At 43.2% G+C, this 72,089-nt stretch overlaps 1 protein-coding gene across 4 annotated transcripts; it reads left to right on the top strand.

Moving 5' to 3' along the window:
- Window positions 1-32,866: 32,866 nt before the first annotated feature.
- LOC125512357 (Cyclophilin-like peptidyl-prolyl cis-trans isomerase family protein) lies at window positions 32,867-40,788 on the top strand. 4 transcript variants are annotated; one of them, XM_048677452.2, is made up of 14 exons: window positions 32,867-33,023; window positions 33,929-34,050; window positions 34,189-34,243; window positions 34,578-34,666; window positions 35,211-35,235; window positions 35,649-35,687; window positions 35,945-36,062; window positions 37,192-37,358; window positions 37,516-37,864; window positions 37,934-38,046; window positions 38,519-38,717; window positions 38,801-39,601; window positions 39,714-39,791; window positions 40,240-40,788. In XM_048677452.2, exons 2-14 carry the CDS (start codon window positions 33,958-33,960, stop codon window positions 40,574-40,576), a joined length of 2,463 nt encoding a protein of 820 aa, XP_048533409.1. In that variant the 5' UTR covers window positions 32,867-33,023; window positions 33,929-33,957; the 3' UTR covers window positions 40,577-40,788. The 4 variants fall into 4 exon arrangements, with proteins under 4 accessions (XP_048533409.1, XP_087383683.1, XP_048533406.1 ...); XM_087527557.1 differs by having other exon boundaries at window positions 40,237-40,788; XM_048677449.2 differs by having other exon boundaries at window positions 40,231-40,788.
- The last annotated feature ends 31,301 nt before the right edge of the window (window positions 40,789-72,089 follow it).

Genomic DNA, 72,089 nt, shown 5'->3' with positions numbered 1-72,089 from the left:
TGGGCCGGCCCGCCACCTTTTGACCAAGTCAAACGGGCCGGCCTTTTCACAGGAATGGGCCTCTGTTGGGCCATGCCACGTGTCGACGTATCATAGGCGCCTATCTGACCCACTGACGAGCTGACACGTGTTTTGTCCGGCCAATAAGAATTTTACACGTGGAAATTTCCCATTGGTCGGGGCTGTTAACGGGTTATCGGATCCAAAACCCGACCCGATAGCTTAACGGCGTTCCGTTATGATGGATGCCACGTGTCGGTCACCCTTGACGAAAGCACTTCTGTGACGCGCGATTTATCGTCATGGAAGTGGACACTTCTGTGATGATAATTTTGGTAATGTCATGGAACACTTCTACGACATCACAGGTATGACTATCTTGATTCTGTCATAAATTTGTCATGGATGTACATGCATGACAAAAAAAGCGACCTATTGTGACAAACACGTATCATCACGGAAGTGTATTTTTTTGTAGTGTTATGGTTAGGTTTACCTTAATACTTCTTTTGTAGTTGTGGATGCTTGCAATAGGGGTTAATCATAAGTGGGATGCTTGTCCAAGGAAGGGCAGTACCCAAGCACCGGTCCACCCACATATCAAATTATAAAAGTAACGAACGCGAATCATATGAACATGATGAAAACTAGCTTGACGATAATTCCCATGTGTCCTCAGGAGCGCTTTCCTTTATATAAGAGTTTGTCCAGGCTTGTCCTTTGCTACAAAAAGGATTGGGCCATCTTGCTGCACCTTATTTACGTTTCTTACTTGTTACCCGTTACAAATTACCTTATCACAAAACTATTTGTTACCGATAATTTCAGTGCTTGCAGAGAATACCTTGTTAAAAACCGCTTATCATTTCCTTTTGCTCCTCGTTGGGTTCGACACTCTTACTTATCGAAAAGGCTATGATAGATCCCCTGCACTTGTGGGTCATCAAGTCTCTTTTCTAGCGCCGTTGCCGGGAGTGAAGCGCCTTTGGTAGGTGGAATTTGGTAAGGAAAATTTTATATAGTGTGCTAAAATTTACTGTCACTTGTTACTATGGAACATAATCCTTTGAGGGGCTTGTTCGGGGTATCTTCACCCCGACCAGTAGAGCAAAGAGTTGCTCCTCAACCTACCGAACCTACTGAAAATGTTTACTTTGAAATTCCTTCGGGTATGATAGAGAAACTGCTAGCTAGTCCTTTCACATGTGATGGAACATTACATCCAGATTTGCACCTAATTTATGTGGATGAAGTTTGTGGATTATTTAAGCTTGCAGGTATGCCCGAGGATGTTATCAATAAGAAGGACTTCCCTCTATCTTTGAAGGGAAAGGCATTGACATGGTTTAGGCTATGTGATGATATGGGATCATGGAACTACAACCGATTGAAATTGGAATTTCATCAGAAGTTTTATCCTATGCATCTTGTTCATCGTGATTGTAATTATATATATAATTTTTGGCCTCGCGAAGGAGAAAGCATCTCTCAAGCTTGGGGGAGGCTTAAATCAATGTTATATTCATGCCCCAATCATGAGCTCTCAAGAGAAATTATTATTCAAAAATTTTATGCTCAGCTTTCTCTCGATAATCGCTCCATGCTCGATACTTCTTGTACTGGCTCTTTTATGATGAAGACTATTGAATTCAAATGGGATTTATTGGAAAGAATTAAATGCAACTCTGAAGATTGGGATCTCGACGAAGGTAAGGAGTCAGGTATAACACCTAAGTTTGATTGTGTTAAATCTTTTATGGATACCACTGCTTTCCATGAATTTAGCACTAAATATGGACTTGACTCTGAGATAGTAGCTTCTTTCTGTGAATCCTTTGCTGCTCATGTTGATCTCCCTAAGGGGGTTTAAATATAATCCTCCCATTGAAGTAAAAGTAGTTGCACCTATTAAAGTTGAAGAAAATACTATCACTTATAATGATTATGTTGTTCCTACTGCTTATATTGAGAAACCACCTTTCCCAGTTAGAATAAAGGATCATGCTAAAGCTTCAACTGTGGTTCGTAAGAGTAATACTAGAACACCTGCTCCCTCTAAGCAAAATAAAGTTGAACCTAGTGTTGCTATGGTTAAAGATCTCTTGGCTGATAATATTGATGGGCATGTTATTTACTTTTGTAATGAAGCTACTATAATTGCTAGACCCGATACTAAAAAAACATAGACCTGTTGTAGGCATGCCTGTTATTTCTGTTAAAATAGGAGATCATTGCTATCATGGCTTATGTGATATGGGTGCTAGTGCAACTGCAATACCTCATTCCTTATATAAAGAAATTATGCATGACATTGCACCTGCTGAGATAGAGGAAATTGATGTTACAATTAAGCTGGCCAATAGAGACACTATTTCACTAGTTGGGATTGTTAGAGATGTTGAAGTATTGTGTGGGAAAGTTAAATATCCTATTGATTTTCTTGTTCTTGGTTCCCCACAAGATAACGTTTGTCCCATTATATTTGGCAGACCCTTCTTGAATACTGTTAATGCTAAGATAGACTGCAAAAAGGATGTTGTTACTATTGGTTTGGGGGATATGTCTCATGAGTTTAATTTTGCTAAATTTCGTAGACAACCCCATGATAAAGAATTGCCTAGTAAAAATGAAATTATTGGTCTTGCTTCTATTGATGTGCCTCCTATTGATCCTTTAGAACAATATTTGCTCGACCATGAAAATGATATGTTTATGAATGAAAGAAGGGAAATAGATGAAGTATTCTTTAAACAGGGACCTATTTTGAAACACAACTTGCCTGTTGAAATTCTAGGGGATCCTCCTCCGCCCAAGGGTGATCCCGTGTTTGAGCTTAAACCTTTACCTGATACTCTTAAATATGCTTATCTTGATGAGCAAGAGATATATCATGTTATTATTAGTGCTAACCTTTCAGAGCAAGAAGACAAGAAATTATTGAAAACTCTGAAGAAGCATTGTGCTGCTATTGGATATACTCTTGATGATCTTAAGGGCATTAGTCCCATTCTATGCCAGCACAAAATAAAATTGGAGAAAGACGTGAAACCGGTTGTTGATCACCAACGACGGTTAAATCCTAAGATGAAAGAGGTGGTAAGAAAAGAAATAGTAAAGCTTCTGGAAGCAGGTATAATCTATCTCGTTGCTGATAGTCAGTGGGTAAGTCTTGTCCATTGTGTCCCTAAGAAGGGAGGTATTACTGTTGTTCCTAATGATAAAGATGAACTGATCCCACAAAGAATTGTTACAGGTTATAGAATGGTAATTGATTTCCACAAACTAAATAAAGCTACTAAAAAGGATCATTACCCTTTACCTTTTATTGATCAAATGCTAGAAAGATTGTCCAAACATACATATTTTTGCTTTCTAGATGGTTATTCTGGTTTCTCTCAAATACCTGTGTCAAAAGAGGATCAAGAAAAGACCACTTTTACTTGCCCTTTCGGTACCTTTGCTTATAGACGTATTCCTTTTGGCTTATGCAATGCACCTGCTACCTTTCAAAGATGTATGACTGCTATATTCTATGACTTTTGTGAAAAGATTGTTGAGGTTTTCATGGATGATTTCTCCGTATATGGAACTTCTTTTGATGATTGCTTAAGCAACCTTGATCGAGTTCTGCAGAGATGTGAAGAAACTAATCTTGTCTTGAATTGGGAGAAGTGTCACTTTATGGTTAATGAAGGTATTGTCTTGGGGCATAAAATTTCTGAAAGAGGTATTGAAGTTGATAAAGCTAAGGTTGATGCTATTGAAAAGATGTTGTGTCCTAAGGACATTAAAGGTATAAGAAGTTTCCTTGGTCATGCTGTTTTTCATAGGAGATTCATTAAGGACTTATCTAAATTTCTAGGCCTCTAACTAATCTCTTACAAAAAGATGTTCCTTTTGTCTTTGATGATGATTGTGTAGAAGCATTTGAAATACTTAAGAAAGCTTTGATTTCTGCACCTATTGTTCAGCCTCCTGATTGGAATTTACCATTTGAAATTATGTGTGATGCTAGTGATTATCTTGTAGGGGTTGTTCTAAGACAAAGGGTTGATAAGAAATTAAATGTTATCCAATATGCTATTAAGACTCTGGACAGTGCCCAGAGAAATTATGCTACTACTAAAAAAGAATTTTTAGCAGTCGTATTTGCTTGTGATAAGTTCAGACCTTATATTGTTGATTCTAAAGTAACTGTTTACATTGATCATGCTGCTATTAAATATCTTATGGAAAAGAAAGATGCTAAACCTAGACTTATTAGATGGGTTCTCTTCCTACAAGAATTTGATTTGCATCTTATTGATAGAAAGGGAGCTGAGAACCCCGTTGCAGACAACTTGTCTAGGTTAAGAATGTTCTTGATGACCCACGACCTATTGATGATAGCTTTCCTGATGAACAATTAGCTGTCATAAATGCTTCTCGTACTGCTCCATGGTATGTCGATTATGCTAATTATATTGTTGCTAAATTTATACCACCTAGTTTCACATACCAACAAAAGAAAAAGTTCTTCTATGATTTAAGACATTACTTCTGGGATGACCCACACCTTTATAAAGAAGGAGTAGATGGTGTTATTAGACGTTGTGTACCTGAGCATGAACAGGAACAGATCCTACGCAAGTGTCACTATGAGGCTTATGGAGGACACCACGCTGGAGATAGAACTGCACATAAGGTATTGCAATCTGGTTTTTATTGGCCTACTCTCTTCAAGGATGCCCGTAAGTTTGTCTTGTCTTGTGATGAATGTCAAAGAATTGGTAATATTAGTAGACTTCAAGAAATCCTATGAATTATTCACTTGTTATTGAACCATTTGATGTTTGGGGCTTTGATTATATGGGATCGTTTCCTTCCTCTAATGGCTATACACATATTTTAGTTGTTGTTGTTTACGTTACTAAGTGGGTAGAAGCTATTCCAACTAGTAGTGTTGATCATAACACCTCTATTAAGATGCTTAAAGAAGTTATTTTTCCGAGGTTTGGAGTCCCTAGATATTTAATGAATGATGGTGGTTCACATTTCATTCATGGTGCTTTCCGTAAAATGCTTGCTAAGTATGATGTTAATCATAGAATTGCATCTCCGTATCACCCATAGTCTAGTGGTCAAGTATAATTGAGTAATAGAGAGCTTAAATTAATTTTGCAAAAGACTGTTAATAGATCTAGAAAGAATTGGTCCAAGAAACTTGATGATGCATTATGGGATTATAGAACTGCATATAAAAATCCTATGGGTATGTCTCCGTATAAGATGGTTTATGGAAAAGCATGTCACTTACCTCTCGAACTAGAACATAAGGCATATTGGGCCATTAAAGAGCTCAATTATGATTTCAAACTTGCCGGTGAGAAGAGGCTTTTTGACATTAGCTCACTTGATGAATGGAGAACCCAGGCCTATGAGAATGCCAAACTGTTTAAAGAAAAAGTTAAAAGATGACATGACAAAAGGATACAAAAACGTCAGTTTAATGTAGGTGATTATGTATTGTTATACTAAGATTTTTTGTAGGCAAACTCCTCTCTAAATGGGAAGGTCCTTACGTCATCGAGGAGGTCTATCGTTCCGGTGACATAAAAATCAACAACTTCCAAGGCACAAATCCGAGGGTGGTGAACGGTCAAAGAATCAAACATTATATCTCAGGTAATCCTATAAATGTTGAAACTAATGTTATTGAAACCGTAACCCCGGAGGAATACATAAGGGACACTTTACAGAACATTCCAGACTTCGAAAAGGAAGAGGTGTGAGGTACGGTAAGTGAACCGACTCCAAAACAGTTCTAATAGCAATTTTTCTCTGTTTTGGAATATTTAAGAAAATAGGAAAATAAGAAGCAGTCTGGGAAGGACACGAGGCTTCCACGAGGGTGGAGGGCGTGCCCTACCCCCCTGGGCGTGCCCCCTGCCTCGTGGGCACCTCGTGTGCTCTCCGGACTCCGTTTTCTTGCACGATACTTCTTTTGGTCAGTAAAAATTCATTATATAATCTCCCGAAGGTTTTGACCACTGTACCACGCAAATATCCTCTGTTTTTGTTTCGAGCTATTTTCCTGACAGATCTAGATCACCATGACGTCTCCAAGTGCCCCCAAGGACAAGTTCTTCGAGAAGGTCATCAACCCCTACCCCGCGGAGGTGCTGCAACACCCTCAAACTATTGAGATGCGTGAGGGGTTGCTGCACATCTGCGATGTTGAGGGACCAAGGAGGACTGGAAGCGTGGAGATAAGACTCGAAGCAATGGAGCAACAAGTTTTCAAGTGCCAGGAGATGGTGGAACGTGGACTCGACACCAACCACATAATGATCACGGAGTTCACCAACACCGCCAAGCTAGATGCCAGAAACATTGGAGAGACCATCTTCAAGCTTCACGAGAAAATTGAGCATCTCCAAGCCCAGATCTATGACCTGCAAAACCAAAAGTGTGAGTATGAATATAGGTTCAAGAGGATGAGTTTGGATGCAGATTCGAGGATCCCAAAGACTCGATCATACTTCTATGATGGTGAGCCTATGCCTTGGAAGATGGACGACAAGCCTACATCATCAACAACTCCATCATCACTACCTCCGAGGAAGGAGACATAAACACATGGGTATGGGCACTCCCCTTGGCAACTGCCAAGCTTGGGGGAGTGCCCCGGTATCGTATCACCATCACACTTTTATCTTTACCGTTTTTCTTAGTTCGATCCTTTTGGTAATATCTTGATTTAGTAGAATAAAGTTTTAGTCTGATATAGTTTTGAGTTTTGCTTTATGATCCTTCTATGTAATCAAGTGCCTGAGCTATATATAATAAAGATTAGTGTTGAGTCAAGGGCTTGATTATCTTGCTATGATCTTGAGGGAATAAAATAAAAGAGAAAGAATAAAAAGAAATAAACAGATCATATGGATCTTATGGAGAGTAATGACTTCACATATAAAGAGTATGATGAATAAAAGTTGTTGAAAGTTGACAAACATAGTTTTGGTCATCGTTGCAATTAATAGTAAGTAATAAAGAAAGAGAGGTTTTCACATATAAATATACTATCTTGGACATCTTTCATGATTGTGAGCACTCATTAAAATATGACATGCTAAAAGGTTGAGGTTCGACAAGGAAGACAATGTAATGGGTTATGTTTTCTTACATCTGAAATAAATTATATTGTCATGGATCATCCAACAGGTTGAGCTTGCCTTTCCCCCTCGTGCTAGCCAAATTATTTGCACCAAGTAGAGATACTACTTGTGCTTCCAAATATCCTTATACCCAGTTTTGCCATGAGAGTCCACCATATCTACCTATGGATTGAGTAAGATCCTTTAAGTAAGTTGTCATTGTTGCAAGCAATAAAAATTGCTATCTAAATATGTATGGGTTATTAGTGTGGAGAAAATAAGCTTTATACGATCTTGTGATGTGGAAGAAATAAAAGCGACGGACTGCATAAGAAAGGTCCATATCACAAGCGGCAATATAAAGTGACGTTCTTTCGCATTAAGATTTTGTGCATCCAACGATAAAAGCACATGACAACCTATGCTTCCCTCTGCGAAGGGCCTATCTTTTATTCTTGTCTTATACTTCATACAAGAGTCATGGTGATCTTCACCTTTCCTTTTTACATTTTATCCTTTGGCAAGCACAATGTGTTGGAAGGATCCTGATATATATAGCTAATTGGATGTAAGTTTTCATGAACTATTATTGTTGACATTACCCTTGAGGTAAAAGGTTGGGAGGCAGAACCATAAGCCCCTATCTTTCTCTGTGTCCGACTAAAACTTCATACCCATAAATATTGCGTGAGTGTTAGCAATTGTGAAATACTAAATGATAGTTGAGTATGTGGACTTGCTGAAAAGCTCTTATATTGACTCTTTCTGATGTTATGATAAATCGCAATTGCTTCAATGACTGAGATTATAGTTTGTTAGTTTTCAATGAAGTTTATGATTCATACTTGAAACTATGAATGAATTGTTACTTTAGCATAAGAGATCATATGACAATATATATATATGTTGTTGTTCTAAGAATGATCATTATGCTCTCATGTCCGTATTTTATTTCTATCGACACCTCTATCTCTAAACATGTGGACATATTTTTCGATATCGGCTTTCGCTTGAGGACAAGCAAGGTCTAAGCTTAGGGGAGTTGATACGTCCATTTTGCATCATGCTTTTATATCGATATTTATTGCATTATGGATTGTTACTACACATTATGTCACAATACTTATGCCTATTATCTCTTATTTTATAAGGTTTACATGAAGAGGGAGAATGTCGGCAGCTGGAATTCTAGGATGGAAAAGGAGCAAATATTAGAGACCTATTCTGCACAGCTCCAAAAGTCCTAAAACCTCATGGGAGCACGTTTCAGAATATATAAAAAATATTGGGCGAAAGAAGTAGTAGAGGGGGGCCACCCACCATCCACGAGGGTGGGGGCGCGCCCTACCCCCTGAGCGCGCCCCCTGCCTCGTGGGCCCCCTGGCAGCCCTCTGATGCCCATCTTCTACTATATGAGGTCTTTCCTCCAGAAAAAATCATAAGCTAGCTCATGTGACGAAACTCCGCCGCCACGAGGCGGAACCTTGGCAGAACCAATCTAGGGCTCTGGCGGAGTTGTTCTGCCGGGGAAACTTCCCTCCGGGAGGAGGAAATCATCACCATCATCATCACCATCGATCCTCTCATCTGGAGGCGGTCAATCTCCATCAACATCTTCACCAGCACCATCTCATCTCAAACCCTAGTTCATCTCTTGTATCCAATCTTTGTCTCAAAACCTCAAATTGGTACCTATGGGTTGCTAGTAGTGTTGATTACTCCTTGTAGTTGATGCTAGTTGGTTTATTCGGTGGAAGATCATATGTTCAGATCCTTTATGCATATTAATACCCCTATGATTATGGACATGAATATGATTTGTGAGTAGTTACGTTTGTTCCTCAGGACATGGGAGAAGTCTTGCTATAAGTAGTCATGTGAATTTGGTATTCGTTCGATATTTTGATGAGATGTATGTTGTCTTTCCTCTAGTGGTGTCATCTGAACGTCGACTACATGACACTTCACCATTGTTTGGGCCTAGAGGAAGGCATTGGGGAGTAATAAGTAGATGATGGGTTGCTAGAGTGACAGAAGCTTAAACCCTAGTTTATGAGTTGCTTCGTAAGGGGCTGATTTGGATCCAATGTTTCATGCTATGGTTAGGTTTACTTTAATACTTCTTTTGTAGTTGCGGATGCTTGCAATAGGGGTTAATCATAAGTGGGATGCTTGTCCAAGGAAGGGCAGTACCCAAGCATCGGTCCACCCACATATCAAATTATCAAAGTACCGAACGTGAATCATATGAACGTGATGAAAACTAGCTTGACGATAATTCTCATGTGTCCTCGGGAGCGCTTTCCTTTATATAAGAGTTTGTCCAGGCTTGTACTTTGCTACAAAAAGGATTGGGCCATCTTTCTGCACCTTATTTACTTTTATTACTTGTTACCCGTTACAAATTACCTTATCACAAAACTATTTGTTACCGATAATTTCAGTGCTTGCAGAGAATACCTTGCTGAAAACCGCTTATCATTTCCTTCTGCTCCTCGTTGGGTTCGATACTCTTACTTATCGAAAAGGCTACGATAGATCCCCTACACTTGTGGGTTGATACATCTCCAACGTATCTATAATTTTTGATTGCTCCATGCTATTATATTATCTATTTTGGATGTTCATGGGCTTTATTTTACACTTTTATATCATTTTTGGGACTAACCTACTAATCGGAGGCCCAGCCCAAATTGCTGTTTTTTCCTATTTTAGGTTTTCGAAGAAAAGGAATATCAAACAGAGTCCAAATGGAATGAAACCTTCGGGAACGTGACTTTCTCAACAAACGTGATCCAGGAGACTTGGAGTGGGCACCAAGAAACAACGGAGGAAGCCATGAGGCAGGGAGGCGCGCCTACTCCCCTGGGCGCGCCCTCCATCCTCGTGGGCCCCCCGTTGCTCCACCGACGTACTTCTTCCTCCTATATAATTCCATGTACCCTCCAAACATCCAGGAGCACCACGAAAACCTAATTCCACCGCCGCAACCTTCTGTACCCGAGAGATCCCATCTTCGGGCCTTTTCCGAAGCTCCACCGGAGGGGGCATTGATCACGGAGGGCCTCTACATCAACTCCATGGCCTCTCCGGGGATGTGTGAGTAGTTTAGTTCAGACCTACGGGTCCATAGTTATTAGCTAGATGGCTTCTTCTCTCTCTTGGGATCTCAATACAAAGTTCTCCTCGATCTTCTTGGAGATCTATTCAATGTAATCTTCTTTTGCGGTGTGTTTGTCGAGATTCGATGAATTGTGGGTTTATGATCCAGTTTATCTATGAACAATATTTGATTCTCCTCTGAATTCTTTTATGTATGATTGGTTTATCTTTGCAAGTCTCTTGGAATTATCAGTTCTGTTTGGCCTACTAGATTGATCTTTCTTGCAATGGGAGAAGTGCTTAGCTTTGGGTTCAATCTTGTGGTGTTCGATCCCAGTGACAGAAAGGGAACCGACACGTATTGTATTGTTACCATCGAGGATAAAAATATGGGGTTTATATCATATTGCAAGAGTTTATCCCTCTACATCATGTCATCTTACTTAAAGCATTACTCTGTTCTTATGAACTTAATACTCTAGATGCATGCTGGATAGCGGTCGATGTGTGGAGTAATAGTAGTAGATGCAGAATCGTTTCGGTCTACTTGTCGCGGACGTGATGCCTATATACATGATCATACCTAGATATTCTCATAACTATGCTCAATTCTATCAATTGCTCGACGGTAATTCGTTTACCCACCATAATACTTATGCTCTTGAGAGAAGTCACTAGTGAAACCTATGGCCCCAGGGTCTATCTTCCATCATATTAATCTTCCAATACTTAGTTATTTTTATTGCCATTTATTTTACTTTGCATTTTTATTTCTCTTTATCATAAAAATACCAAAAATATTATCTTATCATATCTATCAGATCTCACTCTCGTAAGTGACCGTGAAGGGATTGACAACCCCTTTATCATGTTGGTTGCGAGGTTCTTATTTGTTTGTGTAGGTGCATGGGACTCGAGCATGATCTCCTACTGGATTGATACCTTGGTTCTCAAAAACTGAGGGAAATACTTACGCTACTTTACTGCATCACCCTTTCTTCTTCAAGGGAAAACCAATGCAGTTCTCAAGAGGTAGCATGGGTCATCAAACACCTTGGTTGGGGAGCAGGGCATTATGCAAAAATACCTCTGCCAAAGCCCGAAGTGCGCTTCGCATCCGAGGTGCACCTCGCATAGGGCCACGAACCCAGCGATGTGTAATATGGGGTTGGGTGTGAGGTGGTTGAGTTGCAGCCTGTAGAACTCGAGTAAACCTCGGAGAAAGGGGTGAATGGGAAATCTCAGGCCTCATAGCAGGAAGGGAACGAAGCATACCCGTTCGCCCTCATGAGGGATGAATGGTTCTCCGTGTGTGCTTGCCCATTCATGGACATCAATCCTGGGCGAGTGGAGTCCAGATTTGAATCTGGCAGATAGCCCTGGGTGGCCAGGCGCTCTAGTCGAAGACGAGGACGGATAGAGTAGCTCCCCCAATCAACCTTGACATGACCCTGAGGTTGCCTCGAGGAACCCCCTTGTTCTCCATTGTTTGGAATCTCGGGGTTGGATCTAGAAGTAGAAGAGAACAACACAAAGATTGGTCCGGCTAGGTTTGAGATGGGCTTTTTCCCAACCCTAGATTATGTGGTTATAAATAAGAAAGAAAAGGGGTTGGCGCTTCGTCGTTCCATCATAAAGCGACCTAGTTTCCCATAGGTGCACAATGATCGAGGATAGGGATTTTGTGCCACGTGTCATGGGACCGGGCCTCGAGCAGAACTGTGCATAGGAACAAAGACCTCGTTTATCGAGCCAAGAATCTGGAACCGAAGTTCGAGAACATCATCCTCAGCATCGAAGACCCGTTCAGGGGCTATTGACGGTGTCCTGGATATTGGGGTACTAACCTATCCGGCATGTAGTCCTCAGATGGGCCGATGGGCTTTCTTCTCTTCAAGTTGGAGTCCAGAAGCTGTGAGCCTAGGCGTGATCGAGACTATCTCTACCAAAGACTTGACATATACTCCAAAACATCCCCAACATCCTCCGTGCGATCCCCTGGATACCGATTGTGTAACCCTAGTGTAAGTGCCAAAACCGGCGGATCTCGGGTAGGGGGCCCGAACTGTGGATCTTGGATCGATGGGGAACAAGGAACATGGGACATGATATTTACCCAGGTTCGGGCCCTCTCTAAGAGGTAATACCCTACATCCTACTTGATTATATTGCTTGTGTATATGAGGATTACAGAGTCAATCTACCACGAGATCGGATGAACTCTTAAACTAGTAGGATGGTGATTGTTCTCTTAGCCTCTGCGGACTAAACCCTCAAGTTTATATGGACACCGGGGGTACTAGGGTTTACATATAGTCGGTTACATCAAGGGAACGCTAGATCTTCCATCTTGAGTTGGAGCACACACCAAGGCACAAAAGGTCTTTGGTCTGGATATAGTGCGGCCCAACAATCCAACCCACAAGAGATAGGCCAGCAACCCGAGGACCCCCTAGTCCAGGACTACCTCAGTAGCCCCCGAACTAGCGTTCAATGTCGGCTTCCTGTAACTCCCACTAGATCATTGATGGCTCTCGTTGCCGCGCTCGTCCATTCTGATGGTAGAATGATAGGAATTGTCGTAAGTAAATATATGGAGGCAAAAGCTAAACAAAACCAAAATGTGAACCACGGGAAACTAAAAAATGTTGAAAAAAGTGGTTCCAAGCATGTTTCCTTTTTGTTTTGATATGAGAGGTACTCCAGTAAGTAGCAAGTAGAAATTGAAAACAGAAAATATGTTTTGTGCACAATAACAAGAAGAATTGAAATTGCCCAACATCTGAACTCTTTTTGTGTCAGCTTGTATACATGATGATATACTTATTAAATATCTGCACAAGCCTACCTCTAGAGCACCAGTTCAAAGCATAAGCAACTTCTCCATCGAATAACACAACACTTGTAGTTGATATTATAATCGGTAGATCACTTTTCAGCTACACTGTGAAGAAGATGATTCTTCATAGTTTGTAGTATTTAGCAGTGACGATCAAATGAAGACATTAGAAAGCTGCATAAAATGTGCACATGAATCTACAGATATTGTGATTTTGAAAGGGGCGTGTGCTGAAAAACCTGAACATTAGTATATATTCATGTGAAAGGATCCTAGATTTTCGTCCTCAAGGCTACTAATTCCAAAATCCTTTTTACAATTCTCCATCCCGTGTGAATAAGAACAGTATTATTTTCAATCCAGATTGACAAATGAAATACAAAGAGTACCGAAAGAAAATGGATAACAATTACTATATTTGTTATCATCCCACCTTTAAGAGCTTGAGTGTCGGTTGCAGATTAGCCTTCTCATACTGTTACTTGCAATGTCAAGAACATGAAAAACACAAAATATTACAATTAAGTGAGATGTTAGTAGGTTGCAAAATTATAGAGCTAAGAAATCTAGCAATCATCAATGCTTGAATGCAAGAAAACTTCTCTTTGGTACTCATACGTGAAATTGGATCACATGGTTTAGAGAGAGATAATCTACCAGATGATGGTGTCATGGTGATATACACAGTAACATGAATTTAAGATGTTGATAAGAATCTCATATATTGTGCAATATTATTGACTAATTCCAGCATATAGAGTCACCGTTTGCATTTTACTATAAAAAATCCATTGGTTTGCTTTTAGTTGCTTAATATGTAGAAGAGGGCAACAAAAATGCAGGAAAATAGCAAATGGAAATACATAAGGTACATGAAAAACACTACCTAGAGGTCAATTGAAATATTAATAAATTTTTGATTGCAAAGCAAAGAATCTAGCATTGCCTACTTTAAGTGGAATTAAGTTGCTACTCATACGTTGGAATGTGTCATTGTTCTATTGGTACCTTATCACCCCATTGAAACTGAAAAGATGGTATAACATCAATATATTGCATCTGTAATAGATGTGAAACCTGTCAAAGTGTCAAGCAGACGATTCAAAAGCTTTATCCTTGGTCACTCAGGATTTCCTTCTCTGAAAGCATAGAAGCATGACATGCAAATTCATTGCGCCACATATTAGTTCATACAAATGCAAACCAAGAGAAGTCAACTCACATGGACAATGTCTGTTTGTAAGAGTTTGCATGATATATGGCCTGGCGACACAATGTGATACATCATGGCATGACATTTCTGAAGTGAGTAGCTATTTAATCCCCGGCTGATAAAAAATGAAAAATAAACAAACATACATAAGAACATGACAATTTACAGAAATTAATGATAAAGAAAATCTCTGTTGATGTATATTTAATTATGAGAAAAGGTGTTATGGCCCGCGTTAAAAAGAAGTGAAAGGGATCACAAAATATAAAAATGGAATCAACAAAGTAATGAGCATATATGGGAATTTAATTTGGATTGAAGGGATTTCAAATGCCATAGCATGAGAAGCAAATGGTCTGATGGATATAATTCTCAATAAAAAACAGGTTGTTGAAATCCTGCGAAAGCAAATAGGAAAATAAAATTTAAAGGCATCAAAATATCTTATAGGTGGTGACAGAGTGAATGAGAAGGATACACTTTAAACTGGAAATGTTCATACGAACGTGAAACCTAGTTTATAGTCACCAACTGTAAGCTAGCAACATGAAGAAATAACAAAACGGATTAAGGCAAGTAAAATACTTTGGAGTCATCACATTACTTTCATAGAAGTATTAAAGCAGGGATTTCAGTTAAACATCAATACAAATAGGGGATTTAGGCCTAAAAAATATTAGGTTTAAAGGGGAGAATGGGATCAACAGATCTAATATATTTTGTACTACCAACAAGTGTAGAATATAGGTATACGCATATTAACCGGGGGATTTTAGTTCAGCATACAAAATAGTAAGTTAGGCCCATAATATCTAGATAAATTACAAGGAGCGGGAAACGTACTCGAAGAAAAAGAAATCACCAAACGGCAGTCCATGCCAGAGCCGTTTCGCCACGGCCGCAAACTCGAGCTCCACTGCTCCAGTGTGCTCCATCCATCTGCACCGTTGCGGCCACAACCTGCAACCCAAGAACAACAGACCAAAATCAGAGGCGAATTAGGAATTTATGACATTAATCAATGTGCAAATTAAAGGAATAGCATGAGGGCATAGGAGGGGGTCAGGATCTAGTAGTCGGCATCCATCCCTCGTTGTTGAGGGTGTTCCCCTACTATTTCCTATGCAATGCGAGCAGGGGGTCGAGGAAACGTGGCTAATCAGGCCCAATTAATAGAAGGCTTCGAAAATTGTTACTGGAGCAGTGTCCCATCACTTGATCTTAGAGAACCAAAGCAAGACGACGTGTGCACACAGTCGGAGGCAGCGGTGTAGGATTTAGACATGTCACCGAGCCATGACGCTGATCCATGATGGTTAGGGTTAGGGTTAGGGTTAGAGAGAGATAGACCATTCAGCACCAAATATTTCATCTGGAAGGGGGCACTTCACCGCCGCCACCGCCGACCGAGTGCGGTTAAGATCAGGAGGCGTTGCTATGGAGAGAGGGGCGGCACAACAGAAGTCAAAATGAAGGAGAGGTGGGCGTTGAGCGGAGGGAGATGAGTCGCTCGGGTCGCTCCTTCGATGGTTTCATGTGAGCCTGGAATGGGCTTCGTGTCGGCCCAATTAACCACATGCCTCCAATTTTGCTGCAGGAGCAGTTGCCTGGTCATGTCGCTATAAATGGCGCGCTAGAATTTTATCAGATGGTCAAAAACGCCTAGAAGAGCACATACAACGGCTGGAAACACTAGTGGCATGAGTGAGCTGGAAAAGTGCACGATTATAATGTATCTAAATGACTGTAGACTCCGGCTTGCAGGCGAGTTCCCTTTCTTCTGAGTTTTCGGGATAATCTTCTCCAGTTAAGTCTCCAAACGGCGCTCGACCTAGTTCGGCCATGCGTCGAGCCGTATCCGGATTCTGAACTACCGATTTTACTTAGCCTCGAAGGCCAACAGTTCAAATGTGAACAATATTTTTGACTGACAGCTTTCGGTGAAGGGTCGTGGCCGGTCATAAACATGAGAACTCGATGAGTGGCTTGAGGCAGCCCCTCCAATGGCGCGTCCCGTCAGGGTGGAGATCGTGTACCGCTTTTATAAGGGATGTGATCAATGATACCCAATATCCCACATGCGTAAAACGTCATGAGTATACCGGGAAGTGGTGAGGCCAACAACGCGTTTAAAGGACGCTTGGTATCACGACTGCTTATAAAAAGGGACCAGCCACAATCATCCCCCCACACCTTCTTCTTCATTTCGCCATAGCCTTTCCCAATCCACAGAGCTCAAGCGCTTCGATCCAACTTCCCTCACAAACCTCTCCCTGAGCTCGGCAATGGCCGGATTTGGAGCGAAGGGCAAGTGGGAGGCCTCGTGCATCACCAACGACGACATTGAGGACCTGAAGCGAGCGGGCTACCTTTTGGCCGACATCGCTCATCGAGCTCCAGAGGAGAGCCAGGTCATACCGACGCTCCGCCCCAGCGAACGGGTGGTGTTCATTCCCCATTTTATCCGGGTGTTGGGCTTCCCTCTTCACCCATTCGTCCGGGGACTGTTATTCTTCTACGGTCTAGACTTCCATGACCTGGCGCCGAATTCTTTTCTTCATCTCGGCCTTCATTACTATCTGTGAAGCCTTTCTCTGGATCCAACCACACTTCAGCATGTGGCTAAAAGTGTTCAATGTCAAGCTGAAGATCGTCGACGAACGGCATGCGGACTCCAGGGGGGATGGTTGATGTCGCTTGAAACTGCGTCGGTATTTCCCCAAAGAGAAAGGGATGATGCAGTACAGGTACAATAGGTATTTTCCTCGGTTGTGAAACCAATGTATCAACCCAGTAGGAGAACCAAGCAACACTATGTAAACGGTACCTGCACACACATAACAAATACTTGCAACCTGATGCGTATGAGGGGTTGTCAATCCCTCTTCAGCCAACGGCGCCAGAAATTGTCAAGTTTAAGGGATAAAAATTGTGGTAGATTGGATAAATAGATCTTGATAAAACACAAAAAAAAGTAGAGCAAGGTATTTTGGGTTTATTGGAATAATAGATCTGAAAACAAAAGTGAATAAAAATAGATCTCAAAGCAAATATGATAAAGAATAGACCCGGAGGCCGTAGATTTCACTAGTGGCTTCTCTTAAGAAATAGCACACGATGGGTAAACAAATTACTGTTGGGCGATTGATAGAAGATCGAATAATTATGACGATATCCAAGGCAATGATCAATATATAGGCATCACATCCAAGATTAGTAGATCGACTCATGCCTGCATCTAGTAATATTACTCCACACATTGACCGCTATCCAACATGCATCTAGTGTATTAAGTTCATGGAGAAACGGATTAATGCAATAAGAACGATGACATGATGTAGACGAGATCTATTCATGTAGGAATAGCCCCCATCTTGTTATCCTTAGTAGCAACGATACATGCGTGTCTTGCTGCCCCTTCTATCACCGAGAAAGAACACCGCAAGATCGAACCCATCACAAAGCACCACTTCCCATGGCAAGAAAAATCGATCTAGATGGCCTAACTAAACCAAAGATTCGAAGAATAAATACGAGGCTATAAATAATCATGCATATAAGATATCAAAGAAGACTCAAATAATATTCATGGATATAGATCTAATCATAAACTCAAAGTTCCTTAGATCCCAACAAACACACCGCAAAAAGAGTTACATCAAATAGATCTCCAATAGACCATTGTATTGAGAATCAAGAGAGAGAGAGAGAGGAAGCCATCTAGCTACTGTCTACGGACCCGTAGGTCTATGGTGGACTACTCATGCATCATCGGAGTGGCACCGATGAGGATGATGAACCCCTCTGTGATGGTGTTTAGATTGGATCTCATGGTTCTGGAACTTGCGGCGGCTGAAATTGTGTTTCGTCAACTCCCCTAGGGTTTCTGAAATATTTGGAAATTTATAGGGCGAAGAGGCGGTGTGGGAGGTCACCGAGGTGGGCACAACCCACCTGGGCCCTGGCGTGCCCAGGTGTATTGTGCTCACCCCAGGTCTCCTCTCTGGTACTTCTTTGGCCCACTAGATGTCTTATGGTCTAGAAAAAATCTCCAAAAGTTTCACTATGTTTGGACTCCGTTTGGTACTGATATTCTGCGAAGTAAAAAACAAGCAAAAACAACAAATGGCACTGGGCACTATGTCAGTAGGTTAGTCCCAAAAAATGATATAAAGTTGCTATAAAGTGATTGTAAAACATCCAAGAGCGATAATATAAAAGCATAGAACAATCAAAAATTATAGATACGTTGGAGATGTATCAAGGTACTTTTCTTTTCATCCACCAATTATTTCCCTAATTCTTTTGATAAAGTGTTTGAAGCAATCACTTCTATCAGCTCCTACCAATGCAGGTAGACCCAAATACTGGTCAGATAGTGCTTCAGTTTCAATGTGTAATTCATCACATGTCTTGTATTTGGACTAAAGAAAACACTCCATTTAGCTCTACTAACTAACTATCCAGAATTTGGATAGGACGTATTGAGTACCTATTGCAAGGAAGTTCCATTTAACATGTCCGCTTTCATGAGAACTAGGGAATCATCGGCAAATAAGAGGTGTGATACCGGTGGTGCATTCCTGCACACCCTAATCCCATCAATAGCCCCAACTTCTTCATGCAACAACAAACTTGACAAGCCTTCAACACATAATAAGAATAAAATACGGTGAGAGAGGGTCCACTAGGCGGATCCCTCTTGTTGGAACAAAACTATCAGTGTCTTGAGAGTTAAACTGCATCGCCTCATAACAAGATCAACCCACTGGGTATGAAAACCAAGCTTCAACATCATATTCTGGAGGAAAATCCACTTAGCTCTGTCATATGCCTTATGCATGTGTAGCTTAACCGGATACATCCCTGATAGACCATTCCTATGATTCTTTATCCGGTGAATACATTCATAGGCCACCAATACATTATCTCTGATCAATCTCCCGGGAACAAATGCGCTCTATGTCAGTGAAATAATTCTCGGGGAGGATGATCTTGAGACGTGCCGCCAACATCTTTGATATTATTATTTTATAAATGACGTTGTAGAGGCTTATAGTCCTAAATTGAGTATCAAGCTCTAGACTCTCAGTTTTGGAATGAGGACATCCGTGGTATTATTCCAGTCTTCGGGGATAACACCTATATTGATGGCCATTAAAACTTCTTGTGTAATTTTCTCACCAAAGATATGCCAATATTTTCATAAAAAATTGCAAGCGCACGGACAATTACCTAGTACAGTACTAACAAATAAAAGAAGAAAAATCAGGAAATTGTTTGCTGTTCACCTGACTTTTTTTTAACTGACGATGACTCGTCGGTCTTGCCCGGGAGAAAGATCGATGGCTCGAGATCTCTGCTGATGGGGAGGGGGAGATGTGTCCTCCTCGCCTGCAACCCTTAGGTCATCTACAATAGAAGATGCAAATTTGTAGATGTAAAACAGGAGATATAAAAATTTGCATCTCCAAAAAGTGCATTTTACATCTAAAAAAGAGGCAACTCCAATAGATGATGTCTATTGAAGATGTAAAAGAGCAACTCCAACAGATGATGCAAAGTGGGATGTAAAACTGGCCGCCCGGCGCATGACTGTGTGCAAGTAATTGGCATGAGGGCCAGTGGCTGCTACCTCTTGAGCACTGCGTTGGATTTCCCCGAAGAGGAAGGGATGATGCAGCAAAGTAGCGTAAGTATTTCCATCAGTTTTTGAGAACCAAGGTATCAATCCAGTAGGAGGTTGCGCGCGCGTCCCTAGTACCTGCACAAAACAAATAACTCCTCGCAACCAACGCGATAAGGGGGTGTCAATCCCTTCATGGTCACTTACGAGAGTGAGATCTGATAGATATGATAAGATAATATTTTTGGTATTTTTATGATAAAGATGCAAAGTAAAATAAAAGCAAAGTAAAAAGGAAAGGAAATATCTAAGTATTGGAAGATTAATATGATGAAGATAGACCCGGGGGCCATAGGTTTCACTAGTGGCTTCTCTCAAGAGCATAAGTATTTTACGGTGGGTGAACGAATTACTGTTGAGCAATTGACAGAATTGAGCATAGTTATGAGAATATCTAGGTATGATCATGTATATAGGCATCACATCTGAGACAAGTAGACTGACTCCTGCCTGCATCTACTACTATTACTCCACTCATCTACCGCTATCCAGCATGCATCAAGAGTATTAAGTTCATGAAAACAGAGTAACACCTTAAGCAAGATGACATGATGTAGAGGGATAAATTCATGCAATATGATAAAAAACCCATCTTGTTATCCTCGATGGCAACAATACAATACGTGCCTTGCTGCCCCTACTGTCACTGGGAAAGGACACCGCAAGATTGAACCCAAAGCTAAGCACTTCTCCCATTGCAAGAAAGATCAATCTAGTAGGCCAAACCAAACTAATAATTTGAAGAGACTTGCAAAGATAACCAATCATACATAAAAGAATTCAGAGAAGATTCAAATATTGTTCATAGATAAACTTGATCATAAACCCACAATTCATCGGTCTCAACAAACACACTGCAAAAAGAAGATTACATCGAATAGATCTCCACAAGAGAGGGGGAGAACATTGTATTCAGATCCAAAAAGAGAGAAGAAGCCATCTAGCTAATAACTATGGACCCGAAGGTCTGAGGTAAACTACTCACACTTCATCGGAGAGGCTATGGTGTTGATGTAGAAGCCCTCCATGATGGATGCCCCTCCGGCGGAGCTCCAGAACAGGCCCCAAGATGGGATCTCGTGGATACAGGAAGTTACGGCGGTTGAATTAGGGTTTTGGCTCCGTATCTGATCGTTTGGGGGTACGTAGGTATATATAGGAGGAAGGAGTACGTCGGTGGAGCAACAGGGGGCCCACGAGGGTGGAGGGCGCGCCGGGGGGGTAGGCGCGCCCCCTACCTCGTGGCCTCCTCCTTTTGTTTCTTGACGTGGGGTCCAAGTCTCCTGGATCATGTTCGGTGAGAAAATCACGTTCCCGAAGGTTTCATTCCGTTTGGACTCCGTTTGATATTCCTTTTCTTCGAAACCCTAAAATAGGCAAGCAATTCTGGGCTGGGCCTCCGGTTAATAGGTTAGTCCCAAAAATAATTTAAAAGTGGATAATAAAGCCCAATAATGTCCAAAACAGTAGATAATATAGCATGGAGCAATCAAAAATTATAGATACGTTGAAGACGTATCAAGCATCCCCAAGCTTAATTCCTGCTCGTCCTCGAGTAGGTAAATGATAAAAGTAGAATTTTTGATGTGGAATGCTACTTGGCATATTTTAATGTAATTCTTCTTAATTGTGGTATGAATATTCAGATCCAAAAGATTCAAGATAAAAGTTTAATATTGACATAGAAATAATAATACTTCAAGCATACTAACAAAGCAATTATGTCTTCTCAAAATAACATGGCCAAAGAAAGTTATCCCTACAAAATCATATAGTCTGGCTATGCTCTATCTTCACCACACAAAGTATTTAAATCATGCGCAACCCCGATGACAAGCCAAGCAATTGTTTCATACTTTTGACATTCTCAAACTTTTTCAATCTTCACGCAATACATGAGCGTGAGCCATGGATATAACACTATAGGTGGAATAGAATGGTGGTTGTGAAGAAGACAAAAAGGAGAAGATAGTCTCACATCAACTAGGCGTATCAACGAGCTATGGAGATGCCCATCAATAGATATCAATGTGAGTGAGTAGGGATTGCCATGCAACGGATGCATTAGAGCTATAAGTATATGAAAGCTCAAAAAGAAACTAAGTGGGTGTGCATCCAACTTGCTTGCTCATGAAGACCTAGGGCATTTTGAGGAAGCCCATCATTACAATATACAAGCCAAGTTCTATAATGAAAATTTCCCACTAGTATATGAAAGTGACGAAATGAGAGACTCTCTATCATGAATATCATGGTGCTACTTTGAAGCACAAGTGTGGTAAAATGATAGTAGCATTGTCCCTTCTCTTTTTTTCTCTCATTTTTTTATTTGGGCCTTTTCTCTTTTTTATGGCCTCTTTTCTTTCTTTTTTATTTAGTCCAGAGTCTCATCCCGACTTGTGGGGGAATCATAGTCTCCATCATCCTTTCCTCACTGGGACAATGCTCTAATAATGATGATCATCACACTTTTATTTTCTTACAACTCAACAATTACAAATCGATACTTAGAACAAAATATGACTCTATGTGAATGCCTCCAGCGGTGTACCGGGATATGCAATGACTCATGAGTGACATGTATGAAAGAATTATGAATGGTGGCTTTGCCACAAATACGATGTCAACTACATGATCATGCTAAGCAATATGACAATGATGGAGTGTGTTATAATAAACGGAACGGTGGAAAGTTGCATGGCAATATATATCGGAATGGCTATGGAAATGCCATAATAGGTAGGTATGGTGGCTGTTTTGAGGAAGGTATATGGTGGGTGTATGATACCGGCGAAAGGTGCACGGTATTAGAGAGGCTAGCAATGGTGGAAGGGTGAGAGTGCGTATGATCCATGGACTCAACATTAGTCATAAAGAACTCATATACTTATTGCAAAAATCTACAAGTTATCAAATCAAAGTATTACACGCATGCTCCTAGGGGGATAGATTGGTAGGAAAAGACCATCGCTCGTCCCCGACTGCCACTCATAAGGAAGACAATCAATAAATAAATCATGCTCCGACTTCATCACATAACGGTTCACCATACGTGCATGCTACGGGAATCACAAACTTTAACACAAGTATTTCTCAAATTGACAACTACTCAACTAGCATGACTCTAATATCACCATCTCCATATCTCAAAACAATTATCAAGCATCAAACTTCTCTTGGTATTCAACACACTCATAAGAGAATTTTTACTATTCTTGAATACCAAGCATATTAGGATTATTTAAGCAAATTACCATGCTATTTAAGACTCTCAAAATAATCTAAGTGAAGCATGAGAGATCAATAGTTTCTATAAAACAAATCCACCACCGTGTTCTAAAAGATATAAGTGAAGTACTAGAGCAAAACTATTTAACTCAAAAGATATAAGTGAAGCACATCGAGTATTCTAACAAATTCCAAATCATGTATGGATCTCTCAAAAGGTGTGTACAGCAAGGATGATTGTGGTAAACTAGCAAATAAAGACTCAAATAATACAAGACGCTCCAAGCAAAACACATATCATGTGATGAATAAAAATATAGCTCCAAGTAAAGTTACCGATAGAAGTAGACGAAAGAGGGGATGCCTTCCGGGGCATCCCCAAGCTTTGGATTTTAGGTGTCCTTAGATTATCTTGGGGGTGCCATGGGCATCCCCAAGCTTAGGCTCTTGCCACTCCTTATTCCATAATCCATCAAATCTTTACCCAAAACTTGAAAACTTCACAACACAAAACTCAAAGTAGAAAATCTCGCGAGCTCCGTTAGCGAAAGAAAACAAAAGACCACTTCAAGGTACTGTAATGAACTCATTCTTTATTTATATTGGTGTTAAACCTATTGTATTCCAACTTCTCTATGGTTTATAAACTATTTTACTAGCCATAGATTCATCAAAATAAGCAAACAACACACGAAAAACAGAATCTGTCAAAAATAGATTAGTCTGTAGTAATCTGTAGCTAGATCAAGATCTGTAACCCCAAAAATTCTAAAATAAATTTTTGGACGTGATTAATTTATCTATTAGTCATATGCAAAAAGAATTAACTAAATAACACTTTCCAAATAAAAATGGCAGCAGTTCTCGTGAGCGCTAAAGTTTCTGTTTTTACAGCAAAATATCAAGACTTTCCCCAAGTCTTCCCAACGGTTCTACTTGGCACAAACACTAATTAAACACAAAAAACACAACCAAAACAGAGGCTAGATAAATTATTTATTACTCCCTCCGTTCCTAAATATTTGCCTTTGTAGAGATTTCAACGAGTGACTACATACGGAGCAAAATGAATGAATCTTCACTCTAAAATATGTCTATATACATCCATATGTGGTAGTCCATTTGAAATCTCTAAAATACAAATATTTAGGAACGAAGGGAATACTAAACATGAGCAAAAAGCAAGGAATAAAAATAAAATTGGGTTGCCTCCCAACAAGCGCTATCATTTAATGCCCCTAGCTAAGCATAAAAAGCAAGGATAGATCTAGGTATTGCCATCTTGGGTAGGCAATCCATAAGTGGATCTAATAATAGATTCATAAGGTAATTTAATTTTCTTTCTAGGAAAGCGTTCCATGCCTTTCCATAACGGAAATTGGAATCTAATATTTCCTTTCTTCATATCAATAATTGCACCAATCGTTTTAAGAAAAGGTCTGCCAAGAATAATAGGACATGAAGGATTGCAATATATATCAAGAACGATAAGATCTACGGGCACATAATTCCTATTTGCAACAATAAGAACATCATTAATTCTTCCCATAGGTTTCTTAATAGTGGAATCCGCAAGGTGCAAGTTTAGAGAGCAATCATCAAAATTACGGAAACTTAACAAATCACACAAAGTCTTTGGAATTGTGGAAACACTAGCACCCAAATCACACAAAGCATAGCATTCATGATCTTTAATTTTAATTTTAATAGTAGGTTCCCACTCATAATAAAGTTTTCTAGGGATAGAAACTTCCAACTCAAGTTTTTCTTCATAAGATTGCATCAAGGCATCAACGATATGTTTAGTAAACGCTTTATTTTGACTATAAGCATGAGGAGAATTTAGCACAGATTGCAACAAGGAAATACAATCAATCAAAGAGCAATTTTCATAATTAAATTCCTTGAAATTCATAATGGTGGGTTTATCAACATCTAGGGTTTTAATTTCTTCAATCCCACTTTCATCAAATTTAGCATCAAGATCTAAAAACTCTAAATTTTTGGAACGCCTTCTAGGTAAAGGTGGATCATATTCAGTCTCATCATTATCAAGATTCATATTGCAAAACAAAGATTTAATAGGGGACACATCAATAACTTTTAGATCTTCATCTTTATTTTCCTAGGAACTAGAAGAACACGCTCTTATAAAGGCATCTTTCTTAGCACGCATCCTAGCGGTTCTTTCTTTGCACTCATCAATGGAAATTCTGATGGCTTTGTGAGACTCATTGATATCATGCTTAGGAGGGATAGATCTAAGTTTCAAAGAATCAACATCAAGAGAAATTCTATCAACGTTCCTAGCCAAATCATCAATCTTAAGCAATTTTTCTTCAATCAAAGCATTGAAATTCTTTTGCGAAGTAGTAAATTCTTTAATATTAGATTCAAAATCAGAGGGCATCTTATTATAATTTTCATAAGAATTGTTGTAGGAATTACCATAATTATTAGAGGGATTACTAGGATAAGTCCTAGGATTAAAAATTCCTCTATACGCGTTGTTACCAAAATTGTTCCTACCAACAAAATTCACACCCATAGATTCATTATTATTCTCAATCAAAGTAGACAAGGGCATATCATTAGGATCAGAAGAAACACTCTTACTAGCAAATAATTTCATAAGTTCATCCATCTTTCCACTCAAAACATTAATTTTTTCTATCGATGCACCTTTTTATTAGTAGATCTTTCAGTATGCCATTGAGAATAATTAACCATAATATTATCTAGGAGTTTAGTAGCTTCTCCTAAAGTGATTTCCATAAAAGTGCCTCCCGCGGCCGAATCTAAAAGATTTCTAGAAGCAAAATTCAATTTGGCATAAATTTTTTGTATAATCATCCACAAATTCAAACCATGAGTAGGGCAATTACGTATCATTAATTTCATCCTCTCCCAAGCTTGTGCAACATGTTCATGATCAAGTTGCTTAAAATTCATAATATCGTTTCTAAGGGAGATGATCTTAGCGGGAGGAAAATACTTAGAGATAAAAGCATCTTTGCACTCGTTCCAAGAATCAATACTATTTTTAGGTAAAGACGAAAACCAAGCTTTAGCACGATCTCTAAGCGAAAAAGGAAATAGCTTCAACTTAACAATATCGTTGTACACATATTTCTTCTTTTGCATATCACACAAATCAACGAATCTATTTAGATGGGTAGCGGCATCTTCACTAGGAAGGCCAGAAAACGGATCTTTCACGATAAGATTCAGCAAAGCGGCATTAATTTCACAAGATTCAACATCGGTAAGAGGAGCAATCGGAGTGCTAATAAAATCATTGTTGTTGGTATTGGTAAAGTCACACAATTTAGTGTTATCTTGAGCCATCGTGACAAGCAAGCAATCCAGCACACAAGCAAACAAAAAGCAAGCGGGCAAAAAGAGGCAAATAGAGAAAGAGAGGGAGGATATAGAGAGAGATGGCGAATAAAATGGCAAGGGTGAAGTGGGGGAGAGGAAAATGAGAGTCAAATGACAAATAATGTAATGCGGGAGATAAGGGTATGTGATGGGTACTTGGTATGTTGACTTTTGCGTAGACTCGGCGCCAAAAATGGCTCGTTGTCGGAAGTCAAATCTTGATTTGCGCGAACCTCCCCGGCAACGGCGTCAGAAATCCTTCTTGCTACCTCTTGAGCACTTCGTTGGATTTCCCCGAAGAGGAAGGGATGATGCAGCAAAGTAGCGTAAGTATTTCCCTCAGTTTTTAAAAACCAAGGTATCAATCCAGTAGGAGGTTGCGCGCGCGTCCCTAGTACCTGCACAAAACAAATAACTCCTCGCAACCAACACGATAAGGGGTTGTCAATCCCTTCACGGTCACTTACGAGAGTGAGATCTGATAGATATGATAAGATAATATTTTTGGTATTTTTATGATAAAGATGCAAAGTAAAAAAAGCAAAGTAAAAAAGTAAAGGAAATAACTAAGTATTGGAAGATTAATATGATGAAGATAGACCCGGGGGCCATAGGTTTCACTAGTGGCTTCTCTCAAGAGCATAAGTATTTTACGGTGGGTGAATGAATTACTGTTGAGCAATTGACAGAATTGAGCATAGTTATGAGAATATCTAGGTATGATCATGTATATAGGCATCACATCTGAGACAAGTAGACTGACTCCTGCCTGCATCTACTACTATTACTCCACTCATCTACCGCTATCCAGCATGCATCAAGAGTATTAAGTTCATGAAAACAGAGTAACACCTTAAGCAAGATGACATGATGTAGAGGGATAAATTCATGCAATATGATAAAAAACCCATCTTGTTATCCTCGATGGCAACAATACAATACGTGCCTTGCGGCCCCTACTGTCACTGGGAAAGGACACCGCAAGATTGAACGCAAAGCTAAGCACTTTTCCCATTGCAAGAAAGATTAATCTAGTAGGCCAAACCAAACTGATAATTCGAAGAGACTTGCAAAGATAACCAATCATACATAAAAGAATTCAGAGAAGATTCAAATATTGTTCATAGATAAACTTGATCATAAACCCACAATTCATCGGTCTCAACAAACACACCGCAAAAAGAAGATTACATCGAATAGATCTCCACAAGAGAGGGGGAGAACATTGTATTGAGATCCAAAAAGAGAGAAGAAGCCATCTAGCTAATAACTATGGACCCGAAGGTCTGAGGTAAACTACTCACACTTCATCGGAGAGGCTATGGTGTTGATGTAGAAGCCCTTCGTGATGGATGCCCCCTCCGACGGAGCTCCGGAACAGGCCCCAAGATGGGATCTCGTAGATACATGAAGTTACGGCAGTGGAATTAGGGTTTTGGCTCCGTATTTGATCGTTTGGGGGTACTTAGGTATATATATAGGAGGAAGGAGTACGTCGGTGGAGCAACAGGGGGCCCACGAGGGTGGAGGCGCGCCCCCTACCTCGTGGCCTCCTCCTTTGTTTCTTGACGTGGGGTCCAGGTCTCCTAGACCATGTTCGGTGAGAAAATCACGTTCCCGAAGGTTTCATTCCGTTTGGACTCCGTTTGATATTCCTTTTCTTTGAAACCCTAAAATAGGCAAAAACAGTAATTCTGGGCTGGGCCTCCGGTTAATAGATTAGTCCCAAAAATAATATAAAAGTGGATAATAAAGCCCAATAATATCCAATACAATAGATAATATAGCATGGAGCAATCAAAAATTATAGATACGTTGGAGACGTATCAGTGGCCGAGCGCCGAGAGACGGGAGGATCGCCGGTGGACCGAGCGGCGATAGCAGGTGCGCCGGCGGCCGAACGACGAGAGCTGGGTGGTCGAATGTGGTGACGTGGTGCGGTGGGCGAGTGTCGTGACGACATAAGTGCGGCGGGACGAACTCAAATCGACGGCTCCTCGGCGGCGCGGCCGGGTGGTTAGACTAGTGACGGCTGCGGTGGAGGAGGTAGCAGGGTCGTCGGAGTCGGCCATGGCCAGGGCGGTGGTTGGCGGGTGGCAGGCGGACAAACAAATTTTTTTAAGCAATTGGGCAGTTGACGCGCGGCCGTCAGTTTTACATCTCTTGTAGGTGAAAATGTATATTTGCATCGTGAGGTGTTAAATTTTTTCATCTATATAATAAGTTTTTAAACCTCAAAGATCAAAAGCTCAATTATCTCTCACTAATAATAAAACACGGATTGAGTCTGTCGGGTTCACTATCGTGACATTTTTATGAAAAGGTCCCTATATTTTTTATATTCAACCCGCAGTTCTCATTGTAAGTCAGTCCGAACCAGTATCGACGTGAGAAAAGAAAAAAAATTAGCCCAGCCACCCGCACGACCATGCCCCCTCGATCCCATCTCGACCTCCTGCCTCGCCTCACCGCGCGCCGCCACCTCCTGCCCCGCACCGCGCCGCGCCGCCGACCCCCACCCTCCCGCCGCAGCTGTCCGAGTTGGAATGGATCCGCGGCGAGAGGCAGGTTCCGGCAGCGAAGGGCTGGATTCGATCGATGGGACAACCTGCAGGTGAGCGGCGGCGGCGGGGCTGAATCCGGTCGATGGGGTCTACCTGCCGGATGAGTTTGGCAGCCCGGCAGCAGCAGCGCTCCGTCCAAACCTCGCGCTGGACCGGCAGCAGCACCGCTCCTTCCATCCTCACCCCGTGCTGGACCGACGCAACACGGATGAATTCAACCTCCTGCTTAGCCACGAAGGGCTCCCACCCCAGGACACAAATCGTCCCCATCGTGAATATGTTCTAATATGTATGCTCAAGTTTGTCTTCTTGATTTCCCCCTGAAATCAGAACGCAGGTGGTAATTGTAGTTAGTACTAATTTCTAGGGTTGCGGTGATTCAGTTGTTCTAGCAGGCCCCTGTTTTCAGCTCAATATAATGGTTAGTTTATGAATGGAATGATTTTCATATTAACAGTTCTGTGTCTCCGATTCTCGAGATACTTTTTTAGTTTCAATGACGCCAACAAACTGAGCATGGAAAGACATACTCATCTTAACTGAGGATGCCTGACTCTCGTACCATTCCGAATTTGTACACCAGCTGTTGATATGGGTGTTGAAAAATGGTCAATTAAGACCTTCATTTTTGGTGATTGATTATGGAACAATATGGACGGCGGCGAAGCTGCAACTCGGGTGGCGCCATGGCTCCCTGTGCAGAGCAAATGAGATGAAGGGGAGATCAGGGAGGAGTGAAGGAAAAAGAAGGCGGCGGGGACGGCCTTGCTCGCCGGAGAGCTCAACTGGCAGCGACGAACTCCAAGGCGCATGTTCTGGCGACAGAGGGCTGGATCCGGTCGATGGGAAGACCTGTAGGCGAGCGGCAGCAACGGTTTGGGACGACCGCGAAGCTGCAACTCAGGAGCGCCATGGCTCCCTAAGCAGAGAGAACTAGATGAGAGGGAGGTCAGGGAGGAGCAGCAGGACAAGTGAAGGAAAAGAAAGTGGTGGAGAAGGCGACGAACTCCAAGGTGGCGGCGCTCGCTATAGCAGGAGGAGGGTCGGGCGCACCGATATGATAGTTGTGGTTGGTGGGAACTGGCTGCGGGCATGGGAACCGTGGATCAATCCCCACGTACACAGGTGCAATACATTTTTTCGTATGCCTCTTGTAGGTTTCGTTTTGAGCTGATGGGTGCGAGATGTGGCATCACTTCTCGGCTCTACAAAATTCATGGCTGAAGTGCGTGTCCCGGGGTCACAGTCTCCATCACTTCTTCAGTTCCTGGCTTCCTGCTTGTTTCAATAACAAAAAGATTCAGCGAGGAAGACCACTAACAGAATTGGATGTTGTATGCACCTTCATCTTGCAGTCCAATTACTTGGACTGTTTGCGACTGAGCTTTAAAAAAAGAGTATGGAGTCCAGTGTTTTGGAGCAATCACCCGCGTCACCAATCATCTCAACATTATCTCGAGTCTCTGAATGTTTTGAATCGATGGTTCCTGAGTTAGATAATCGGACAAATAGTGATCCGTTGCCAGCACCTCGGTCACCAACCAGCTCAAAATTATCTCCGAATGATGAATTTGCCCCTGAGTGAAGGAAATATTTCACTAGATGATATCTTAGGGAACTACATAGGTTTCGACAATACTAATGCTTTGCTTTCTGTACAAGATCTCAGTTAAAAGAATATATATACTGCTTCTGATGCTTACATAACATACCAAAAATCTGTTAAATGTTGGTAATTACCTTTGAGAGAGATACTGTGGCTTTAAGTTATTTTTCTATTTAAATTCACAGAGGCAAAGCTAAAACTTTCTTTGATCCATGGTACTGTTGCTATGCCAAGATTTGATGATAATTCTTATTCTTGGATGTTGAACCTGCCACCGGATCTGGCCTCCCTAACTCTGACGTGCTGATTGCTGTTATGTGTTGGCTTGATCTAGCTTTAATTAGATAAAAAAAGATAACCACGTAATATATACTATATTTTTTTGTGAGGAATAGCCACACAATATTTTGTTCCAAATATTGACCATCTCACGCCGGCAGAGTGGTGCTTTCGGTCGTGCGTGTATCTATGCATAACTCTAGTTTTAGTAAATGGAAAACGTTTAGAAACACCCGGATGATTTCTGAAAAAATCAGCCGGGTCTCCCGCACGCCACGTGTCATGGGGCCACGCACGACGCCACACACCCACGCTGCCTCCCTTCTTTCTTTCTTTTTTTAGTCGCTGCCTACCTTATCTCTTTCCCTACCCGAGCCAGATCCCTTTCTACTTCGTCTTCTACCTCCATCTTCACTCTTCGCCCGTCCCTCATCGGCCCGACTCTCGCTGGAGCAGCCTGCGGGGTGGCTTTTGCAGCACCCGGCGGCGAGCTCACACTCCACGCACTCACGCTCCTCCGACCTGCCACATTCCAGCAGCCAGCGACGGCGTCGACCTGCGGCTCCCCGCGCCACCTTGCTGCCGGTGTTGTAAAGTGCAGTGATGATGCATTGCCAGAGCTGCGGTGGGAGCGTCCGGTGTTGCGTAGAGGGCCGATGCAGCGGCCTTCCAGAGCCGCGATTGAGCATCGCTCGGGCCTCCCGAGGCTGCAATGGAGCGTCGCCGTCGCTGCGACGGCGCCCGCGGCGAGAGGCCGACGTGGGTGCTGCAATTCCGGCGATGTTGCCTTGAAGCTATTGGAAGCACCACCGGAGCTGCAATGGAGCAACGCCGGGCCGCCGGAAGCATAGTCGATGCTGCAATGAAGCTTCGCCGGAGTTGCAATGGAGCTTCACCGGACGCCGTCGGTGCTGCATTGGAGCTCCGCTGGGGCTGCAATGGGGCTTCGCCGGGACGCCGTCGGTGCTGCGTTGGAGCTTCATCAAGGCTGCAATGGTGTTGCGTTGAAGCTGACGCACAATAGCTGTTGTCGTGGTGTTGCTGTGATCCAACGTCGGTCAGCGCACTGATCGGACGGCCGGCTAGGCGGATGATTTCTTAGGGAAATCATCCGGCTGATTTGTAGCAGCCGCCTTAGTAAATTGATCCCAAATTGAACATACCCTAGACGACTTTAAAAGAAATCCTATCAAGTAAAGGAAATGCATACTTCAAATCAAAAGGATGGTAAGCAAAGGCCAGAGCTTTACGGGTGCTTATAAGCTTTGATCAGGAAAAAATATTAGTACATCTTGCCGGTACATGTTAATTATTCTCATGCTCATAATTTTATTTTAAAAAAATTAACCATGATTTAACAGAACTTTCTTTCAGCACATACCCACACTTGTCGAACATGTATCAAACACAAACCATCAGACTCAAGCAATTTCATAAAAGATGCCTATTTTAGTGAAGGTAGTGCATGCTCAAACTTTTATTTCTTAAAGATAAACCAAACAATATATTACATATCTATATGTATTCTCAGGTTTGTCAATCTCAATATCAAAACCACAAAAGTGCACACGTTGTTACAAAAATAAGAATAAAAAACGTACTTAACAAAAATGTAACCTTATTTCTGACGTTTGCCAAAATTAAATATAAGAAGTGTTATGTATGTTTCAAAATTTTCGTCCGTTGCAATGCACGGACATTTGTACTACTAGTTCTTTCTCACGCGTCGTGAGGATAGCAAATACGGAGTATCATCGTGGCGTCGACCCCGCAGCAGGGCAAAATCGTACTTTAGCCCCGCGAAACGCAGGGGTAGGTTAATACTGGGCCGCTGCTCCCCTTCCGCCCCCCTCCTATCCCCACCTCACTCCGCTTGTGCGGCCGCGTGGTGCTGCTGCTGCGGAGTTGCGGCCGCGCTCCCCCGTCCCTCCCCCCGCAGAGCCTTCGCTTCGGTACGATCGAAGCTCCGGCAGCCCGAATCTCCTTACGGTTCGTGCCCCTCCCCTGCCCCCCGCCTCCTCCTCATTTGGTCTGGACGTTCCGCCGCGCGCCGGATCGCGCGCCGCGCCGCGCTTGCGGATTTAGGGCCGTTTCACGTTTCGATCTGCGTGGTCCATCGAGTGTCTCGTGCTGGTCAAGTTGCGCTGATTGAGTTGGGTCTTTGGGTTTGAGACGCGGTAGGGTTTTGGCGGGTTTTAGGGTTGCGTGGGCGTGCATGCCTCCTGATCTGGGTGAGGGGGAGCTTTGGATTCGTGTAATGAGCTGTGTTAGTAGGCTAAACTGCCAAAGGGCGCTTAGATCTCTGCTGGGGCGCTTCGATGGCTTTTGCATGATTAAACATGGCCGTCTAGCCTCCTGATCGATTTTATCTTCGTGGAAAAGACTTGTTGGAAGCTAGCTCACTTGTTGTGGTTGTGTGCTATATGATTGGTTCCCAGGCAAAGACATGGGCGCATGGCGTTTCTTGATGGTTGATTTGGACAATCATTTTGTTTTCTCTATCCTAGCTGCTTGTTTCTTGCTCTTTTGAACGGTAAAATCTGGCTTTCATGTTAAAAAACTAGATGCTTGGTTAGTAGGGATGGAGCAACTCAGTTAGAGAATGCTATGGAACCAATGCCATTTATATCTTGCGCAAGTAGTAGGCAGACGGAGGTCCTGGAAACCTATTGGATAATACATGCAGCTTCAAGCTTATGTCTTATTATGGAATGATGTCAATTAAAATAGCAGACGCTCGCCTGCTCTCAAATTATGGTTTACTTACTTGGTTGTGTGCATCTGCATGACTGATTGACTGCATGTAGAATCAGATGGTGATGGGTGCAAAATAGTTTACACGTCCCTATTTTTGTCTGCACCATTATATATATGGCTCTTCATTTTACTCACAGCTTGAAGCATCTGTGCTGGCTCCTTGACTATGACCATCGAGAAGATGGGTAGAAAGAAGAATCCAATTGTCTTTCTGGATGTATCGATAGGTGATGGGCCTGACGAAAGAATGATATTTGAGGTACACTTTCTTTTCCTTATAACTTTACATGCGAGTTTGGGTGGTATATATGAGATCAGCAACTCTAGCTGTGCCCTCAGATTTATCAAGTCTGATGATATAGTATATGTATTGATGAAAAATTCATTTTCCTCGCAGCTGTTTGCTAATGTTGCTCCCCTTACAGCAGAGAACTTCAGAGCATTATGCACAGGTAATGCTCCTTAAACATATTTAGGTGAATAGATACAAGTGCCATCCGTGCCCAAGTTACTTGTGACTGTGAAAAATTAGCTGCAGTTTTGGTTTAGAAGGTTTATTGTGAACTTCGAACACTAGTAGGTAAATAGAATGCCAAATTGCCAATATTTGCAGATTTGCTTGTTGAAACCATGTGTTGGCATAGTGGTTAAGGCATGCCTTTTGTTGTCCTAGGGCCCACATGTTCAACAGGTTGATTTTATGGATTAGCTTCATTTCTTGAGAAGTTCATCCTCTCCCTTGTTCCTGGTACTGTAGCTCTTGCTAATTGAGGTTCTGTGCTCCAGGTGAGATGGGAATTGGACAATCAACTAAGAAGCCATTATATTACAAGGGATCAACATTCCACCGTGTCATCAAGGGGTTCATGGCACAAGTAAGTTCTTCTCTCTCTCTAGTATAATTTTATGCAGTAAATGGTTTTGCATTTGATCATCTATAATGTTTTCTCTTAGGTTAGCTTTATCTTTTCTGTTTTTAGTCAATTTCCTGTTTCCCTCTCCATGATGTAGGATGCAGGGCAGATGATCTCGACTGCTTTTCTTATCATATACTCCCTCCTTCCCAAAATGTAAGGCACGTTTGACTTTGCGCGGTTTTTGATGCACGACTTTGACCATTAATATATACCAAAATACATGGATTGAACATGTATAAATGGTATCCTCGTATCTGTCTTCCAAAACAATTTTATTTCATATGTACTTATACTTAATTTTGTAAACATTGAATAAGTAAAAATCATAGTCAAAGTTATATGCGATGAAGACCAGAAAAAGTCAAGCGCGCCTTATATTTTGGGAATGAGGGAGTAGTATTTAAAGTTGTACATATTTCTGTGTTATCTACATTGTCAAAAAAGAAGAGGGAAATTTGATTGCTGTGTTACCACATTGCTAATTCTCACTTGCTTTTTCCAGGGTGGCGACTTCTCAAATGGAGACGGTGAGTTATACTATTTGTTCTTTCTTGTCTTACATTTTGTTTGACCTATTTGTTCTTTCTTCTCTTACATTATGCACAAGACCCTACCATCATATGACCTTTTTCTTCTCCTGTATCTTCCATTGAAATAAAAAAATGTGTTTCTGTGTCGGTACTTATACAGAGCATATGTATGCAAGTATGCACAAGATGGTTGAGAGATGCTAGTTTTGATAAAACTGTTATTTGATTAACTTGAATGAATCAACTTTAGTTCACTTTTAGAAATATACTTGGATAAGAACTTGATGCAGGGAAAGAGTTTCATAACAGTTCACTTCTGTGACATAAACCTCTTTTTATTCTTCCATACACATAGTAGTACCCCTGCCTGTTGCTTCATATTTTCTTATTTGTGGAAGTCATGTTTCCAGGAAATGGTGGAGAAAGTATATACGGCGAACAATTTGAAGGTATTAAGCTCTGAAGCTTAGTATGGAACCTATTCATTTAAAGTCTAATGTGCATATGTTCCATATATAATGTATTTATATAATTTGTAATTTTTTCAGAAGGTTGGTTATGCAGTTTAATGTTGCTAGTTGTAGACACACCTAAAATAACTTACCAACACATTTTCTCCCGTCATTCCAATCCTCCAAATATATCACTCATCCTGTTGTGATGGTAATCAATGTATTCTAATGACAATTTATTATTTGCATTTCAGATGAAAATTTTGTGCTACGCCATGATGACCGGGGTCTCTTGTCAATGGCAAATGCTGGACGTAATACCAATGGCTCCCAGTTCTTCATTACGTTCAAGCCTAATTCTCATCTTGACAGGTTTGTTTGGATGTGTTTCATTTGAATTGTCATGTAGGTTTCAGACTTGCACAACATACGATCATAAGATTTCGGCAACCCCGTGCCTGAGGTACCGTTATCAACAAGAGATGCGAAAATAAATGTTGTCTACCCAATCGCTCATGCAATTTGGTGTCAAAATTGATAAGATATGCTCTTCCATATTTTGATGTGCCTTACTATAGGCATTTAACTGTCATTCAGTCGACAGATTTTGTTTTCAATGCTAAACAAACTTCTGATTGAAATGTCCAATTGCATATAAAATCAGGAATAAAACCATTGCAGTCTTTCATGTGATGTTCCTAGAGGAGCACATCATTTACTTAATTTATCTATTTTGTTAGGTAAGAGTTGCCTGGCATTACTTTCTTTGTGTTGCTTGTTGGGTGCACTTGTATTTAAGTTACTGCCTGATTCAAATCTTTCCAGTATCACTTCTTGTTGAGGAGTATTTCTTAAATATAGTTTCATTGTACGATCTGTGTAATCGTTTTCCGTTTCCAACTTATGGGTGTTCTGATGCCATCCGTACTGGGAGATCTTGTTGATATACACATTGAGCCCTTGAAACTTTGAATAGTAAAAAAAATCATGGATGTGACTACAAAAATTGTGAAAAAATATGATGAATGTGTGACACTCAGAAAAGAGATCAAGCTTAAGTCTTGTTTTTGTACTATATAAGTATTTGATCTTGTTTTGGCAAAACCTTTCGCATGACCACATGTTCTAACATGTTGCATATGCATTAAAATATTTGTTTTTCTATTAAAATTAAGTATTAATGGGTTAAGACCGCATCCTCAATTACTTTACATAAATCCGTTGTGTGCAATTGTGGAATGAATGTAGTTGCTTAGTTACCTCCCTGTTGATGTGAATGTGGATGCTCTCTAGTTTCTGGGTTACAAAGTTGAATCCCAGGTATGGACGTATGGTACTTTTTAGGCTTCAAATATGGAGAATTACAAGTCACAGTGTACATATACTTTCCAAGTATCAAATATGGCAGGATTACAAGTTACAGCATATGTAGCAGGTTAACTATGGCATGATCCCCATATTTTCGTATGCTTAAGAGTTCTACTATTTTCTTACCTTGCAGGAAGAACACTGTTTTTGGCAAGCTTATTCTTGGAAATGATGTGCTGAAGAGGATTGAGCATGTTGATGTGGATGGTTCTACTAATAAGCCTATCGTTCCAGTAAGAATAGTGGATTGTGGGGAGCTTGTTGATGGTAAAGGCCGGGGATCTTTCTCAACTGAAAATGGTACTGCTCAAATCAATGATAGCAATTTTCAAATGGACTGGAGATTCTCAAATCAACTGCAATTTTCAAATTTTAACAACATACGTAGCAAGCGTGATCTAAGCATCTAATAATTCTTGATCTTTTTACCATCTTTTCTGTGCTACTATATCCACAGATAAAAAGAAAGTTAAGTCAAAGTTGTCCATTGATTCATCTGAAGACGAAGGTAATGAAGAAAAACACAAGGGCCGTCGCAAGAAATCTTTGAAGAGGAGAAAGAAGAAGAGAAGATACTCTTCTTCAGAATCAGAAACCTCATCTGAGTCTGAGTCGTCAGATTCTGAGAGTGAATCAGATTACTCCAGCGAGTCGTCTGACATCAGCAGCTCAAGTGATGACAAGCGGAGACGAAGGAAGAGACACTCCAAGAAGGATAAACGCAAGCATGGGAAAAGAAGGCGAGATCGCAGGCGCGAGAAAAGACGTAGAAAGCGTGACAGGAAATCAAAGCAGAAGTCAAAAAGGTTTGTTCACATTCCCAAATTGAACATTTCAGTCTGTTTGCTGACATATAACATAAGTTCAATTACCAGGATGGTAGAGAGTGACAGTGAAACTGGAAATGCGAGTGATGGCAGCTCTGAGGATGCCAGAAGAAAGCGGCAACGCCATGGAAGGAAATCTAAGGCCACATCTCAAATTTCTGGTAATTTCCTTTTGTGGCTGATGGATGTGCTGTACATATCTATGCATATTTGTGTTGCTTCATTTCATTTGGTGTAAGCTGGAGTAGATGTTATTAAATTGTACTAATTTCTTTCTTGGGCCATCAGCCCATGACCCATGTACATCAAAATACTGAAAACACATTATGCACCATCTCAAATCCCTAAGCATACAAAAGAGCTGCATACTGTGCCATTTAAGCCCCACAACCACAAGTGATGTGGGAGTTAGATCATGTTAGGTAGTGGTATTCAGCTACATAATAGTTATTGTTAGTCTCTGCACTCAGGCATCATTTATTACTGTCTGCATCATCGAATATGCTTGAAAGCTGGAAAATCAAGTAGTTGCATGCTTGTATTTTGCGCGATATGAAACCATTGGGGTACTTTGGTGGCATTCATGCAATTACAACCTGTCAACTACTCACTGCCTTACAATTTTCTTGCCAGCTGAAGATCACACAGCAGTAGCTGCTCTGAAGGATGCCACTTCAACTCAGGAAAAGATTGGAACACCAAGGAGTCTGGCACAAGAAGACAAATCTCCACTGGAGAATGGCGAGATGCGCACAAATGGTGTTACTGACTCCAAATCTGAAAGGAAGGCCGGTATCATGCCTGTTCTAACTGGCAACCGAAGCAAATCTAGGTTCCCTATACTTCTTCACACATCAATCATTATTTGTGCTTACTGCATCTGCAAGCAGTGTTTCATCTTACATTGATAAGCAGGAGCCAGAGCACGAGTGCTAATCACTCCATGAGCAAGAGCATGAGTGTAAGTCCCAGAAGCCCAATCAAAAGGTCAAACGTCAGCCTGGAGAGATTGGTAAGCCCGAGTCCTGTTCATCAGCGTAGTAGAAGTCCTGTCCATGCTTCCAAACAAAAAGAAAGCAGGAGCCCACCCGGACAGAGGAATATGAGCATGAGTCCTCATCGAAGAAGCCCCAGCAAGAGCCCACCTGGAAGGGCAAGCAGAAGTCCTGTTGTCCGCAGGAACAGGAGTCCTGTTGAAGTTCGGACAAGAAGCATTAGCAGGAGCTCAGCTAGGTCCTTGCAGCGAAGAAGTCCAAGTAGGAGCCCGGAAAGAACCCATGTGCGAAAAAGTGTCAGTCCAAGCCCCACACCTATGGAGAAGGGAAAAAGCATTAGCCGAACTTCTGCAAGATCTCCACTCCACAAGGGTTTTAGCCGGAGCCCTGATATGCCTCCCAGAAAGACTACAAGCAGAAGCCCTCAAAGGAATGCTCATAGAAACTTTAGCAGGAGCCCTGTGGGATCTTCTAGAAGAAGCTTGACCCCTGTACGAGGTGGTCGATCTCGCAGGAACGCCAGCAGAAGTCCTAGCCCACCTCGCAGGGCAGTATCACCACCCAATCACGGTAGGAGCCCATCTAGGAGTGTCTCTCCCGATGGATCAAAACGCATAAGAAGAGGGAGGGGCTTTACTCAACGTTACTCATTTGCCAGACAGTATCGTTCACCTTCTGTTGATCGTTCTCACCGCTATGGTGGAAGAGGTGATCGTGACAGGTAACTTATTTAACTTTATTTTCTTCCATTCTGGAGAAATTACTGTAATATCTCTGTAGATATCAGTTACCAAGATACTCTTGAAGAAGTTACTGTTATATCTCTTCTGCAGGTATATCAGTCACAGGGGCACTCGTTATCGATCACCTCCAAGACGATACAGAAGCCCACCAAGAAGAGCATCACCAAGGTATACTGTATTAACTATTTAGAATGATTGCACGTACAACAATTGGACATATGACTATTCCGAATGATTGCACATACAACAATTGGACATGATTTTGTCATGATATTTTTATCTTATAAACAATTAGGAAAAGGACATCTAACTTTGTTATCTCTTAATCTTCCAATTCCGACCCCACACAAATGATGTAATTGAACGTTCAGTTTCTGCATTATTACAGACTTGTAAGGAAATTTGTCGCAGTGTATCAACTATTGTGTTATCGGATAAAGAACATCATGTTGTGCTTGCATCTTCTTGACACAGATTTTGTTGATTATTGTGTTGTGTGGTGATGAACATCTTTCAACCAATTATACTGCAAGTTTATAGCACATATGTATAGCCTAGTCTAGTGGAAGGTTAAATTTCATATTTCTCTTGTTTTTCCGCTGTGGAGGTCTAGCAGGTACAGAAGGAGGAGCCGAAGCGTGTCACGCAGCCCACCAGCTTATCGAGACCGTGCAAGGGGAGGTGGCTACAGCAGGAGTCCAGTACGTAGTCGTTCGCCTCCTGCTGGGAAACCAAGTTCCCGAGGTGATCGTGCACGGTCGCTCTCCAGGAGCAGGAGCCTGTCTGGGTCAAGATCAAGGTCCCCACCACCTGTGCAGGATTGCTCCCCCCTTGCCTCCCCATTTCCAAAACATGCAAGTAACGACAGGTCCCGGTCTATGTCGGTGAGTCCTGAAGGGAAGAAGGGTTTGGTTTCCTATGGAGATGGCTCCCCTGATTCTGCTGGGAAGTAGGGGAAAAAGAAAGAAGGCATTCACTAGCTGTTTCCCCTGCTGTTGTTCAGCTCTGTTAAAATGTTACATATGTGATTCGAGATGATTTTGAATTTGGTTGAATTATCTTTGGACAACTATAATCTGAGGTTAGTCTATGGTTTTGTTAATTGCATGCCAACATTTTCTTGTATCAATCCTTGTTAATGGTGCGAATCATGGTTTTTATCAAAGCTGCTACATGTAGTAATCCTACACTTTTGACAAATATGGACACCGAGTCCCTTATGATCCAGCCTGAGTTATCTTTGGTCTCATTAACGATCTTGAGGTTTAGTATGTAGCACGTCCGTATGCTATATATGAGCTGTTCCTATTTGTCACATACTACAAATATCACTGATGGTTTTAGGCTGCGTTCCCATTTTGGAGTACATGTTTGGCGCTAGTTATCAGCTTCCGATAGATGCTTACAACTGCATGTCCACCCAATTTTGGGTATAATATTACTCCATCCCAAATAAGTGTTTTAAGTTTATTTCAACTTTGTACTAAAATTAGTATAAATTTGAGACACTTATTTTGAGACGGAGGAAGTACAAGTTAATTGTTTCATTGTAGTTCAGATATCTTAAACTGAGCCTCTCATCGTTGCCATTGAATGATTTTAAAAGGTTCAGTGTCATTGGGTTTTCCAACACGCAATTGTCGTGGTATATTGGTATCCAGTTGCATGCATCTGGTCCACTATTTCTTGATTGTTTAAGACGATACTTTGTTAAAATGATACACTAGCTTTCTTTTTTGACATTTGATCCCTCTATTCATTCGTAAGAATCATAGCATCGTTTACAACCATGTGATCACATCCTTTGGTACAGAGCCCATCCAGAAATTATGAGGAGAAAATTTAGCAATCCTAACAGTTCATGTGTGACCTGTTGAAGATGGGGCTTGCAACAGAAGAAGAGTTACCCTCTTGAAGTGCACTTCTGCATCCAACCGTTCGAGCAAGATTCAACCTGAACCTCACTGCTATGGCTTCAGCCGTAAAAGCATCATAACATATGTCCATTTTCTCATTTGCTGCAGCAATAAATTTCCCATTGTGGTCCGTATAGTTCTAATTGTGTCTTCCAGTGAATCAATATCAAACCGAACATCAACGTTCAATTTGACGTACCAGTTCCTTGGTTTTGCCCAATCAATCTGATCGACAAGGACGAAATTAGCAGCAAGAGCTTTCACCATCAAATTAATTTGGCTTTGCATTTTGTACTTCTGCGCCCCCACCACAAATACCAAGAAGCAGTTTCTATTGTTTCTTTGAATTTTGGTAGGCCGAGGACTTGAACATCATGGTCCGGCAAACTGAGGAGGTACTCCAACACTACCTTAGTGGTCATGTCAATAAGAATCGCCTTCTTAATAACATCATGTACACATAACAAGTTTCAAACTCCAACAACCAATTGGCATTCAAACAACAGATGCCGAATATTGTCGCCTTGTCGGTGCTCAAGTTGCAGGCTGGGCAGGGATTGTAATATGTCTGTCTGCTAGGATACATGACATGGGATTGCGCTGTGCAAGGCTCTCCAAATAAAGATTTTGATCTTTTATGATTAGTGAAGGCTCCACACAAAATCCCATGTCTCTGTAGGTGTCGAAGAACTCGCAACAGGCTGCAATTTGTGCCCACATTGATCTTACCATTCCACATGAGGGCAGAATGTACAATTCATGTACTGGGAGAGGAATGGTCAAGATCCTTTGAGCATCTACATGCCAAAAAGTTTGATTCACAAGCTCTTCATCCCAGTCCTGTTCATGGATCAATAAGGTCACAAACACAACAATTTGTGCCATATTGATGTTCCCATTCCACATGAGGGCAGAATGTACAATTCATGTACTGGGAGAGGAATGGTCAAGATCCTTTGAGCATCTACATGCCAAAAAGTTTGATTCACAAGCTCTTCATCCCAATCTCATGTTCATGGATCAATAAGGTCACAAACACGAGAGACGAAGTGATTACCCCTATTAGTTATCACCTTTTTAGAGTGTGATTGTGGAATCAAGGCGTCCTCCCAAATTTTATTTTTTTCACCATTACCAACTCTTCAAATGTGAGCACCCTTAAAAATTGTCCACTCCCGCAATTATACTTTGCAATGTATAAGAAGATTTGTTCTTAAGGGTAGCATTCAAAAGATCTCCATCATGATAATATTTGACTTTTGAGGATCGACACACACACAAAGAATCAGGATCATCAATGAGCTGCCAAGCCTGTTTAGCTAAAAATGCTAGATTGAAGCAATGGGTATCCCTAAATCCCATACCGCCTTTACACTTTGGGATACACATTTTTCGCCACGCGAACCAATGCATTTTCTTATGTGTTGCATCACCCCCACGAAAATGAGACATCATGTATGCGATTTCTTTGAATTTTTTAGGAATTTTAGAGAGAGACATCGCATAAGTTGGGATAGCTTGTGCAACAGATTGGATTAGAACCTCTTTACCTCCTAAAGAGTCCACTTCTCTTTCCATCCAGTGATCCTGTAAGTGCATCTAGTGCCCCTTAGTGATTTTGGTGTATTGAAGACCTATAGTTTAAGGGACTAATGAGTTTGCGAGTGTACACAGGTCTATAAGTCTATGGGGAGTTTGATATTTACGATGAAAGTCAACCCATAAAAATGTATGTCTTCAGCAGAAGACTTTGACAGTGAAGAAATTGGCGTGGTCCTGAAGATTTGATATTCATGCGAGGATTATGAAGCGTGAAGACTTTTGTTTCCGTAGTTTCATTTTCTCCTTCTTGAGTCATAGGAAACACCGTACTGTTAAAGGGGGTCGAGGTAAAACTAAGGAAACGTTTTCAAGTGATGCTCATCTCAAAATCCTACACCTACCAATCCTTTCGAGTAAAGCCATTGGAAATCTCATGTAGTTCAGTCAACTTTTCCAGTGACAGAGACGAAGATCTTCTGGTCTCTGAGGAATTTATTCTGACTGAGGAGTTAGGAATTCGCCAGTGCGGATTGCCTACAAGTGAGGAACATGATAGCCCTGAGGAATTTGATAGCTCAAATATCCGACCGTTGCTGTGCTATGCGAAGGTTGTCCCAAAATATCTGCCCACCTAACGGTCATATAATTGAAGGCCATTTATGTCTTATCATGTCGGGCTGCTCCCTAGACTATAAAGAGCCGCTCCTACAACCACTAGCTGGTTGGCTGCCCCGAGAGAAACTGACACTTGTCATTGAGAGCACCCCATCCTCCGAGGACTTTGAGCGAAAATCATCAAGTGAGGAAAACCCAAACCCAAACACCTACAAACCCAAAGTGATTGAACATCACCGAAGAGATTGTTCTTGTGTGGAACCGACGCTTGTTACCTTTGAGGACCGTGCATCCTCCAGATGGTTAGGCGTCATGGTCTAGAGCATCCAAGAGGAAATTGTGGATCGCCGAGTGACTGAGTATGTGAAGGTTTGGAAGTCACCTGAAAACTTACCACGAGTGATTGGGCGAGGTCTGTGTGACCTTAGCTCAAGGAGAATACGGTGATGACTATGTGTCCGGGAATGTGTGTCCTCAGGTTTAAATACCTAGTGGCTCCAACCAGACATACAACTGTCACAGAAGTTGAAACTGGTCTACTAAATCACTGTCTTCACCAAGCTACTGGTTCTATTTCCTCAACCCTTTCAGTTCCTCATTTCTATGTAGAAGTACTTGATCGTTACTGTTTGAAGACTTTGACTGAAGACTTTCTCAATTTGCTCAATCCTAATTCTTCGGTCACTTTGTCTTCAGCCTGCTTATCCTGTATTTACGCTACTTGTACTCTGTGCTTGTTTTCATTTCATCATGATGACTGTGCTACTACTCTGTTATGCTTGCATCCGAGTACTTATTTCGCTGCTAAGTAGTTCGTTGCTTAGGAATTTCCTCACCCTGAAATTCCTCAGTGACGAATTTGTAAAAATCGCCTATTCACCCCCTTCTAGTTGATATAATGCACTTTCAATTAGTATCAGAGCAAGGTACTCCCTTGTTCTGTGTGATTTTGGTTTAACCACCTGGAGTTTTAGTTATGTTGACCGCAGGAATGAAGAAAGTGACATGCCCCATCTTTGACGGTTATGATTATCCCAAGTGGAAGGCCATGATGAAGAAGCGCCTCATGGCGACGAACAACGAGCTGTGGACTGTCACTGAGATTGGTGTTACCGATCTTTGCAAGATGGCGGAGGCTGATGAAATTCGCAAGTACACTCGACTTGACATCATGGCTAAGTATATCATCTGCTCCTGCTTATCCCGAAATCAGTTCAAGAATATTATGCATCTCTGTCATGCGAAGCTCATCTAGACCGACTCTCTGATGTCTATGAAGGTCATCGAACTCGTCATGATCCCTGGTTTGAGGATTTCAAGGAATCACTCAAGACGATGACTTTCGACCCTAAATCATAATCTTCTACACCATGCCTCATGGCTAAAGGTGCCAAGGTAACCGAATGTTACTTATCTGAGTCTAGTGATGATGAATCTGGCGATGAATTTGGACCCAGCTATACCAAGCTTGCATCTCTTGCTGTAAAGCAACAAAAAGCTTTGGAAAAGGTTCAAAACATGTTAAATGAAAGCGATGATATGTTGGGTGAAGAAATGGATCGAACTCAAACTCTGACTAATAATCTTCAGAGTCTTCAGTCTAAGTTTGATAACCTTCAAGGTCATCATAACACTCTCTTAGCCGATCATGAGAAGCTTTCTTATAAATTTCTTCAAAAAAAGCAAGATCTTGAGCAACTAAGGGTGAGTTATGAAGATCTTCAGAAGGAAGGTGATTCATTGCTTGCTCAACATATCAGTTCCGCTTAGGTTGAATTCATTCCACCATGTTTGAAATGCATTGAATGTGAATCTACTAATTCTTCACCTGAAAGTTCAAATGCTTCTATTGCTGCAAATTCTTCAACTGTCTCTCCTATCACAACTTCCTCATCTGAAGGGTTGAAGGAATTGTATGTGACAGGCATGTACAAAAGCCTCAAAGGGCATCAGGCTCTTTGTGATGTGCTTAAAAAGCAGATCCTCAACAAGAACCCTAGGAAAGAGGGCATTGCATTTGAGAGGAAACTTAATGCTGATGGGACCTACTGGAAACCTAAGCAGTATCCCAAAACCTCGTGGGTTACTGCAAAGGGACCTTCTGTAGATCCATCCACTTTATCTGGCTTTACATGTGAATCTTCATATTCTTCTGATGAGTCATTTGACTCCAACTATAAACTGTTCAAAAATCAGAATGGTGAAGTATTTGCTAGATATGTTGGCACTAACTGCAGGAACGACCCCCCTATGAAGAAAATCTGGGTCCCAAACGGTGCCTTGAAAGTCTTTAGGTGAATGTCATCATGACACCACTTGTGAAGAATAGGAACCCCAGATCGAATTCTTCATATGGACCAACTTCTTCATATGGATCAAAGTCTTCATATGGATCCAAGTCCTCACATGGACCAAATTCCTCACATGGATCAAATTCCTCATATGGGTCCAGATCCTCATATGAACATCATCGTGCTAACACTTTTGTTTCACAGGGAAGACCAAGGGGCTATGAATATGTGCATTATTCTTCAAATCATTATGTTCATAAGTCCTCAAAAAATTTCTCTACTTATTCATATGCTTACTCTAACCCCTTTATGTGAAACAAAGTGGACTCGCTTCTATGCCACCTTTCTCTTATGGAGCTCGCAGAATGATGAACTCTTTGCCACCCCTCCAGATGTGGGTGGTGAAGAAAAAGAACTAATCTCTTATGCAGGGTCAGGTCTCCAGACGAACTTAAACATCTGAAGAATTTGCTGGAGACCTGAATACGCTTGAAAGGACGCAAGCTAATCATGAAGAAATGAATTTCATTTCTCATGTCCTCCTACTGCTATATCTGCTCTATTGTTTGATGAAATTGATATGATGAATTTGATGTCATATTCTTCACTGATGAAGTATATGAGTTCGTAAGATACACTAATTCATCTACAGGATGATCAACCCAAAGCCACTGAGTGGGTCCTCGACAATGGATGTACAGATCACATGACCGGTGACAAGAACCTCTTAATGGACACTGCATTATCTCCATCGCATCTGAATCATATCACCTACGCTGACAAAGGCAAAAGCAAGGTATTGGGTCTAGGTAGGTTGCGATCTCAAAGGATTGACACATGGACAAAGTCATGCTTGTCGAGTCCTTAGGGTTCAACCTCATGTCTATCTCAATGCTTTGTGATCTTGATATGGTTGTTGTCTTTGGCAAGTATCGTTGTGTTGTGTTCATGGAATCTGTGATGTAGGGTAGAACCCTAATCGCCCGATCTTTCACGAAAGGAGCGGATCCCACGAAGAACACGAGGAACACAAAGAGGGAAATGAGGGAAAACGGGGGAAAACACAAGGGGAACACTCAAACTAATAAGAACAAGTCACACATGTGCTAGATCCTCGGATACATAGAACGATACACGAATCCACAGACAACTAAGGATGATACAAGGGTAGCCGGTCTTCTCCGTGAGGAGGTCTTGAATTTCTTCTCCGAAAGGAGGTCTTGAATCCAAAGGGATCTTCTCCGAAGAGGCCGCAGTCTCTCACAAGGAGTAGATCCGATGTGGATGAGCGAAGCTCTATCTCTAAGTATGCGCTAAACCAACGCTAACCCTAGAAAGTTGTACGGGATAGAATATATATAGTCTAGGGGGAGAAGGGGATACACGGGCCTCGTCCCTTTACTGTGTGAAGACAGGGAGGCCGGACGTCCGGGCGTCAGGCCGAATGTCCGGGTGTTCGCGGAGGGCCGGATGTCCGGGCTGTGGGGGCCGGATGTCCGGGCTGGTGAAGCTGGCCATGTTGCTCTCGGATTCGGGGGGGGGGGTCCGGATTTTCGGGCAGGGGGGCCGGATATCCGGGGCCTCGGGAAGGGCCGGATGTCTGGGCTTGCGGGCCAGATGTCCGGGGCCTGTAGGCACTTGGAGGCTGAGCAGCTGAAGAGGAAGGCGCTCCAGGGGCCGCATGTCCGGGGCCTTGGCCGGATGTCCGGGGCCTGGGAGATGCTCTTGGCTCCTTCCGTTGGTTCTCCTCATCCGTGGACTTGGGGACTTGTCCGTCTTCATGCGCATCTTCGGGAGGACCCTCTTGGTACCTAATCATGCACAACATCTCAGACTTAGGTAGTAGCTATGTCTCATGCATAGAAAGTGGAAGTTTGGAGAGGAGTGAGTTCACCTTATCTTCGATAGCCTTGGCTCGGGCTCGTGTCATTGGTCCAAGTGGTGTCGTTGGAGGTGTAGGTGCGTCCATGGGGATGATCTTGGGATGCTCCGCATCATCTTCCCTCCCTTGGGGAAGATCCGTCCTCGGATCGAAATCCTCATCACCATGGTAGGGCGAGAGATCTTTGATGTTGAAGATGTCGCTCACGGAGTACTTGTCACGAGGAATGTCGATCTTGTAAGCATTGTTGTTGTAGCGTGCAAGCACCTTGAATGGTCCATCCACGCGTGGTCGAAGTTTGGACTTGCGTTCTTGGGGAAAACGGTCCTTGCGAAAGTGTAGCCACACGAGGTCTCCAATGTTGAATATCATAGGGTGCTTGTTGACGTTGAGCTTGGTCGCAAGGCGTTGTACTTGGTGCTCGATGGTGTTTCTAGTATCTTCATGCACCTTCTTGATATGGGTCGCTCTTGCACTTGCGTCCAAATTGATTCTCTCTTGGAGTGGTAGAGGTAGAATATCCAATGGTGACAAAGGATTGAATCCGTAGACGACCTCGAAAGGGGACTTGCCGGTTGTTGAGTGTCTTGCTCGGTTGTAGGTGAACTCGGCGATGGGTAGACACTCCTCCCACTCCTTGATGTTCTTCTTGATGAGTACTCGAAGTAGAGCGGAGAGTGTGCGGTTTGTCACCTTCGTTTGGCCGTCGGTTTGAGGATGGTACGCCATGGAGAAGAGTAGCTTGATTCCGAGCTTGGCGCATAGGGTCTTCCAAAAGTAGCTAAGGAACTTGACGTCGCGGTCCGAGACGATGGTTTTTTGGCACACCATGGAGACGCAAAATTTCCCTACAAAAGAGATTAGCAACATGTGAAGCATCGTCTATCTTGTGGCAAGGAATAAAATGTGCCATTTTTGAGAAACGGTCCACAACGACAAATATATAATCTTTCCCATTTCGAGTTCTAGGCAAACCAAGTACAAAGTCCATGCTAATGTCTTCCCATGGTTGGTATGGAATTGGTAAAGGCATATAGAGACCATGAGATTGAGCTTTGGACTTAGCTTTGTGACATGTAGAACACTGGTTGGTGAAGCGATTGACGTCCCAAAATATCTATGGCCAAAAGTAGCTCTTCGAGAGCGTGGCGAACGTCTTGTCGCGTCCGAAGTGTCCCATTAAGCCTCCCCCATGCGATTCCTACAAAAGCAACAAACGAATAGACGACTCGGGGATGCAAAGTTTGTTAGCTCTCATAAGATAGCCGTTTGTGATGTAATTGCGTTCCAAGATGTATTCAACAAACACTTGGAATAAGGAGTAGCAAAAGTTGCATCATGCTCATACAAGTCTTTAATATGCTCGAAGCCAATGACATCTAACTCAAGTTGCGTGACAAACATGCATATGCGGGAAAGAGCATCCGCTACTATGTTTTCTTTACCCTTGATGTACTTGATGACATAGGGAAAAGACTCAATAAATTCACTCCATTTAGCATGAAGCTTGTTCAATTTCGTTTGTCCCTTAAGATACTTGAGAGTCTCATGATCGGTATGAATGATAAACTCATGGGGACGAAGGTAATGTTCCCATTCACGTAAAACGCGGACTAAAGCATATAGCTCTTTGTCATAGATGGGATAATTGATTTGCTCTCCGGAAAGTTTCTCACTAAAGTAACCTATGGGGCGCTTCTCTTGCGTTAACACATGTAACACCCCGGATATGATTTACCCAATATGTATTCCAACTCTTGCCGTTTCCGGCGTTAAGTTATTTTATTTTCTCGGATTTGGGTTTTGTCTCCGTGTGTTGTTATCGTTGTCATGCATCTCATATCATGTCATCATGTGCATTGCATTTGCATACGTGTTCATCTCATGCATTCGAGCATTTTCCCCGTTGTCCATTTTGCATTCCGGCGCTTTGTTCTCCTCCAGTGGTCAATTCTACCTTTCTTTCGTGTGTGGGGATTAAATATTTCCGGATTGGACCGAGACTTGCCAAGCGGCCTTGGTTTACTACCGGTAGACCGCCTGTCAAGTTTCGTACCATTTGGATTTCGTTTGATACTCCAACGGTCAACCGAGGGACCGAAAAGGCCTCATGTGTGTTGCAGCCCAACACCCCTCCAATTTGGCCCAAAACCCACCAAAACCCTCTCCATCATCTAGAGCGTTCGATCACGATCGCGTGGCCGAAAACCGCACATCATTTGGACTCTCCTAGCTCCCTCTACCTCTATATAAAGACCCCTCCTCCAAATTCGCGGATCCCCTCTCCGAAACCCTAGATTCCATCCACCGCCGCCGCCGGACGTGTCTGGACGGAGCCGGACAACGTCCGCCCGCCACCGCTGCCCAACCACGTCCCGCCACGTGGCGGGGAGACGCCCGTTCCGCCGCCGGCCCGGGGAGCCCGCTTCCGGCCCCCGCGAGCCCATCGCCTCCGCCGCCACTCGCCCGAGCCCTCTCCCTCGTCGCGCCGCCCGCCTCCTCCTCGCCGGCGCCGGGCCTCGCCGCCCTGCTCCAGCCTCGCCAGCGACCGCCGCGTCCGCCGCCTGGGGCGCTGCTCCGCCCCGCTCCGCCCTCCGACGACCGCGCCTCGCCGCGACCTCGCCGGCGTCCTCTCCTCCGGCCGGTGGATCCATCTCTGGCCAACTCCGGCGTCAAGTCCGACTCCGGCCGCCGTCGGTTACTGTTCTGGCGAAGTCCTCGGTTCACGCGCTGGATCCAGATCTGGACGTTTGGGTTGACTTTTGCCCCGAAACCCTAGTTCATTTGCTCCTGTTCATCGCATCGTAACTCCTCATCCGTAGCTCCGTTTTGGGCATATAACATATCAAAGTGTTCGTCTCAGAGAGTACATCATTTCATTCCATTGCATAATTTTCATTTGAGTTCATCTTGATGCCCGAAATGCTGGTAGAAGAGTGCTACTTGAGATAATTGTCAGATCTGCTGCTCCATTTAGATATTTGTCATTTTTACCATGATTAATGTGTGCATGATATGCCCATGAGCTCTACATATGTTTTGTTAAGGGTTTTGCCATATTTCCAGAGGTGCAACCCATGTATTTTTCTGATGTGTGTGGTGACTAGCACGAGCTTGCAAAGTGAGGCACTTGGTAATGCTGATTTCAGGGACTTAGCATTTCCACTAAGTCCTTGAGCTGTTTATCTTATATGGACATATGTTCATGATGTTTTCTAGTGATCCGTGCCCCTTTTGAGGATGATCAGTAAGGATGTTTTGTTAATCTTGTAGTGCTCTATCCATCCATGTCTTTGTTTGCAATTATGGAGCACCCTAGCTTGAGTCAATCGAGCTCTACTTTTGCTACTTCGTGAATCTGGGCAGATTGTCTACTTGTTAGCGATTTTGCCAAGGATGTTGTAGTTGATCCGTGCATGCTATGCTATTGTTCTTGCCATGTCTAGCTTGAATTTTGTATATTCTTGATGGATGTATGCTTAGCTTGTCATGACTTGCCCCGTAGTGAGTGCATCGAGCTCGTAAACATGCCTACTTGATATCTGTTTTCAGCATGCTCCAGTTTTCACTAAGTCTGAGAACTAATTATGTTTTTGCCATGTTCACATGCTTGCAATTGTATTTTATGATCCCTTTTGGATCAAGGTCACTAAGGGACTTTTGTTAAGCTCTTTGAGTAGATCCATGCAATGCTTTACTTTGCCATGTTCAGGTCCTGTAGCATATAGTTTTGTTGCTCCGAAGAGTGCTATCTGATCTGAAATTCCAGACAAGTGTTAATTTCACTAAGTCTGAGATCTATTTACCATATGCATTTTTGCCATGCTTGTTTGAACCTGTTTATGGATGAATTGGCCGTAGCTCAGTGCTAGACTTTTGTTAAGAATCATGAATGCATCCCTGCCATGTATTTTTATGCCATGTTTGAGTGCTGTAGCATGTTCATCTCGTTGCATTTAGATGGCTACTTGCTGTAAATCGCAGAACATGGTCACATTTGAATTGCTTGCCATTTCCAAACCGTAACTCCGATTCCGGCGTTCTTTATATCGTTTTCAAGCGATTTCATCTCATCTTTCCAGTGGCACACTTGGAATTCCAAGTTAAGGCCAGGTTCTTGCATCCCTTGTCAAATCTTGCATATGCATCCCGCATCACATCCCGCATAGCATATCATCCTTGCATCATATTGTTTGATCTTTGCACGTGGTTGATTGTGTTCCGTTTGCTTGTTTGTCTTGTTTGGGTAGAGCCGGGAGACGAGTTCGCTAATGAGGAGCCCGTTGAGTTTGCTTTCGAGGATCCAGTCAACTCTGACAACTTTGTAGGCAAGATGATCATACCCTCGAAATCACTACTATCTTTGCTTTGCTAGATGCTCGCTCTTTTGCTATGCCAATGCTACGATGCCTACCACTTGCTTTCAAGCCTCCCAAATTGCCATGTCAAATCTCTAACCCACCATGTCCTAGCAAACCGTTGATTGGCTATGTTACCGCTTTGCTCAGCCCCTCTTATAGCGTTGCTAGTTGCAGGTGAAGATTGGAGACCGTTCCTTGTTGGAACATTATTTACTTGTTGGGATATCATTATATTATCTTGTTATCTTAATGCATCTATATACTTGGTAAAGGGTGGAAGGCTCGGCCTCTCGCCTAGTGTTTTGTTCCACTCTTGCCGCCCTAGTTTCCGTCATATCGGTGTTATGTTCCCGGATTTTTGCGTTCCTTAGTCGGTTGGGTTATAATGGGAACCCCTTGAGAGTTTTCCTTGATTAAAGCTTTTCCAGCAATGCCCAACCTTGGTTTTACCATTTTCCACCTAGCCTCTTTTTCCCTTGGGTTTCCGGAGCCCGAGGGTCATCTTATTTTAGCCCCCCCGGGCCAGTGCTCCTCTGAGTGTTGGTCCAAACTAGAGTCCTGTGCACCGCCCCCTCGGGGAAACTCGAGGTTTGGTTTTATTTGTATGGAGAGCTCATCTGAGTGTGCCCTGAGAACGAGATATGTGCAGATCCTATTGGTATTTGTCGGCACATTCGGGCGGTGTTGCTGGTTTTGTTTTAACCTGTCGAAGTGTCTTGAAGAACCGAGGTACCGAGTCTGATCGGAACGTCTCGGGAGGAGGTCTATTCCTTCATTGACCATGAGAGCTTGTCATGGGCTAATTTGGGACTCCCCTGCAGGGATTTGAACTTTCAAAAGCCGTGCCCGCGGTTATGGGCAGATGGGAATTTGTTAATGTCCGGTTGTAAATAACTTGAACCTTAACTTAATTAAAATGAATCAACTGAGTGTGTTACCGTGATGGCCTCTTCTCGGCGGAGTCCGGGAAGTGGACACGGTGTTGGAGTAATGCTTGCGCAGGTTGCTCTCTAGTTTCTCGCTCGCGCTTTGCCTCCTCTTCTCGCTCTCTTTTGCGAACAGGATAGCCACCATATATGCTAGTCGCTTGCTGCAGCTCCACATACTTACCTTGCCATACCTTTTAAGCTTAAATAGTCTTGATCGCGAGGGTGTGAGATTGCTGAGTCCCTGTGGCTCACAGATTACTATTACACCAGATGCAGGGCCTGATGATTCCGCTCCAGGTGACGCGCTTGAGCTCAAGTGGGAGTTCGACGAGGACTCTCAACGTTACTATGTTTCTTTCCCTGATGATCAGTAGTGGTGCCCAGTTGGGGGTGATCGGGACCGTGTCGCATGTTGGGTTATCTTTTATTTTGGCGCCGTAGTCGGGCCATGAGTGTTTGGATGATGTAATGTTATTTATGTACCTTGATTGACGTGGCGAGTGTAAGCCAACTATGTTATCTCCCCTTTTATTATCTATATATTACATGGGATGTTGTGAAGATTGCCTAACTTGCGACATATGCCTTCAATGCGATTATGTCTCTAAGTCGTGCCTCGACACGTGGGAGCTATAGTCGCATCGAGGGTGTTACAAGTTGGTAATCAGAGCCTTCCCCGACCTTAGGATCCCCATTGCTTGATCGTTTTTAGCGGCCGAGTTGTGTCTAGAAAAATGTTTTGAGTCATTTAGGAATTATATATCGGAGAGTTTAGGAATTCTTTTTACTTCCCAGTCTCCTCATCGCTCTGGTAAGGCATCCTGATGTAGAGTTTTGACTCTTCTCTTCTCAAATTTCACTATTTTTTTAGGATCACGCGGGTATCTTGGAATCGTTCCGATGGTTTTATGACGAGAACATTGTCTTGGTGCCTCCCGTCAGGGGTTTTGTGGAAGTGTCCCGGGGAGTTGAGCTCTGAGGTGTTGTCGTCATAATTTTATCGTTGCAGTTCTGGAATACCTGAGTTTAGTACGCCGACATCGAAAATCTCTTTTATGCAGTTCATTGGTGAGATAACCTCGACGCCACCCAGTACTGGGGCGGGAGTTCGGGAGTATCGCCATAACTTGTATAACGGATGCTTTTCGAAGGTTGAGGTAGATGGTTTCCGAAGTTTTCTCGGTTATGTGTTGAAGGATGGATACAGCTGGATGTAGGATTTGCTAGATTTGGGTGAGATATTATGCTTCCCCTGTATCCCCAACACCTGATTGCATAACCGGAAAGGTTCGGGAGTTTCATAGGTGGGAGTTCTTGTAGCTCTAGTTCTTCTTCCACGGATATTTGGTTTGAGATTGGGATTTCTTACCGATTATTCGTTCTTGATCCGTACCTTGTTGGTTTATTTCTCTACCTAAATTCTAAGTGGCTTCTCAATTTATGGATATGTGACCATTTCAAGAGGAATGCATTCGTTCATTTTGTTCGGATGTGAAGACTATATGTTGCAATTTTCATTCCGTTGGATTCAGCTTCATTTATCTGTCTATGTGCTAACGGTGGTCAACCTCTTCAGGATGGCTCCCGCTAAGAACACCAGTCAGAATCAGAATCAAGATCCGCCACCACCTCCCCCTCCTCCGGAGGCATGGCAAGCTGTGATGGCCGCAACCAATGCAAACACACAGTTGATCATGCAAATTCTTCAAGAGCGCAATCAAGGCAACCAAGGGAACCAAGGCAACAATCAGAATCACTTTGCTACACTCAACCAGTTCCTTGCTAACGGGCCAAAGACTTTCAGCAACTGTGTTGAGGCAACCGATGCTAACGATTGGCTCATGGATCTGTGCAAGCATTTCGAGTGCAGTAACGTCAGGCCTGAGGACTTTGTCAAGTTCGCTTCCTTCCAACTCAAAGATCAAGCTGCAGAATGGTTCCAGCAGTACAAGGATTCCAGAGGTGGACGTGTGATCACTTGGGATGAATTCCGTCAAGATTTCAGAGCTCACCATATCCCTCAGAGCGTGGTTGAAAGCAAGCGTGAGGAATTCCGCAACCTGAAGCAAGGCTCTTTGTCTGTCTATGATTACAACAAGTTGTTTCAGAAGCTCGCCTGCTTTGCCAAGCAGGACGTCCCTGATGAGAAGAGCATGATATACCAGTTCAGGGGTGGTCTCAGAGAAGAAATTCAGCTAGCTCTTGTTCTCTTCGAGCCCTTGAGATACGATGAGTTCTACAACATGGCATTGAAGCAAGAGGCTGCTCAATTGAGGTGTGATGCTTCCAAGAAGCGAGTCAGAGAGGCTACTCCTTCTTCCTCTACTCAAGTGGCCAAGCAGCAGAAGTATTGGCTTCCTCCTCCTCCATTCCGTCAGCCGTATCAGCAGAAGAGCAAAGGTGGCAGTGGATCTTCCCACCCACCCAACCTTGGCTTTCAGAACAAGACTTCGTCTCAAGCTCCAAGATCGAGTGCTCCGTGTCACTGTCCGCTTTCAGAGGTCACGTGCAAAAAGTGCCAACAGAAGGGTCACTATGCCAACAAGTGTCTCAATCAGAGGCGTCTCCCTCCTCCTCCTCCTGTGAGATCGGCAAGTACAGCTGTGGTCAAGCATAACCCCAAGCACGCCAAGGTCAACTTGATGAACGCAGCTCAGGCAGAGGACTCGTCAGATGTCATCATGGGTAACCTTCCTGTTAATGATGTTCCTGCAAAAGTTCTTTTTGACACTGGTGCATCGCATTGTTTCATTTCCAAACCTTTTGCATCGAAGTATGAGTGCGATTATCAGTATCTGCAAAATTCCTTGCAAATCGTGTCACCGGGAAAGCAAATGACAGCTAATTTCTGCGTCCCGGATACTACTATCACGTTGGGCGACTACAAATTTCTAGCTTCTCCTATTGTTCTGGGTGACTCGGATATTGATCTTATTCTCGGAATGGATTGGCTTTCTAAGCACAAGGCGCATCTTGATTGTGCTGCCAGGCAGATTCAATTGACTCATTCATCTGAGGATGTAATTGTCTTTGCCGCTCGTGATGATACCATCCGTCTGTTTTCTCTCAATGAGAAGGGTGAACTCGATGCCATCTCGCAAATTCCAGTCGTTTGCGAATATCAAGACGTCTTTCTAGAAGAGCTTCCAGGAATGCCTCCGCACCGGCCAGTTGAATTCGTTATTGATCTTGAGCCCGGCACGGAACCTGTGTGCAAGCGTCCTTACAAGCTCGGACCTGAAGAGTTGAAGGAGCTGAAGAAGCAACTCGATATTCAAGAAAGAATGGGTCTCATCCGGCCTAGTTCTTCTCCGTGGGGTTGTGGTGTTCTTTTTGTGAAGAAGAAGGATGGAACGGACCGACTTTGTGTTGATTACCGTCCATTGAACAAGAAGACTATCAAGAACAAATACCCACTTCCCAACATCAACGAGTTGTTCGAACAACTCAAAGGTGCCCAAGTATTCTCCAAGCTTGATCTCCGTATGGGTTATCATCAGATTCGAATCCGTGAGCAAGATATTCCCAAGACGACTTTCAGGACAAGCTATGGTTCATATGAATACACTGTCATGTCTTTTGGCCTCGTCAACGCTCCTCCGACGTTCTCTCGCATGATGAACTTCATCTTCAACGCCTACACCAATGACTTCGTTTTGGTCTATCTCGATGACATTCTGGTTTTCTCGAAGAACAAGGAAGATCATGCCAAGCACTTGCGTTTGGTACTCGATAAGCTCAGAGAACACAAGTTCTATGCCAAGTTCTCCAAGTGCGAATTTTGGCTCGATGAGGTTCTTTATCTTGGTCATATCATCTCTGCCAAGGGCATTGTAGTGAATCCTGAGAAGGTGTCTGCAATTGTGAATTGGGAACCTCCTCAGAACGTGAAGCAACTCCGTAGCTTCCTCGGTCTCGCAAGCTACTGCCGAAGATTCATTGAAAACTTTTCCAAGATCGCGAAGCCTCTCTCAAATCTTCTCCAGAAGCATGTCAAGTACGTTTGGTCTCCGGAGTGTGACATTGCTTTCAACACTTTGAAAGAGAAGTTGATCACTGCTCCAGTTCTCACTCCGCCTGATGAATCCAAGCCGTACGAGGTTTTTTGTGATGCCTCTCTCCAAGGTCTTGGCGCAGTATTGATGCAAGAGAAGAAAGTTGTTGCTTATACCTCTCGCCAATTGAAGCCTAATGAGAAGAACTACCCCACTCATGATCTCGAGTTGGCGGCAGTTGTGCATGCTCTTTTGACTTGGAGACATCTCTTATTGGGAAGAAAAGTGGACATCTTCACTGACCACAAGAGTCTCAAGTACATCTTCACTCAGCCTAATCTCAACCTCAGGCAAACTCGATGGGTCGAAATGATTCAAGAGTATAATCCGAGTATCGAGTATACTCCAGGCAAGGCCAATGTGATTGCTGACGCATTGAGCAGGAAAGCTTATTGCAATAGTCTGATTCTCAAGCCTTATCAACCCGAGCTTTGTGAAGCTTTCCGCAAACTTAATCTCCAAGTTGTTCCTCAAGGTTTCCTCGCCAACCTTCAAGTCTCTCCTACCTTGGAAGACCAGATTCGCCAAGCCCAGCTTCTTGATGCTATGGTGAAAAAGGTGAAGATTGGGATTGCCAAGAGTCAACCCAAATACAAGTGCTACCGTCTTGATGACAAGGATACTCTCTTCTTCGAGGATCGTATTGTTGTACCCAAAGGTGACCTTTGTAAAGTGATCATGAACGAGGCTCACAATTCTCTCCTCTCCATCCACCCTGGGAGTACGAAGATGTATCAGGACCTCAAGCAAGCTTATTGATGGACTCGAATGAAGCGCAAGATTGCTCAGTTCATGAATGAGTGTGATGTCTGCAGAAGAGTGAAGGCAGAACACCAAAGGCCAGCTGGTCTCCTCCAACCTCTTGCCATTCCAGAATGGAAGTTTGACCACATTGAGATGGACTTCATGAAGGAAATATGCCCTAGAGGCAATAATAAAGTTATTATTTATTTCCTTATATCATGATAAATGTTTATTATTCATGCTAGAATTGTATTAAACGGAAACATTATACATGTGTGAATACATAGACAAACAGAGTGTCACTAGTATGCCTCTACTTGACTAGCTCGTTAATCAAAGATGGTTATGTTTCCTAACCATGGACAAAGAGTTGTTATTTGATTAACGGGATCACATCATTGGATGAATGATCTGATTGACATGACCCATTCCATTAGCTTAGCACCCGATCGTTTAGTATGTTGCTATTGCTTTCTTCATGACTTATACATGTTCCTATGACTATGAGATTATGCAACTCCCGTTTGCCGGAGGAACGCTTTGTGTGCTACCAAATGTCACAACGTAAATGGGTGATTATAAAGGTGCTCTACAGGTGTCTCCAAAGGTACATGTTGGGTTGGCGTATTTCGAGATTAGGATTTGTCACTCCGATTGTCGGAGAGGTATCTCTGGGCCCTCTCGGTAATGCACATCACATAAGCCTTGCAAGCATTGCAACTAATGAATTAGTTGTGAGATTATGTATTACGGAACGAGTAAAGAGACTTGCCGGTAATGAGATTGAACTAGGTATTGAGATACCGATGATCGAATCTCGGGTAAGTAACATACCGATGACAAAGGGAACAACGTATGTTGTTATGCGGTCTGACCGATAAAGATCTTCGTAGAATATGTGGGAGCCAATATAAGCATCCAGGTTCCACTATTGGTTATTGACCGGAGACGTGTCTCGGTCATGTCTACATTGTTCTCGAACCCGTAGGGTCCGCACGCTTAAGGTTTCGATGACAGTTATATTATGAGTTTATGCATTTTGATGTACCGAAGTTTGTTCGGAGTCCCGGATGTGATCACGGACATGAAGAGGAGTCTCGAAATGGTCGAGACATAAAGATTGATATATTGGAAGCCTATATTTGGATATCGGAAGTGTTCCGGGTGAAATCGGGATTTTACCGGAGTACCGGGAGGTTACGGGAACCCCCCAGGAGGTATATGGGCCTTAGTGGGCTTTAGTGGAAGAGAGGAGAGGTGGCCAGGGCTGGGCCGCGCGCCCCTCCCCCCTAGTCCGAATAGGACAAGGAGAGGGGGCCGGCGCCCCCTTCCTTCTCTCTCTCCTCTTTCCCTCCTCCCGAATCCTATTCCAACTAGGAAAGGGGGGGAATCCTACTCCCGGAGGGAGTAGGACTCCTCCTGGCGCGCCCTCTCCTGGCCGGCCGCACCCCCCTTTGATCCTTTATATACGGAGGCAGAGGGCACCCCTAGACACAAGTTGATCCACGTGATCATATTCTTAGCCGTGTGCGGTGCCCCCTTCCACCATAGTCCTCGATAATATTGTAGCGGTGCTTAGGCGAAGCCCTGCGACGGCAGTACATCAATATCGTCACCACGCCATCGTGCTGACGGAACTCTTCCCCGACACTTTGCTGGATCGGAGTCCGGGGATCGTCATCGAGCTGAACGTGTGCTAGAACTCGGAGGTGCCGTAGTTTCAGTGCTTGATCGGTCGGGCCGTGAAGACGTACGACTACATCAACCACGTTGTGCTAACGCTTCCGTTGTCGATCTACAAGGGTACGTAGATCACACTCTCCCCTCTCGTTGCTATGCATCACCATGATCTTGCGTGTGCGTAGGATTTTTTTTGAAATTACTACGTTCCCCAACAGTGGCATCCGAGCCTAGGTTTTATATGTTGATGTTATATGTACGAGTAGAACACAAGTGAGTTGTGGGCGATATAAGTCATACTGCTTACCAGCATGTCATACTTTGGTTCAGCGGTATTGTTGGACGAAGCGGCCCGGACCGACATTACGCGTACGCTTACGTGAGACCGGTTCTCCCGACGTGCTTTGCACAAAGGTGGCTAGCGGGTGACAGTTTCTCCAACTTTAGTTGAACCGAGTGTGGCTACGCCCGGTCCTTGCGAAGGTTAAAAAAGCACCAACTTGACAAACTATCGTTGTGGTTTTGATGCGTAGGTAAGATTGGTTCTTGCTTAAGCCCGTAGCAGCCACGTAAAACTTGCAACAACAAAGTAGAGGACGTCTAACTCGTTTTTGCAGGGCATGTTGTGATGTGATATGGTCAAGACATGATGCTAAATTTTATTGTATGAGATGATCATGTTTTGTAACCGAGTTATCGGCAACTGGCAGGAGCCATATGGTTGTCGCTTTATTGTATGCAATGCAATCGCGCTGTAATGCTTTACTTTATCACTAAGCGGCAGCGATAGTCGTGGAAGCATAAGATTGGCGAGATGACAACGATGCTATGATGGAGATCAAGGTGTCGCGCCGGTGACGATGGTGATCACGACGGTGCTTCGAAGATGGAGATCACAAGCACAAGATGATGATGGCCATATCATATCACTTATATTGATTGCATGTGATGTTTATCTTTTATGCATCTTATCTTGCTTTGATTGACGGTAGCATTATAAGATGATCTCTCACTAATTATCAAGAAGTGTTCTCCCTGAGTATGCACCGTTGCGAAAGTTCTTCGTGCTGAGACACCACGTGATGATCGGGTGTGATAGGCTCTACGTTCAAATACAACGGGTGCAAAACAGTTGCACACGCGGAATACTCAGGTTATACTTGACGAGCCAAGCATATACAGATATGGCCTCGGAACACGGAGACCGAAAGGTCAAGCGTGAATCATATAGTAGATATGATCAACATAGTGATGTTCACTAATGAAACTACTCCATCTCACGTGATGATCGGACATGGTTTAGTTGATTTGGATCACGTAATCACTTAGAGGATTAGAGGGATGTCTATCTAAGTGGGAGTTCTTTAAGTAATATGATTAATTGAACCTAAATTTATCATGAACTTAGTACCTGATAGTATCTTGCTTATCTATGTTTGATTGTAGATAGATGGCCCGTGCTATTGTTCCGTTGAATTTTAATGCGTTCCTTGAGAAAGCAAAGTTGAAAGATGATGGTAGCAATTACACGGACTGGGTCCGTAACTTGAGGATTATCCTCATTGCTGCACAGATGAATTATGTCCTGGAAGCACCGCTGGGTGCCAGGCCTGCTACTGGAGCAACACCAGATGTTATAAACGTCTGGCAGAGCAAAGCTGATGACTACTCAATAGTTCAGTGTGCCATGCTTTACGGCTTAGAATCAGGACTTCAACGGCGTTTTGAATGTCATGGAGCATATGAGATGTTCCAGGAGTTGAAGTTAATATTTCAAGGAAATGCCCGGATTGAGAGATATGAAGTCTCCAATAAGTTCTATAGCTGCAAGATGGAGGAGAACAGTTCTGTTAGTGAGCATATACTCAAGATGTCTAGGTATAATAATCACTTGATTCAATTGGGAGTTAATCTTCCAGATGATTCCGTCATTGACAGAATTCTCCAATCACTTCCACCAAGCTACAAGAGCTTCGTGATGAACTATAATATGCAACGGATGAATAAGACTATTCCTGAGCTCTTCGCAATGCTGAAAGCTGCGGAGGTAGAAATCAAGAAGGAGCATCAAGTGTTGATGGTCAACAAGACCACTAGTTTCAAGAAAAAGGGCAAAGGAAAGAAAAAGGGGAACTTCAAAAAGAATAGCAAGCAAGTTGCTACTCAAGAGAAGAAACCCAAAACTGGACCTAAGCCTGAAACTGAGTGCTTCTACTGCAAGCAGACTGGTCACTGAAGCGGAACTGCCTCAAGTATTTGGCGGATAAGAAGGATGGCAAGGTGAACAAAGGTATATGTGATATACATGTTATTGATGTGTACCTTACTAATGCTCGCAGTAGCACCTGGGTATTTGATACTGGTTCTGTTGCTAATATTTGCAACTCGAAACAGGGACTACGGATTAAGCGAAGATTGGCTAAGGACGAGGTGACGGTGCGCGTGGTAAATGGTTCCAAAGTCGATGTGATCGCAGTCGGCACGCTACCTCTACATCTACCTTCGGGATTAATATTAGACCTAAATAATTGTTATTTGGTGCCAGCGTTAAGCATGAACATTAAATCTGGATCTTGTTTGATGTGAGACGGTTATTCATTTAAATCAGAGAATAATGGTTGTTCTATTTACATGAGTAATATCTTTTATGGTCATGCACCCTTAAGGAGTGGTCTATTCTTATTAAATCTCGATAGTAGTGACACACATATTCATAGTGTTGAAACCAAAAGATGCAGAGTTGATAATGATAGTGCAACTTATTTGTGGCACTGCCGTTTGGGTCATATCGGTATAAAGCGCATGAAGAAACTCCATACTGATGGGCTTTTGGAACCACTTGATTATGAATCACTTGGTACTTGCGAACCGTGCCTTATGGGTAAGATGACAAAAACACCGTTCTCCGGTACTATGGAGAGAGCAACAGATTTGTTAGAAATCATACATACAGATGTATGTGGTCCGATGAATGTTGAGGCTCGTGGCGGATATCGTTATTTTCTCACCTTCACAGATGACTTAAGCAGATATGGGTACATGTACTTAATGAAACACAAGTCTGAAACGTTTGAAAAGTTCAAAGAATTTCAGAGTGAAGTTGAAAATCATCGTAACAAGAAAATAAAATTCCTACGATCTGATCGTGGGGGAGAATATTTGAGTTACAAGTTTGGTGTACATTTGAAACAATGTGGAATAGTTTCGCAACTCAGGCCACCCGGAACACCACAGCGTAATGGTGTGTCCGAACGTCGTAATTGTACTTTACTAGATATGGTGCGATCTATGATGTCTCTTACTGATTTACCGCTATCGTTTTGGGGATACGCTCTAGAGACGGCCGCATTCACGTTAAATAGGGCACCATCAAAATCCGTTGAGACGACGCCTTATGAACTATGGTTTGGCAAGAAACCAAAGTTGTCGTTTCTGAAAGTTTGGGGCTGCGATGCTTATGTGAAAAAGCTTCAACCTAATAAGCTCGAACCCAAATCGGAGAAATGTGTCTTCATAGGATATCCAAAGGAAACTATTGGATACACCTTCTATCGCAGATCCGAAGGCAAGACTTTTGTTGCTAAATTCGGAAACTTTCTGGAGAAGGAGTTTCTCTCGAAAGAAGTGAGTGGGAGGAAAGTAGAACTTGACGAGGTAACTGTACCTACTCCCTTATTGGAAAGTAGTACATCACAGAAAACTGTTTCTGTGACACCTACACCAATTAGTGAGGAAGCTAATGATAATGATCATGAAACTTCAGAACAAGATACTACTGAACCTCGTAGATCAACCAGAGTGAGATCCGCGCTAGAGTGGTACGGTAATCCTGTTCTAGAAGTCATGCTACTAGATCATGATGAACCTACGAACTATGAAGAAGCGATGGTGAGCCCAGATTCCGCAAAATGGCCTGAAGCCATGAAATCTGAGATAGGATCCATGTATGAGAACAAAGTATGGACTTTGGTTGACTTGCCCAATGATCGGCAAGCAATTGAGAATAAATGGATCTTCAAGAAGAAGACTGACGCTGACGGTAATATTACTGTCTACAAAGCTCGACTTGTCGCAAAAGGTTTTCGACAAGTTCAAGGGATTGACTACGATGAGACCTTGTCACCCGTAGCGATGCTTAAGTTTGTCCGAATCATGTTAGCAATTGCCGCATTTTATGATTATGAAATTTGGCAGATGGATGTCAAAACTGCATTCCTGAATGGATTTCTGGAAGAAGAGTTGTATATGATGCAACCAGAAGGTTTTGTCGATCCAAAGGGAGCTAACAAAGTGTGCAAGCTCCGGCGATCCATTTATGGACTGGTGCAAGCCTCTCGGAGTTGGAATTAACGCTTTCATAGTGTGATCAAACCATTTGGTTTTATACAGACTTTTGGAGAAGCCTGTATTTACAAGAAAGTGAGTGGGAGCTCTGTAGCATTTCTGATATTATATGTGGATGACATATTACTAATTGGAAATGATATAGAATTTCTGGATAGCATAAAGGGATACTTGAATAAGAGTTTTTCAATGAAAGACCTCGATGAAGCTGCTTACATATTGGGCATTAAGATCTATAGAGATAGATCAAGACACTTAATTGGACTTTCACAAAGCACATACCTTGACAAAGTTTTGAAGAAGTTCAAAATGGATCAAGCAAAGAAAGGGTTCTTGCCTGTGTTACAAGGTGTGAAATTGAGTAAGACTCAATGTCCGACCACTGCAGAAGATATAGAGAAAATGAAAGATGTTCCCTATGCTTCAGCCATAGGCTCTATCATGTATGCAATGCTGTGTACCAGACCTGATGTGTGCCTTGCTATAAGTCTAGCAGGGAGGTACCAAAGTAATCCAGGAGTGGATCACTGGACAGCGGTCAAGAACATCCTGAAGTACCTAAAAAGGACTAAGGATATGTTTCTCGTATATGGAGGTGACAAAGAGCTCATCGTAAACGGTTACGTTGATGCAAGCTTTGACACTGATCCCGACGATTCTAAGTCGCAAAACCGGATACGTGTTTACATTAAACGGTGGAGCTGTCAGTTGGTGCAGTTCTAAACAAAGCGTCGTGGCGGGATCTACATGTGAAGCGGAGTACATAGCTGCTTCAGAAGCAGCAAATGAAGGAGTCTGGATGAAGGAGTTCATATCCGATCTAGGTGTCATACCTAGTGCATCGGGTCCAATGAAAATATTTTGTGACAATACTGGTGCAATTGCCTTGGCAAAGGAATCTAGATTTCACAAGAGAACCAAGCACATCAAGAGACGCTTCAATTCCATCCGGGATCAAGTCCAGGTGGGAGACATAGATATTTGCAAGATACATACGGATCTGAATGTAGCAGACCCATTGACTAAGCCTCTTCCACGAGCAAAACATGATCAGCACCAAGGCTCCATGGGTGTTAGAATCATTACTGTGTAATCTAGATTATTGACTCTAGTGCAAGTGGGAGACTGAAGGAAATATGCCCTAGAGGCAATAATAAAGTTATTATTTATTTCCTTATATCACGATAAATGTTTATTATTCATGCTAGAATTGTATTAAACGGAAACATAATACATGTGTGAATACATAGACAAACAAAGTGTCACTAGTATGCCTTTACTTGACTAGCTCGTTAATCAAAGATGGTTATGTTTCCTAACCATGGACAAAGAGTTGTTATTTGATTAACGGGATCACATCATTGGATGAATGATCTGATTGACATGACCCATTCCATTAGCTTAGCACCCGATCGTTTAGTATGTTGCTATTGCTTTCTTCATGACTTATACATGTTCCTATGACTATGAGATTATGCAACTCCCATTTGCCGGAGGAATGCTTTGTGTGCTACCAAACGTCACAACGTAACTGGGTGATTATAAAGGTGCTCTACAGGTGTCTCCAAAGGTACATGTTGGGTTGGCGTATTTCGAGATTAGGATTTGTCACTCCGATTGTCGGAGAGGTATCTCTGGGCCCTCTCGGTAATGCACATCACATAAGCCTTGCAAGCATTGCAACTAATGAATTAGTTGTGAGATGATGTATTACGGAACGAGTAAAGAGACTTGCTGGTAATGAGATTGAACTAGGTATTGAGATACCGACGATCGAATCTCGGGTAAGTAACATACCGATGACAAAGGGAACAACGTATGTTGTTATGCGGTCTGACCGATAAAGATCTTCGTAGAATATGTGGGAGCCAATATGAGCATCCAGGTTCCGCTATTGGTTATTGACCAGAGACGTGTCTCGGTCATGTCTACATTGTTCTCGAACCCGTAGGGTCCGCACGCTTAAGGTTTCGATGACAGTTATATTATGAGTTTATGCATTTTGATGTACCAAAGTTTGTTTGGAGTCCCGGATGTGATCACGGACATGACGAGGAGTCTTGAAATGGTCGAGACATAAAGATTGATATATTGGAAGCCTATATTTGGATATCGGAAGTGTTCCGGGTGAAATCGGGATTTTACCGGAGTACCGGGAGGTTATCGGAACCCCCCGGGAGGTATATGGGCCTTAGTGGGCTTTAGTGGAAGAGAGGAGAGGTGTCCAGGGCTGGGCCGCGCGCCCCTCCCCCCTAGTCCGAATAGGACAAGGAGAGGGGGACGACGCCCCCTTCCTTCTCTCTCTCCTCTTTCCCTCCTCCCGAATCCTATTCCAACTAGGAAAGGGGGGGGGATCCTACTCCCGGAGGGAGTAGGACTCCTCCTGGCGCGCCCTCTCCTGGCCGGCCGCACCCCCCCTTTGATCCTTTATATACGGAGGCAGAGGGCACCCCTAGACACAAGTTGATCCACGTGATCATATTCTTAGCCGTGTGCGGTGCCCCCTTCCACCATAGTCCTCGATAATATTGTAGCGGTGCTTAGGCGAAGCCCTGCGACGGTAGTACATCAAGATCGTCACCACGCCGTTGTGCTGACGGAACTCTTCCCCGACACTTTGCTGGATCGGAGTCCGGGGATCGTCATCGAGCTGAACGTGTGCTAGAACTCGGAGGTGCCGTAGTCTCGGTGCTTGATCGGTCAGGCCGTGAAGACGTACGACTACATCAACCACGTTGTGCTAACGCTTCCGTTGTCGATCTACAAGGGTACGTAGATCACACTCTCCCCTCTCGTTGCTATGCATCACCATGATCTTGCATGTGCGTAGGAATTTTTTTTGAAATTACTACGTTCCCCAACACTTCGTGACTGGGTTTCCAAAGTCCAAGCGTGGCAATGATGCTATATTCGTTGTCATCGACAAACTCACCAAAGTGGCTCACTTTCTGCCTATCAAGGAGTCTATCACTGCAGCTCAATTGGTGGAACTCTATACCGTGGTAATGACTCTCTGCACGGTATTCCACAAGTGATCTCTTCAGACCGTGGCAGCATCTTTACCTCCAAGTTTTGGGATTCTTTTCAGAAGGCCATGGGCACCAACATCCGCTTCAGCACAGCTTTCCATCCTCAAACTAGCGGTCAAGTCGAGCGTGTCAACCAGATTCTTGAAGATATGCTCAGGGCTTGTGTGATCTCCTTCGGCATGAAGTGGGAGGATTGTCTTCCATATGCTGAATTCTCCTACAACAACAGTTTTCAAGCAAGTTCGAGCAAGGCCCCATTTGTAATTCTGTATGGCAGGAAGTGCCGTACCCCTCTCAACTGGTCCGAAACCGGTGAACGTCAGCTTTTGGGTAATGACTTAATCACAGAGGCAGAGGAAATGTGCAAAGTCATTCAAGATAACCTCAAAGCAGCCCAATCCCGCCATAAGAGCTACTACGACAGTAAGCATCGTGATTTGGCTTTCGAGATCGGAGATCATGTTTACCTTCGCGTCTCTCCAATGAAAGGTACTCGTCGCTTCGGTATCAAAGGGAAGCTTGCCCCCAGATACGTGGGACCTTTCAGGATTGCCAGCAAGAGAGGCGACCTCGCCTATCAACTCGAGCTTCCTTCAAACTTTGCAAATGTTCATGATGTGTTCTATGTCTCTCAGCTCCGAAAGTGCTTCAAGACTCCTGACCGCACCGTCAACTTCGAGGACATTGAGCTCCAAGAAGATCTCTCCTATCGTGAGCACCCCGTGGCTATTCTTGAAGAGACTGAACGCAAGACTCGCAACAAGTCAATCAAATTCCTCAAAGTCAAGTGGTCACACCATTCCGACCATGAAGCTACCTGGGAACGCGAGGATCACCTCCGTTCTGAGTACCCGGCGTTCTTTCAGTCCTAGATCTCGGGACGAGATCCTTTCGTAGTGGTGGAGTGTTGTAACACCCCGGATATGATTTACCCAATATGTATTCCAACTCTTGCCGTTTCCGGCGTTAAGTTATTTTATTTTCTCGGATTCGGGTTTTGTCTCCGTGTGTTGTTATCGTTGTCATGCATCTCATATCATGTCATCATGTGCATTGCATTTGCATACGTGTTCATCTCATGCATTCGAGCATTTTCCCCGTTGTCCGTTTTGCATTCCGGCGCTTCGTTCTCCTCCGGTGGTCAATTCTACCTTTCTTTCGTGTATGTGGATTAAACATTTCCGGATTGGACCGAGACTTGCCAAGCGGCCTTGGTTTACTACCGGTAGACCGCCTGTCAAGTTTCGTACCATTTGGACTTCGTTTGATACTCCAACGGTCAACCGAGGGACCGAAAAGGCCTCGTGTGTGTTGCAGCCCAACACCCCTCCAATTTGGCCCAAAACCCACCAAAATCCTCTCCATCATCTAGAGCGTTCGATCACGATCGCGTGGCCGAAAACCGCACCTCATTTGGACTCTCCTAGCTCCCTCTACCTCTATATAAAGACCCCTCCTCCAAATTCGCGGATCCCCTCTCCGAAACCCTAGATTCCATCCACCGCCGCCGCCGGACGTGTCCGGACGGAGCCGTACAACGTCCGCCCACCACCGCCGCCCAACCACGTCCCGCCACGTGGCGGGGAGCCGCCCGTTCCGCCGCCGGCCCGGGGAGCCCGCTTCCGGCCCCCGCGAGCCCATCGCCTCCGCCGCCACTCGCCCGAGCCCTCTCCCTCGTCGCGCCGCCCGCCTCCTCCTTGCCGGCACCGGGCCCTGCTGCCCTGCTCCGGCCTCGCCGGCGACCGCCGCGTCCACCGCCCGGGGCGCTGCTCTGCCCCGCTCCGCCCTCCGACGACCGCGCCTCGCCGCGACCTCGGCGGCGTCCTCTCCTTCGGCCGGTGGATCCATCTCGGGCCAACTCCGGCGTCAAGTCCGACTCCGGCCACCGTCGGTTACTGTTCTGGCGAAGTCCTCGGTTCACGCGCTGGATCCAGATCAGGACGTTTAAGTTGACTTTTGCCCCGAAACCCTAGTTCATTTGCTCCTATTCATCGCATCGTAACTCCTCATCCGTAGCTCCGTTTTGGGCATATAACATATCAAAATGTTCGTCTCAGAGAGTACATCATTTCATTCCATTGCATAATTTTCATTTGAGTTCATCTTGATGCCCGAAATGCTGGTAGAAGAGTGCTCTTGAGATAATTGTCAGATCTGCCGCTCCATTTAGATATTTGTCATTTTTGCCATGATTAATGTGTGCATGATATGCCCATGAGCTCTACATATGTTTTATTAAGGGTTTTGCCATCTTTCCAGAGGTGCAACCCATGTATTTTTGTGATGTGTGTGGTGACTAGCACGAGCTTGCAAAGTGAGGCACTTGGTAATGCTGATTTCAGGGACTTAGCATTTCCACCAAGTCCTTGAGCTGTTTATCTCATATGGCCATATGTTAATGTTGTTTCCTAGTGATCCATGCCTCTTTTGAGGATGATCAGTAAGGATGTTTTGTTAATCTTGTAGTGCTCTATCCATCCATGTCTTTGTTTGCAATTATGGAGCACCCTAGCTTGAGTCAATCGAGCTCTTCTTTTGCTACTTCATGAATCTGGGCAGATTGTCTACTTGTTAGCGATTTTGCCAAGGATGTTGTAGTTGATCCGTGCATGCTATGCTATTGTTCTTACCATGTCTAGCTTGAATTTTGTATATTCTTGATGGATGTATTCTTATCTTGTCATGACTTGCCCCGTAGTGAGTGCATCGAGCTCGTAAACATGCCTACTTGATATCTGTTTTCAGCATGCTCCAGTTTTCACTAAGTCTGAGAACTGATTATGTTTTTGCCATGTTCATATGCTTGCAATTGTATTTTCTGATCCCTTTTGGCTCAAGGTCACTAAGGGACTTTTGTTAAGCTCTTTGAGTATCTCCATGCCATTCTTTACTCTGCCATGTTCAGGTCCTGTAGCATATAGTTTAGTTGCTCCGAAGAGTGCTATCTGATCTGAAATTCCAGACAGGTGTTAATTTCACTAAGTCTGAGATCTATTTACCATATGCATTTTTGCCATGCTTGTTTGAACCTGTTTATGGATGAATTGGCCGTAGCTCAGTGCTAGACTTTTGTTAAGAATCATAAATGCATCCCTGCCATGTATTTTTATGCCATGTTTGAGTGCTGTAGCATGTTCATCTCGTTGCATTTAGATGGCTACTTGCTGTAAATCGCAGAACATGGTCACATTTGAATTGCTTGCCATTTCCAAACCGTAACTCCGATTCCGGCGTTCTTTATATCGTTTTAAAGCGATTTCATCTCATCTTTCTAGTGGCACACTTGGAATTCCAAGTTAAGGCCAGGTTCTTGCATCCCTTGTCAAATCTTGCATATGCATCCCGCATCGCATCCCGCATAGCATATCATCCTTGCATCATATTGTTTGATCTTTGCACGTGGTTGATTGTGTTCCGTTTGCTTGTTTGTCTTGTTTGGGTAGAGCCGGGAGACGAGTTCACTAACGAGGAGCCCGTTGAGTTTGCTTTCGAGGATCCAGTCAACTCTGACAACTTTGCAGGCAAGATGATCATACCCTCGAAATCACTACTATCTTTACTTTGCTAGATGCTCGCTCTTTTGCTATGCCAATGCTACGATGCCTACCACTTGCTTTCAAGCCTCCCAAATTGCCATGTCAAACCTCTAACCCACCATGTCCTAGCAAACCGTTGATTGGCTATGTTACCGCTTTGCTCAGCCCCTCTTATAGCGTTGCTAGTTGCAGGTGAAGATTGGAGACCGTTCCTTGTTGGAACATTATTTACTTGTTGGGATATCATTATATTATCTTGTTATCTTAATGAATCTATATACTTGGTAAAGGGTGGAAGGCTCGGCCTCTCACCTAGTGTTTTGTTCCACTCTTGCCGCCCTAGTTTCCGTCATATCGGTGTTATGTTCCCGGATTTTTGCGTTCCTTACGCGGTTGGGTTATAATGGGAACCCCTTGATAGTTCGCCTTGATTAAAGCTTTTCCAGCAATGCCCAACCTTGGTTTTACCATTTTCCACCTAGCCTCTTTTTCCCTTGGGTTTCCAGAGCCCGAGGGTCATCTTATTTTAGCCCCCCCGGGCCAGTGCTCCTCTGAGTGTTGGTCCAAACTAGAGTCCTGTGCAGCGCCCCCTCAGGGAAACTCGAGGTTTGGTTTTAGTTGTATGGAGAGCTCATCTGAGTGTGCCCTGAGAACGAGATATGTGCAGCTCCTATCGGGATTTGTCGGCACATTCGGGCGGTGTTGCTGGTTTTGTTTTAACCTGTCGAAGTGTCTTGAAGAACCGAGGTACCGAGTTTGATCGGAACGTCTCGGGAGGAGGTCTATTCCTTCGTTGACCGTGAGAGCTTGTCATGGGCTAAGTTGGGACTCCCCTGCAGGGATTTGAACTTTCGAAAGTCATTCCCGCGGTTATGGGCAGATGGGAATTTGTTAATGTCCGGTTGTAGATAACTTGAACCTTACCTTAATTAAAATGAATCAACTGAGTGTGTTACCGTGATGGCCTCTTCTCGACGGAGTCTGGGAAGTGGACACTGTTGGGTTTCATAGTAATTTCAAAAATTTCCTACGCACACGCAAGATCATGTGATGCATAGCAACGAGAGGGGAGAGTGTTGTCTACGTACCCACGCAGACTGACTGCGGAAGCGTTGACACGACGTAGAGGAAGTAGTCGTACGTCTTCACGATCCAACCGATCAAGCACCGAAACTACGGCACCTCCGAGTTTGAGGACACGTTCAGCTCGATGACGATCCCCGGACTCCGATCCAGCAAAGTGTCGGGGAAGAGTTCCGTCAGCACAACGGCGTGGTGACAATCTTGATGCACTACAGCAGCAGGGCTTCGCCTAAACTCCGCTACAGTATTATCGAGGATTATAGTGGCTGGGGGCACCGCACACGGCTAAGGAATAGACCACGTGGATCAACTTCTGTGTTTCTGGGGTGCCTCTGCCTCAGTATATAAAGGAGCCAAGGGGGAGGGGGCCACCGGCCAGGAGGTGGGCGCAGGAGGAGTCCTACTCCTTCCGGGAGTAGGACTCCCCCCCAATCCTAGTTGGACTAGGATTCCCCGAGG

This window comes from Triticum urartu, chromosome 6A, assembly GCF_056163025.1.
Source record: "Triticum urartu cultivar PI428250 chromosome 6A, HENAU_Tu73, whole genome shotgun sequence".
NCBI lineage: Eukaryota > Viridiplantae > Streptophyta > Magnoliopsida > Poales > Poaceae > Triticum > Triticum urartu.
The sequence above is the reverse complement of the archived record's forward strand: the minus strand, read 5'-3'. Positions and strand labels throughout refer to the sequence as shown.

Coding starts and splice junctions, on each gene's coding strand:
- LOC125512357 (XM_048677449.2), top strand. CDS start 33,958: ATGACCATCGAGAAGATGGGTAGAAAGAAGAATCCAATTGTCTTTCTG. Junction 34,051..34,188: donor ACGAAAGAATGATATTTGAG/GTACACTTTCTT, acceptor TTTTCCTCGCAG/CTGTTTGCTAATGTTGCTCC. Junction 39,602..39,713: donor GGAAGAGGTGATCGTGACAG/GTAACTTATTTA, acceptor TCTCTTCTGCAG/GTATATCAGTCACAGGGGCA.